Source organism: Macaca fascicularis, chromosome 10, assembly GCF_037993035.2.
Source record: "Macaca fascicularis isolate 582-1 chromosome 10, T2T-MFA8v1.1".
Classification (NCBI taxonomy): Eukaryota; Metazoa; Chordata; class Mammalia; order Primates; family Cercopithecidae; genus Macaca; species Macaca fascicularis.
Window position 1 is genome coordinate 32,477,587 of NC_088384.1, and position 69,095 is coordinate 32,546,681.

Consider the following 69,095-nt stretch of genomic DNA (forward strand, 5'->3'; position numbering starts at 1 on the left):
GAGTAGCTGGGACTACAGGCCCGTGCAACCAAGTCCGGCTAATTTTTGTATTTTCAGTAGAGACGGGGTTTCACCATGTTGGACAAGCTGGTCTTGAATTCTTGACCTCAAGTGATCCGCCAGCCTCGGTTCCCCAAAGTGTTGGGATTACAGGAGCGAGCCACCACGCCCAACCAACAAGTGCCCTTTAAATACATCCTCCCTTCTCTCTGCTGGCAGGCTTTGATATGCCCACCATGTGACTTTTCGCCCCTTCCAAGATTTCCAACCAATCCCCTCCTTCCTGTTTCCCGTTGGGCTTTGGGGAATGTACCATATGGACTCTGCGGGCAGACGGAGAGGACGAAAGGCGTGGCGACCGCTTATTTCTTTGGCTTTTGCACGTATCCCATGAGATTCTGGCAAGGCTGAGCGTGCAGGTAGCAGTGGGATCCCTGAGGATGGGAGCCAGTGCACTGAGATCTCTCGCCTCCGAGGCTAGGGTCCTGTGGTCCGCCCGAGGGCCGCAACCCCCGCCCTTTCATGTGCCCGCCTCGCCCCCGGCTGCGCCGATGCTCCTGCTGCTGCTGCTGCTTACCGCGCGGGACGCCGGGGCTGCGGGACAGGGCGGCACTGGCCGGCTACTGGGACGCCGGCGCCTAGGGACACCGCAGCGTGAGGCAGAGGTAAGGACGAGGCTTTGGGACTCCGACCCGCGCCAACCGCCCCCTGGGAGCCGCATCCTGCTCGCGCCCGAGCTCGGGGTCTCGGGCCTCAGGCTGGCCCTGGCGGGCGACTCTGGAGCGGGTGGCCCCGCGAGCGGACGCGCGCGCCGAGCCTCCCGCCGGGACAGTGCTGAGGCCGTGACCCGCCGCGGCGCGAGCGCCTCCTTCCCGGGGCGCTTATAGCCCTGCGCCCCGCCGGCGGGCCGCCAGGAAGCCCCCGCCCCGTGTCTCCCTGTGGTCACCTGCCGCCGGAGGATGCGCTGCCAGGTGCGCCGGCGAGTCACTAGTTCCGGGGCGGCGGGCGCGGGGAAGCGCGGGGAGGCTGCCTGCTTCAGGCAGGAGGTGGAGGAAGGGGGCTTAGCCCGGCGCTGGGCCGGGGGGCTTTTTTGGAGCGGGGGAGGTCTCTGTCTTTACCAGGGTCCGTCGGGTCCTTCCTCCGCGGCCTGGCCCCCGGGGCCTCCCCGTCCCGCTGCCCCGGCCTGGCACTGGCGTGCGCCAAGGGTGGGCTCCTGCGAACTTGGCAGGTAGGTGGCCGGGAGAACCCTGGCGCGCCTTTCCATTTGTGTGGGCGGGGGTCGTCGGGGGGAAGATGCAGAGTGCTCACTCCTGGCACCTGCAGCCCCTGGGGGAATGGCAGCTACCCTTTAGCATGGACTGTCCCCAGCCCACAGAAAGTCAGCTTTCAAAGGTTCTAGCATATTCCTCCCTCCTCCACCAACAGAGCTCCTTGCTGTGGCTGAGAATTGTCGGGCTGTGATGGGACAGGGACGGGGTGGGAGAGCAGCACCTGGCGCTTGATGAGCACCGCAGCGATGGCAGCAGCAGAGATGCTTAGAGACCATTGGCCGTGCCACGCTCTGTCCTGAGTGCCCACGTGTCTTAATGCGCTCAGTCCTCACCACAGCGGACAGACTGGGTGCTCTTATGATCCCTGCTTTTCACAGTAGGAAGTGGGGCACAGAAAGCTAAAACAAGTGGTGGCGTCAGGATTTAGATGAAGGCATTGGGTTTTGGACTCGTGCTCTCGCAGACCAGTTGAGGGCAATTGACATGGGCGTATTCCACAGGGTTACCTCCATCCTGGGGGTCACCCCTTGCTGTCTGTCCTCAGACCCCTCCTCCATATTTCCGTCTCTTCACTCTGGAGTTATCTCTGAAATGCCAGGAGAGGTGCATTGAGGTGAACTGGCGTAGTCCTTGAAGTATTCCTGGCCTGTTTCTCAGGGGGTGGAGTCAGGAGGTAATTCTGAAGCACTGGGAGGAGAGCCTGGGTGCAGTGGGGCTTCCCAGGGGGGCACTTAGGACACTGTGTATTCAGGGACCTGGGGCTGTGCTTTGGGATCCAGAGAGTGCTGAGGGCAGCCTTGCTTCTGGAAAAGGTGAGGAAGCCCTTCCCTTCCTTCTGATTCCCAAGTTGTGGAACCCAAGCAGATCCATTATTGCCCCAGCTAAACTCCGTTATGGATGGTTCTTTTAAGAGAATGAGCTGGGCCAGGGGTGGATTAAGGCAAGGGGAGGGAGCGCATTAAGACAAATACCTAATGCATGTGGGGCTTCAAACCTAGATGGCAGGTTGATAGGTGCAGCAAACCACCGTGGCACGTGTATACCTGTGTAACAAACCTGCACGTTCTGCACATGTATCCCGGAACTTAAAGTAAAATTAAAAAAAAAAAAATTAAAAAAAAGAGAAAGAGCCACCTGGGAATCCTCAACACTGTGTATAATTGGGACGTGAACTTATGGAACAGAACCTTTTACCCAGTTTGGCCATGACTCGTCAGAGTCATCCATTTCCCTGAGAAAAAGGAAAAAGGAAATATTTTAACTAGTGACATGGGCTTGGGTCAGTTTCTTTCCAAAACAGATAGGCTTTCTCAAAACCACCCTTGCAAGGGTAGGAAAAACAAACTTTCTGCTTTTGGTATTCTAAGCACCTTTAGACAGTGGGGTGTGTGGACAATTATATAAGAGAGTCGTAACAGTGACCACTTCACCTTCCCGTGGCCAGACTGCACACACTTCATTTCTGGTCTTCAGGTAGGGTCCTTTCACCCCGTTTTATGCAGGGAAACTGTTCCAGTGAGGTAAAGGGCCATAAACCCAATAATGTGCATAGCTAATAACTCCAAATTCCGTGAGATAAATGTTGAGGGAGCAAAAGGAAGAGGAATGGGGCAGAAAAAGACAATATGAGGCAGGGAAAAAATTCACAGGTGGCAGCTTGAATTGGCCCTCAGGGTGTAGGAGCACCGTGCTAGGCCCTAGCGGAGGATGGGAACACAAACAAGCCTCTGGGCCTCAACCACCCTCAGGGAGCCAAGGAGCAGAGAGGATTCCTACTTTAGAAATGCTTTACACACTGACTTTTTTTGGCACATTTATTGAGCACCTGTTGTATGTAAGTGCCACATGGTAAGACAGCCTGTGTCTGCAAGAGGTTGATATTTCTAAGAGGTTAGATGCATTGTCAGCCATGCAAGTGCGGTAACCTGGATTTAACTGGCCAGGAAGCCCTGGACATAGAGTGCTAAGCAAATTTATGCTAACTAGTAAAATATTCTTGATTTGGTTTTGTTTATTTCTTGCACATAAGATTGAGAATTTCTAGAATTTACCTACCCCCTGTGGCTGCTGTTTGTGGAGTGTTTGTGTTTTGCAAACAGGATCACTTTGCAACTCCTTCCTGAGGACCAGCCCTGCACTTGGCTCGGGAAAGGCTGGGACCATTTCCCTTGCCTGCAGGCTGCCCTCGGGCCCGTCACCACTTTGGACCTGGTGCTCTCAATGTGCTTGTCCTTGCCCAGCTACTCATCGAGAGGTGTAGGTGCCCCAAGTGGACCGGGCAGCCCTTCCTAGAGGAGTGTTTTGCGGGCTGTGCCCTTTCCTGGGTGCTGTAGCAGTGGTGGATGGGAGCAGTCCTGGGCATGGAGGCGCTTCATCGATGCTTTGGGCATTAGATTGTCCATGCTGCTTCTAAGGCTCCTTTCTAACCCGAGGACCACGGTGCTGTGTCTACCACGGCCTCGGAGCTGGTTGGAGCCTTGTAATAATGTCATCAGCCAGCATGGTAGCAAGCCCCCCATTCCTCCATCTTCCTGAAGTATTTCTTTGTCATGTGCTGTATTTGGAAGCTGATGTATTATGGGAAAAGGCCTAATAGGACTTCTTACTACTGGATATGATGAGTGAGATACCGTTTTGCTTGGGTCTTAACTTCTGTTTTCTTAGACCTTTGGTTCCATTTGATCAGGTTCATTCAAATAGAAATTGCGTATATCTTCTAGAAATGAGTTAAACACCTAATCTCTGCTTCCTGCTATATTAATATAGCTGACTGGCTAACATGAAGGACACTTTACATGCTGCTAATGACAAGTTCCCTCTGTGCCTGACCACCAGCCCGGGGGAAGGGTTCATGGCTTAAAGGTATCTCTTACCCTTCAGGCAAAGTTAATGTATGGAAACGTGGATTTATCTTCAAAATAAACTAGTGTGTATCTGTACTTCTTGGCTTGAAATTAAATTTTTCACAGTAAAGGAATTTGGCAACAGAATTCCTTTGGTAGAAATTTAAAAATTTACCTTGCTAGCCGGGCGCCGTGGCTCACGCCTGTAATCCCAGCACTTTGGGAGGCCGAGGCGGGCGGATCACGAGGTCAGGAGATCGAGACCATCCTGGCTAACACAGTGAAATTCCATCTCTACTAAAAATACAAAAAAGTTAGCCCGGCATGGTGGCGGGCACCTGTAGTCCCAGCTACTTGGGAGGCTGAAGCAGGAGAATGGCGTGAACCCAGGAGGCGGAGCTTACAGTGAGCCGAGATCGCACCACTGCACTCCAGCCTAGGCAACAGAGCGAGACTCCGTCTCAAAAACAAAAACAAAAACAAAAACAAAATGTACCTTGCTGTAGACAGTATTTTAGGCAGTCTGATATCCCACCACTGGTGGGAATGACTGTCACCTTCACCTGCCTGCCCCTCTTTGTCCCCCGACAGCACTTACACACATGCAGGCTCAGAGGCACAGGTGCTCCTGACTCTGCCTGCAGCCTCCCAGGCCTGTCATCTGGGCCTGTTGGTGCGGCACATGGATCTAGGTGCTGTCACAGACTGTCAGTTGTGGAGTGTCCTGGCAGGGCCCGGCTGGCCTAGTGTCTGCTCATGCAGTATTCATCTGCACGCCAGGGGCCGTCTGGACCATCTCTGCTGCGCTGCCCCACTCAGCTCCGTGTGCAGGTGCTTTCCTTTCTTGCTTGTCTCCAGGCCATTTTTCTAAGCTTTTATGAGGTCCGGATGCTTAGGCACAGGCAGTAGGCAGGAAAATCCAGCAGGGCATATAGATCATTCCCAGTAGTAAAAGAGGTCAAGGGGTTTGGCTAAAAACCTCACTTATATTGGGATATGGGAAAAGTGGGAGGGAACTGATTTCTCAGGAATCCGCTTCATAATATATGTCATGGCATGTTTGCCTTCAATCCTCATGACAGTCTCACAAAGTTACCCATGTGAGGCCCACTTGAAAGATGAGGCACAGTGAGGTTAGATGACTTGCCTGAGATCTGTCACCTGGTAAATGGTGGAGCTAAATCAGAGTAAGACAGTGAAAATGCGTGTGGTTAAGAGCTTGGACTCTGGAAGCAGATTGTGCTGTACTATACCAGTTACTAGAGTGTGTGACCGGGAGTGTGTTCCTTATCCTCCCGAGACTCAGTTTCCTCATCTGTGCAATGAAGGGCGTAACAGTCCTACTCACCTCGTGTGGTCGTAAGCACTAGAATCCTCCCAGGCACGTGGTAAGCACACAGCGAGCACCCCAAGCATCAGCTGGTACTGTCACTGACTGGTGCTCCTGAAACTTGGAACGGAATTCTGAGGCTTGGGGCTTCCTCTCCTCCAGAGACAGTCTTCAGGGGAGCGTGCTGGGTCCAGACTATCCAGTGATGAGCACAGGTTTCTCTGCAGTGTTTGGATGGGTGAGAATGAACAGTACCACCTCCAAGGGGGAGTTCTTTCCTGTCTTGCTGGTCCTCTCTTCATCCCACTTGCTCTCGCTCTCTAACTGCCTTTCTCATCAGTGTGAAAGCATCTGCAGAAGCCTGTTCTCTAGCTCACTCCCGATCCCCTGGGGCTTTGCATTTTTTAAATTAGCCATTCTTTAAACCTCCTGAAATAACTTATTTATTAAAGTTGTGTCCGTTGGTCCCTTCCTCCACGTGTTGTGTTGTCCTGGGTTTTAGGGCAGGGCGGCTTCATGGAAGTGTACCACGACCTTGTCTCTGCTCATGACAAACCCGCCTGCTTCAGGAGAGCCAGGAGTAATATACACAACAGTTATGGGGAAGAAAAGGGACGAAATACCCAGATGGCATAGACAGTGTGGTTCGGGAAAACAAGCGTGCTGTTACTTCTTGAAAATCTATTATATGCCAAGCACCGGTTCAGAAGCTTTATATGCATCATCAGCCCTGCAAGTTGGGGATACTGAGTCATTCCCTCTTTACAGATGAGGACCCAGAGACAGAAGCATCGTGCAGGGGCACCCAGCACATGGGTGAGAGGAGCTGGGGGTTTGAACCTGCGACCGTGTTGACTTCTGTGGGCCTACGGAGGAGATGCAATTTGAACTGTGCCCAGGCCATGGTAGGATTGTCTAAGTGAGATGTGGGGGTGCTGGGGTGAGTGCAGGCTCAGGGCTGAGAGTGAGCAGCATGCGTTCAGGGGCAGCGAGGAGGCCAGCCTGGCCAGGCTCGGTTGCGTTCAGCGTTGGTTCTGTCTGTGTGAGGGGAGGTAAGTAAGATGTGTTCCTTGCCCTCTGGGATCTTGGTGCAGCTGGTGAGACAGACACACAAATAGATGATTTCAGTGCTGTATGGTAAGAGCTGTGATGAGGGTAAGTATGGGGAGCTGTGGGAGCAGAGCAGGGGGAGCCGGGAGCGTTCCGAGAGCCTTGCCCTGACTGCGAGGGCGAGGTGAGGTAGCGGCAGGCTTAGCGGTGGAAGGCAGGAAGGGATTCGAAAGACAGAGAACAGCAGGAGCAAAGGCATGGCCTTGAGGGCTTTTCTTGTTTATTCTCATGGTCGAATGGATGTCAGGGTACAGTGTGGGCTTTATGGGCATCGGGGAATCTGTCGGGGGTTTGAACACAGAGTGATGGCATGGAAGTCGAGTTTTAGGTCAGTCTTGTGGAGGCGGGATAACTGAGTCAAGCAAGATCAGCCGGGGAGGAGTCAGCAAACTTTTTTCTGTAAAAGGCCAGAAGGTAAATGTTTTAGGTTCCATAAGCTGGTTGGACTCCGTGGCTGCCTCCGTCTGCTGTTGTGTGAAGGCAGCCACAGAGAGCACAGAAGTGGATGGCTGTGGCTGGATTCCAGTAATGCTTTTATTTGTGGCCTCTGAAATTTAAATTTTATGTCATTTTTACATGTCACAAAATAGCTTCCTTTTAATTTTTTCCCCAGCCCTTCAGAAATGTAAACACCAGGCCAGGCGCAATGGCTCACACCTATAATCCCAGCATTTTGGGAGGCCGAGGTAGGTGGATCACGAGGTCAGGAGTTCAAGACCAGCGTGGCCAAGATGGTGAAGCCCCCATTTCTACTAAAAATATAAAAAATTAGCTGGGTGTGGTGGTGGGCACCTGTAGTCCCAGCTACTTGGGAGGCTGAGGCAGGAGAACTGCTTGAACTCGGAGGGTGGAGGTTGCAGTGAGCCGAGATCGCGCTACTGCACTCCAGCCTGGGCAACAGAGTGAGACTCCATCTCAAGAAACAAACAAACAAAACAGAAACGTAAATACCATTATTGGCCTGCAGGCTGGATCTGGCACATGGCTGGTGGTGTGGCCACCCCCGGGTCTGGCTCGTGGGCAGTAGTGTGCCCACCCCCGGGTCTGGCTTGTGGGCGGTAGTGTGCCTTGTAGTTTTGTGGAATCCACAAGGCAAGGCAGACAGATCCAGCAAACGTTAGCTTGAAAGTACCAGGGACAAGCAGAGGGAGTAGAGGTCACGGGCTCTGTTCTCAGAGTTCACAGTTCACTTTGGAAGTCAAGGTGAATACTAAAAGAGCAACATGGGCACCAGGGAGCAGGGAATCAGGCACGCAGCACGCGTGGGCATTCTGCTGCGCAAAAGGCAGGGGCTGTTCCCTCCCTCCTGGACCTTCCTCCCATGCTCCAGGCACACCCTGCGTCAGGGCTGTGGGACAGACTCCCCCTCCCTGAAACACTCTTTCCTGCAATATTGCATGCGAACTCCCTCAACCCTTCATGCCTTCGCTCAGATGTTACCTCCTCTGGGAATCCTCATGCCTCCCAGTGTAAAATGTCAGTGTGTCTCCTTCCCTCAGTGCTCCGGATTCCCTGTACTCTGCTTTACTCTCCGTTTTTCCGGAGCACTGACCCCTCTAGTGTGCTGTGTTGCTCGCTCATGCTTACTGAGAGGTGGCAGGGCCCGGGCTCTGGAGACAGGCTGCCTGGGGTTGATTTGTGGCTTCACCACTTGCTACTCATATGGCTTTGGGCGGATTATTTAACCCCTTTGGCCTTGGTTTCCTCACTAGTATGAACAATACCTAACTCAGAAGTTTTGTGAGGATCAAGTGAATTTATATTTATAAAATTCATAGCATAACACCTGCCATGGAGTCAGAGCTGTATTATGTAAGTGTTTAATAAATACACCTTTTATTGTCCGTCTCCTTCCACAAAAATGGAAGATTCATGAAGTCAGAAATCCTATTTGTTTTGTTCTCTGATGGATCCCTAAGCATTTTGAGCAGGACCTGGGGCAAAGCTGGCCATCTGTGCTCACCGAGTGAGTGACTGGGTCTGGGGAGGGTGTGGTCTGGGACGGTGTCAGGGAGCAGTGAGGTGTGGGTCAGTGCTGTGCACGGGTCTGCCCTGGGTCGGCTGGCTGAAGAGGCTGAAGCTGCTGTGTGCCAGTGTGCTTGCACACAGTCCGGGGGAGTGGGAGGGACAGTGCTGGGCTGGGGCAGAGGGGCTGGCTGCATTTGGAGAGCGCTGGGCCGGGTCCTACTGCAAGAGGAGAGAGAGGGTCTAGCTATCAAGGGCAGGAAGAAGCCTACAGGGCCCAGTGTTTCCAAGCGCTCTTCCATCCACCTCCTATCCTGGCCTGACCCCACTTAGGAGGAGGCAGAAGGATCGCTTGAGGCCAGGAGTTTTAGACCAGCCTAGGCAATATACGGAGACCCCATCTCCACAAAAACACACACAAAAAACAGCAACAAAATCGATTTTGCATTACTTACTATAATCACAAAAAATGACAAAGAAACCAGAGGCATTGAGAGGGGCCTAGTTAAATAAGTCCCCGTACATCCAAACAATGAAATACCATGGATTTGTGGGTTTTTAAAAATAAGGTAAATGTTGAGGATAAACTGTTTAATGAAATACACTTCACCTCGCTCATACAAACAGTAACTGAAAATGGGTCACTCACATGTTAAACATAAAACTATAAAACTTTAGGGGAGAAATTCTAAGAGAAAAAATGGAGCCCTAGAACTAGGTAGAGATTTGAGACTTGACACCAAAAGCATGACCCCTCCAAATATGGATACATTGGAAATCACCAACATTTAAAACCCAGGCTCCGGGAAACACTGGCTTAAGAGGATGAAATGAAAAAGTACAGACCAGGAGAAAAGACAGGCATTCCTGGGAGATATTGCGGATTCAGTTCCAGGCTCCCACAATCAAAGCAAATAGGGAAATAAACTCCGGTACCCAATGTTTTCGTTTCCCAGTGCATATACATGTTAGGTTTACACTATGGTGTAATCTATTAAGTATGCAATAGCATTATGTCTAAAAACCATGTACATTTCTTAATTTAAACATACTTTCTTGGGCTGGGTGTGGTGGCTCAACCCTGTAATCCCAGCACTTAGGGAGGCCAGGGCAGGCGGATCTCTTGAGATCAGGAGTTCGACACCCGCCTTGGCAATGTAGCAAAACCTTGTCTCCACAAAAAAATAAAATAAAACTAGCCACGTGTGATGGTACATGTCTGTAATCCCAGCTGCTAGGGAAGATGAGATGGGAAGATCGCTTGAGCCTGAGAGGTTGATGCTGCAGTGAACCATGTTTGTGCCACTGCACTCCAGCTTGAGTGACAGCACAAGACCCTGTGTCAAAAAAAAAAAAAAAAAAAAAAAAAAAGAATATTGGTTTGTTTAATGACTTGTGGTACAGAAAAAACTTTGCTAAAAAATGCTAAGCATTATTTGAGCCTTTAGAGACCCCTACATAATCTTTTTGATCTTTAAGCTGTTGGAGTCACGCCATGAAGCTAATTGGCTGCTGACTGATGAGGATAGTGGTTGCTGAAGGGTTGTGGGGGTGGTGCTGTGACAATTTCTTAAAATAAGACAACAATGAAGTTTGCCACATTGGTTGACTGTCTTTCACATAGGATTGATCTGTTGCTTTGTAGTGCTGTTTGATAGCATTTTACCCACAGTAGAACTACTTTCAAAATTGAAGTCAGTACTCTCAGATCCTGGCGCAGCTTTATTAACTAAGTTTATGCACTATTCTAAATCCTTTGTTGTCATTTCAACAATGTTCACAGCATCTTCCCCAGGAGTAGATTCTATCTCAGGAAACCACTTTCTTTGCTCATCCCTAAGAAGGGACTCCTCATCTGTTCAAGTTTAATCATGAAATCACAGCAATTCAATCCCATCTCCAGGCTCCACTTCTAATTCTAGTTCTCCTGCTATTTCCCCCACATCTGCAGTGACTTTCTCCACTAAGTCCTGAACCCCCAAAGTCATCCATGAGGGTTGGAATCCACTTCTTCCAATTCCTGTTGATATGGCTAGTTTGACCTCATCCTATTTGATCACAGATGTTCTTAATGGCATCTAGAATGGTGAATCCTTTTGAGAAGGTTTTCAATTTACTTTGCCCAGATCCATCAGAAGAATCACCATGTATTGCAGTTACAGCCTTATGAAATGTATTTTTTAAATAACAAGACTTTGAAAGTCCTTGATCCACAGGCTGCAGAATGGATGTTGTGTTAACAGGCATGAAAACAACACTCATCTCCTTGTACATCTCCAGCAGAGCTCTTGGGTGACCAGGTGCATTGTCAGTGAGCAGTAATCGTTTGAAAGGTATCCTTTTTTCTGAGCAGCAGTGGGTCTCAGAGTGGGCTTACAGTACACCGTGCTGTAAACAGATGTGCTGTCATCCAGGCTTTGTTGATTATTTATAAAGCATGGGCAGAGTGGATCTGGCACAATTCTTAAGGGCCCTAGAATTTTGGGGATGGTGGATAAGAATTGGCTTCCATTTAAACTCACCAGCTGCATTGACCCTTAACAAGAGAATCAGCCTGTCCTTTGAAGCTTTGAAGCCAGGCATTGACTTTCCTTCGCTAGCTAGGAAAGTCCTAGATTGCATTTTCTTCCAACAGAAGGCTGTTTTGTCTGCATTGAAAATCTGTTGTTCAGTGTCACCACTTCATCAGTGAACTCAGCTAGATCTTTTGGGTAATTTACTACAGTTTCTACATCAGCACTTGCTGTTTCATCTTGCATTTTTATGTTACGGAGATAACTTCCTTCCTTCATCTCATGAGCCAGCGTCCTCTGCTAGCTTCAAATACTTCTGCAGCTTCCTCGCCTCTCTCAGCCTTCATAGAATTGAAGACAGTTAATGCTTTGCTCTGGATTAGGCTTCGTCTTAAGGGAATATTGTGGCTGGTTTGATCTCCTAACCAGACAACTAAAAAAAACCTTTTTCCATATCAAAAATAAGCTGTTTCACTTTGTTACCATTTGTGTGTTCACTGGAGTAGGACTTAATTTCCTTCAAGAACTTTTCCTTTGCATTCATGACTTGACTAGCTGTTTAGTGCAAAAGACCTAGATTTTGGCCTCTCTCAGCTTTCAACATACCTTCCTGGCTAAGCTTAATTATTTCTAGTTTTGGATTTGAAGTGAGGGATGCACATCTCTTCCTTTCACTTGAACACTCAGAGGCCACTGTAGGGTTATTGATTGCCCTGGTTTCAATATTGTGTGTCAGAGAATGGGGAGGCCCAAGGAGAGAGAGAGACCTGAGGGAACAGCTGGTTGGTGGAGCATTCAGAGCACACACAGTATTTATCCATTAGTTCACGGTCTTATAGGAGTACAGTTCATGGTGCCCCAGAACAATGACAATAGTGACATCAAAGATCACTGATCACAGATGATCATAATTCATGTCATAATAATGAAGAAGTTTGGAATGTTGTGAGAATTACCAAAATGTGACAGAGACCCAGAGTGATCACTTGCTGGCGGGACGATGGCACCAGGAGGTTTCCTTGATGCAGGATTGCCACAGCCTTCAATTTGTGAAAAACAGATTGTACAATACAGCAAAGTACAATAAAGCAAAGCATAATAAGATGAGGTCTGCTTGGATTTGCAAATTTCAGGTCCAACCAAGTGCTAGTATCCAGAATGTGCCAAGAACTCTCAAAATGCAACAGCAGTTTTTGAAAATTGAAACACAAAATAGCCAAAAGACACTAATAGGCGTTTCACCAAGAGTATGTACAGATGTCAAGTAAGCACATGAAAAGATGGCCACCGTCTCATGGGAAGGTGTCGTTATGGACCGAATGTATATATCCCCCAGATTCATACATAGAAGCCCTAACCCCCTGTGTGGCTGAATTTGGAGTAAGAAATAATAATTAAGGTTGAATGAGGTCATAAGTTGGGGTCCTGATAAGACAGGATTTGTGTCTTTGTTAGAGGAGACCCCAGGGAGTTGGCTCCCATTCTCTCCACCTACACCCACCAAGGAAAGCCCACATGAGGACATAGTGACAGGGGCCATCTATAAGCCACTAAGGGCCCTTAACCTGTAGAATGGTGAGAAAACAGTTTAAGGTGTTGAAGTCGCCCAGCCTGTGGTATTTTGTTACGGCAGCCCAAGCGGACTAATACACATTAAGATCATGGTGAGGCAGCGTGACACACCCATCAGCATGCCTTAAGCACAATGTAGAAACAGCACCAAAAGCTGGTGAGGATGGGGAGAAAGTGGGCGACTCACACATCACTGGGTAAATGTAACATGGTACAGGCACCCTGGAGAAGAGTGTGGCAATTCCCCCTCCCAATAAAGCAAACCCCACCACCAACAACAAAACATGCAACTACGGAACAACCTGGCAACTCGATTTCTGGGCATTTGCCCCAGAGAAATGAACATGTAGAGTGTGGCAGAGAATTAATGCAGTCGGTCTGGGATGCTCCGAACCTGCTCATTCCCAAGAGAATATCTGGCCTTGCCTGGCTCTGGGGAGGAAGCCCAGAAACCATTGAAATACTTGCCTGATAAGAGTGTGTTTTCGTAGCTGGGGCTGTGGGCAGTTTATGCTGATGACCTGATCTATGGTGGGGCCCTGGACCAGGTGGTGTCCTTCAGGGAGATGGGCTTCATGAAGTTCTTTGAGTCTTTCTAGGGAGTGGTCCAGCTCAAGGATGCCTGGAGGACCTTACCCGACAACACTTATGTTCACACAAAATCCTGGACCTGAATGACCTCAGCAGGCTCGTTCCTCAAAGCCAAAACCTAAAAACAACTCCTCAGAGGCCTTTCAAGGGCCAAGAGGTTAAGGGCTGGGGGTGGGTGTGGAAATAAAGAGGAACATTTGGAGATCCATATTAGAGGAGGAATGAACAGGACTGGGTCACAGGTTGTTTAGGACATAGGGACATACAGGATGAGGAAACTCTCCCAGAGTCCTAGACTAATACACAAATTAACATACATGGGCACATGCCAGGGCAATGGCTCATGCCTGTAATCCCAGCACTTGGGGAGGCCAAGGTGGGAGGATTGCTTGAGCCCAGGAGGTTGAAGCTGCAGTGAGCTACGGTTGTGCCACTGTACTCCAGCCTGGGTGACAGAGGGAGACCCTGTCTCTAAAGGAATTAAAAAAAGAAAAAACACTGGTACAATTTATTGACAGCAAGTCTGGGTCACAGCCAAATAGAGGAAGAAGAAGACCAAGATATGGGGGTTGGATTGTTTTTAATATGTAATGTCTATGAAACAACCAAGCCAGAAAATCAACAAGGCAATTCTATATCTATGTAATTCTGAATGAAGATAAAACCTTGGGCTTATACGCATGGAGATAAGAATTAACGCCTTGGAAAAGGATTACATCACCCAGAGGTTATGTTTTTAAGTGCAGAGGTAGAATAATAAGGCCATACCTGAACTGTGATGCACTGCAGACTGTAAACCCAGGCAGAGGAGTCTCTGCTGGCAAACGCTGCTCGGGAGGAGCATCCAGAGAGGGAGGAGAAGGTTCTGATGTCAGGATCCGGAGAGGAGAGGATCTTCGGAATCGCAGGTGAGCCCCTCCCCCGGACTGCTGCCAGGATGTCCAGGAAGATGGGCGGTACAAAGTCGCTATTAGGTTTTTCCCACAGCAGTTCATCAGTGGCAAGAGAGAGGAGTTCTGGGGCGATCTGGTGGGAGAGCGAAGAGTGTAGGAGAAATGAAGAGGGAACCTCCAGTGACCACAGTGAAAGGTGCTGTGTGTTGACTTCACCGAAATTTAGCTCTGAAGGGGCCCAGACAACCTGGGCTCTTGAATAAGGTTGGCCATGTGATGTTAAGGATTTTTTTTTTTTTTTTTTTTTTGAGGCAGCATCTTGCTGGTCACCCAGGCTGGAGTGCTCTAGCTTGATCATAGCTCACTGCAGCCTCAACTTCCCAGACTCAAGCGATCCTTCTACCTCAGCCTCCTGAGTAGCTGGGACCACAAGTCACCCAGGCTGGAGAATGCAGTGACACAATCTTGGCTCACTGCAACCTCCGCCTACTGGATTTTTGTGCCTCAGCCTCCCGAGTAGCTGGGACTATGGACATGTGCCATCATGCCTGGCTAATTTTTGTATTTTTTGGTAGAGGTGGGGTTTCATGATGATGGCCAGGCTGGTCTCAAACTCCTGACCTCAACTGATCTTCCTGCCTCAGCCTCTCAATGTGCTGGGATTACAGGTGTGAGCCACTGCGCCCGGCCTCTCTCCTTTCTTAGCATGTCAATTACATTTCTTTTTTTACTTTTTTCAGTGGTTGCCCCAGAGTTTACAATACACATTTACAACCAATCCAAGTCCACCTTCAAATAACACTCTACTACCTCACAGGTAATGCAGGTATCTCACAACAACAAAATATTCCTAACTCCTCTCTCCGGTTCCTTGTATCATGCATGTCACTTAAATGTAAGCTGTAGTCATCAAATACATTGTTGCTACTACTATTTTGAACAAATTGTTATCTGTTAACTATATTAAGAATAAACATAAAAGTTTTTATTTTAGCTTATTTCTTCCTTCTCTATTGCTCTTCTTTCGTTTCTGTAGATCCGAGTTTCTGACTTACATCATTCTCCTTTTCGCTGAAGAAATTCTTTTAACATTTCTTGTGAGGTAGAGGTAAGCATCCTGGAGACAACTTCCCTCAACTGTTATGTATGTGAGAAAGTATTTCTCCTTCACCTTTTCCCCCAGTTTTTTCTATTGTGGTAAATTACTCATAACATAAAATTTACCACGTTAACCATTTTTGAGTGTACAGTTCAGTGATATTAAGTACAAGCCTAATGTTATGCAGCCATAACCACTGCCTAGCTCTGGAATCCTTTTCATCTTGTAAAATAGAAACTCTGTGCCTACTAAACAGTATTCCCCATTCCCATCTCACGCCAGGCCCTGGCAACCACCATTCTACTTTCTGTCAATGATTTAGACTATTCAACATATCTCATGTGAGTGGAATCATACTGTGGCTTTCACTCTGCATAATGTCCTTAAGGTTCATCCATGTAGTAGCGTGTGTTAGAATTTCCTGCCTTTCTAATGCTGAATAATAGTCCATTGTATACACAGACCACATTTTGTGTATCTGTTCATCTGTGGATGAACACTTGGCTTGTTTCCGTATTTTAGCTATTGTGAGTAATACTGCTATGAAGATGGATGTACAGATATCTCTTTGAGAACCTGCTTTCAATTCTTTTTGGGTATATGAAAGGAAAATAAATCTAAGGACCCAAAAATCACTAAGCCAAGGGAAAAGTCAAGCTGGGAACTATGTCAGGCAAACCTGCCTCCCATTTTATTCCTATAAGATAGCTACAAAGATTAAAGACAGTGGCTGGGTGTGGTGGCTCATGCCTGTCATCCCGGCACTTTGGGAGGCTGAGGTGGACAGATCGCCTGAGGTTAGGAGTTCAAGACCAGCCTGGCCAACATGGTGAAACCCCATCTCTACTAAAAATACAAAAGTAGCTGGGCATGGTGGCATGGACCTGTAATTCCAGCTACTCAGGAGGCTGAGGCAGGAGAATCACTTGAACCCGGGAGGCGGAGATTGCAGTGAGCTGAGATTGCACCATTGCACTCCGGTCTGGGCAAAAAGAGTGAAACTCCATCTCAAAACAAAACAAAACAAAACAAAAACAGCTACATACCTCCCTTACAATTTACCTACAAGGAAATTCCTGTGGGCCTCAAGATCTTCACCCTAAAACAGTTCTGTTGAATTTCACCCTGGCAATATAAACTGATAACTGATCTTCAAATATGTAGGACAGAAAGTCATCCCTCTGCTCACTTGAGACAGATGCATATTGGATTCCCTCCTCTGCCTGTTGTTTATGTAAAAATGCAAATTCACTGAGCCGGACCAAATTATGTATTCAGTAAAAGGTTGATAAAAGACTCAGAAGAATACACCAGTTTGTCTTTTATCTACCTATGACCTGGACGACCCTGCCTCTTTGAGTTGTCCCACCTTTCCAGACTGAACCAATGTACATCTTACACATATTGATTGATGTCTTATGTCTCCCTAAAATGTATAAAAGCAAGCTGTGCCCCGACCACCTTGGGCACATGTCATCAAGGACCACCCGAAGCTGTGTCACAGGTGTGTCCTTAAACTTGGCAAAATGAACTTTCTATTAATAAACTGATTGAGACCTGTCTGAGATATTTTGGGTTCACAGGTATATACCCAGAAGTGGAGTTGCTGAAGCATATGGCAATTCCATTTTTAGTATTGTGAGGAACCGTCGTACTGTTTTCCACAGCCGCTGTACCATCATACAGCCCCACCAACAATGAAGAAGGGTTCTGACTTCTCCACATCCTCACCAACGCTTGCAATTTCTGATTTTGTTTTGTTCTGTTTTGTTTGTTTGTTTAACATACTGTTCATCCTAATGGGTGTGTGGTGGTGTCTCATTGCAGTTTTGGTTTGCATTTTCCTAATGATTCATGATGTTGAGCATCCTTTCAAGTGCTTGCTGGCCATTTGTATACCTTTAGAAAAATGTCTATTTAAGTCCTTTATTTTATTTTATTTTATTTATTTTTTTTTTTTTGAGACAGAGTCTCACTCTTATCACCCAGACTAGAGGGCAGTGCTGTGATCTCAGCTCACTGCAACCTCCGCCTCCCGGGTTCAAGTGATTCTTGTGCCTCAGACTTCCGAGTAGCTGGGACTACAGTCATGCACCAACATACCATGCTAATTTTTGTGTTTTTTTGTAGAGACTGGGTTTTGCCATGTTGGCCAGGCTGGTCTTGAACTCCTGACCTCAAGTTATCCACCCTCCTCAGCCTCCCAAAGTGCTGGGGTTACAGGTGTGACCCACAGTGCCTGGCTGCTTTGCTCATTTTTTAAATTGGGTTGGTGGTTTTTTTGTTGTTGAGTTTTAGTAGTTCTCTATGTATTCTGTCTATTATTCCTTTATCAGGAATAATGATATTCAGTATGTGATTTTAAAATATTTTCTTCCATTCTGTGGGTTGCCTTTTTACTCTGTTAATATTGTATTTTGATGCACATAAATATTTAATTTTCATGAAGCCTAATTTGTCTACTTTTTCCTTTGCTATTAGTGCTTTTCGTGTCATACACAAGAAATCATTGCCAAATCCAATGTCATGAAGCTTTTCCTCTATGTTTTCCTTTAGGGGTTTTATTGTTTTAGTCTTACATTTATGTCTTTGTTCCATTTTGAGTTAATTTTTGTATGTGCTATTAGGTGAAGACCCAACTTCATTCTTTTGCATGTGGATGTTCAGTTTTCCTAGCACCAGTTGTTGAAAAGGTTGTTCTTCCCCATTAAATGGTCTTGGTACCCTCATCAGAAATCATTTGACTGTAAATCTACACTCTGTATTCTATTCTGTCAGTCTCTATGTCTATCTTCATGCCAGTACCACATTGTTTAGATTACTGTAGCTTTGTGGTAAGTTTTGAAATCAGAAACTGTGAGTTCTCCAGCTCTGTTCTACTTTTTCAAGATTACGTTCGCTGTTCAGGGCCCTTTGATATTTCATATGAATTTAGGATAGGTTTTTCTATTTCTGCAAAAAAAGCATGGTATTTTGATAGAGATTGCATTACATTTATAGATTGTTTTGGGTATTATTGATATCTTAACAATATAAAATCTTCCAATTCATTAACATGGAATATGTTTCCATTCATTTATGTCTAATTTCTCTCACTAATGTTTTATAGTTTTCATTGTACAAGTCTTTCACCTCCTTAGTTAATTCCTACCTTTTTTTTTTTTTTTTTTTTTTTTTTTTGAGACAGTTTCGTTCTTGTTGCCCAGGCTGGAGTGCAATGGCACAATCTCGACTCACCGCAACCTCCGCCTCCCAGGTTCAAGAGATTCTCCTGCCTTAGCCTCCCAAGTAGTAGCTGGGATTACAGACATGTGCCACCACGCCTGGCTAATTTAGTATTTTTAGTAGAGACAGGGTTTCTCCATGTTGATCAGGCTGGTCTCAAACTCCCTGACCACAGGTGATCCACCTGACTTGGCATCCCAAAGTGCTGGGATTACAGGCATTAGCCACTGCACCCCGCCCATTATGCTAGTATTTTTAAAGGGTTTTTACATCAATGATCAGAGGCATATTGATCTGTTGGTTTATTTTCTTACAGTGTTTTTGGCTTTGGTATCAGGGTAATGCTGGCCTTATAGAAAGAGTTAAGAGGTATTCACTCCTTTTTTTTAGTTTGTTTTTGTTTTTTTTTTTACAGAAACAGGAACTAAAGAGTTTTAACTGGGCACCGCTATAGCAGTGGCTGTTGATCATTGTCTCCTGGCTGGAACCAGGGAATCCTGTCGTTCAGGGAGGAGCAACGCAGCAGCAGGCATGCCTTCTCAGCCCCAGCTGACTCACTCTGGGGTGGATGGATGGATTTACTTACTTATTTATTTATTATTTGGTTCTTGCTCTGTCGCCCAGGCTGGAGTACAGTGATGCAATCTCGGCTCACTGCAGCCTGGACCTCCCGGGCTCAAGCGATCCCACCTCAGCCTCCCAAGTAGCTGGGACTTCAGGCACATGCCACTACGCCAGCTAATTTTTTAAACGTTTTGTAGAGACAGGCTCTCGCCCTGTTGCCCAGGCTGGTCTTGAACTCCTGGCCTCAAGCCGTCTGCCCACCTTGGCCTCCCAAAGTGCTGGGATTACAGGTGTGAGTTACCACACTCAGCCCACTCGGTTTTGAGTGGCCATTGGCTTTGACTCAGCAAACACTTCTGATGGTAACAAAGCACCAACTGGGTGGCTGGTTTCAATCCTACTCTTGCACCCAACACCGCAACATTTTATCTACCTGGAGCAAATGCTCTGGGGTCCTGAGGAGCTGGCCACACTGCCCATTTTGCTGGTGGGACAGTGGGAGGCCCTGCCCTCCTCCCATCCCACACCTCTTAGGCAAGAGCTGTGCCCAGGAAATGTCACCCGTAACTGGTCTGCACAGACCCTGTCTTCCAAAAGGGTGCTGTGCCTCCACCAGACCCCACGTACATTGTGCAGTACATTGGTCAAGCACATGCAAGACACGCCAAGGCCAAGGCCTGACTGGTTGGACAGTAAAGACACAATGAGCCCCTCTCATTCGGAGCTGATTACTCACAGAGTGAAAATAAGAGAAGCCTGAGGTGGCAGCTCCCTCCCGTCCTGGTGCCACACACTAAAAAGGACAGCACCGAAACAAAAGGGGTCAGAGAGCACGCGCTGCGGGACACCCACTGCGGAGCAGCCCCTGGAGACTGCGCCGGGCTGCATCCTCATCTGTGGCTCTGTTGTGGGGGCCGGGGGCAGGCAGCCTCCCCCTCACCAGGGCCAGCGAGGCAGGCAGTGAGGAGCAGTCTCGGGAGACAGAGGGAGTGAGAGGTGGCCTGGGTGCAGCCTGATGTTCTGGGAGGAGCAGGCTTAGGTCAGCTGCTGTGCGCACCTCTGCGTGGCCTGTGGGGATCCTGCAATGGCTCAGGGCCCCACGGCAGAGCTGTCTCTCCGCCCACACAACGGACACACAACCTGACACACGGAAACTCACAGAGACACCAGAGAGGCACATGTGACACTCAAAGACAGACCCACACAAAAGCCATGCAGGAAAGCCTTTTGCCACACGTGCACACACACATACACACAGGTGCCCATCCCTTCAAACCTTGGTGTTTGCCCAGACACACCTGTGTCAGAGACAGGGGACCTGCAGCTCCCCAACACACACCAGTCACCCCACACTAACCCAAGGTGTCACCAGCCAGCCTGGAGGACTTGGGAGGCCAAATGGAGGTGGACAGTGGCCGCAGAGCAAAGGCCTTCGGTGGATAGCACCCGACGTGAAGAGCCATGGCGCCCACTGTGTCCACACACACAGGGGACACGCACGTCTGTGCACCAGCTCCCCCATTCCTACACACGCATCACCCATCCCTGGGGCTCTGGAGGATGAGGCCCCTCCTTCCAGACCAGGGCCTCCCTGAAGACCCAGAGGTGGTCCAGGAGTCCCCATGCCTGAGTGACCCACTGCTCATGTCCATGAAAAAGAAAAGGAACTGTGTGTGTGTGTGTTTGTCAGCACAATGGAAGTTTATTTTATATATATATATATACTTTAAGTTCTGGGGTACATGTGCAGAACGTGCAGGTTTGTTACATAGGTATACACGTGCCATGGTGGTTTGCTGCGTCCATGAACCCATCATCTACATTACATATTTCTCCTAATGCGAAAAGGAACTTTTTTTATCTGAGGAATGTGAGCCCCCTTTAATTATCTGGCCCACAGAGGCACTGGAATGAAACAGCAGTCACATCCCACTCCCACTTGAGCTAAAGACCTCTTGAAGCCAATTGCTCTGTGGGTCCTAGACTGATGCCAAGTAGACATAAAAAGCCATGCGCTAGACACCATAACTCTTACCCTGTAGTCCAACACTGTATAGCCAGTCACTAAGGTTCTCTCTGGAAAGCAGTCAGAATTCCTGCTGACTTCGTATCAGCCCACTCCCTGTCCCCTTCAGTCTTTAAAAACGTGCTTGTGATAAGGCTGAAGGAAGCACTCCCAGGGCAACTTGGTGTGTCCTGGGCAGCTCTCTCAGCCTTGGCCCAGACAAACTCTCTATATGAACTGTGGTTCAGTTTCTTTCTTTAGGTTGACATCCACATTAGGGGAGCAGTGTTGCTGGGCTGGGGAAGCTGGTTCAGGTCAGATGTTGCACCAAGGGTGGGAGAAGGGGCGTTCCTGCATCAGCACCCGGACGAGGCAGAGCAGCAGGTGTCCAAACCCAGGCCTGGCTCGCTCCTGCTGTGGCTCACAGCCCCCACCCCACCTGGCAGACCCCCGGAGCTGGTGACAGTGTTGCCCAGCTGGCCACAGCAGCTGGGCTGCTTATCCCACTCACGACCTACGGGGGAGGTGTCAATGACCAAGCCCAGCCCCAGCTGGCTCCTGGTCACTTGCTGCAGGCTCAGCTCCCACGGTCTCCAGTCCCACCTCCAGCTCCTGCCATTCCGAGGGACCTGGAGGCCAGAGTGCCCGGCGCATGAGCAGCTCTGGGTTGTGGTCCACCCTCCACGGCAGTGGCCTGAGCGATCGTTGTCATTATTCACTTTATTCACTCCTGGTTTGCTGGCTGGAAGGGATCACACAGACATGGCATGCAGCGGAGCCAATCCTGCCAGGGACTGAGGAAACAGATGCTGGAGAAAACCAGAGACTTTGCTGGCGCTTCAGGGGGACCCCAGTTGGCTCAACGCCCCCTCTCCCTCATAGCCAATCACTAACCAATGTTCTCTCTGGAAACCAGTCATAATTCCTAACCTAGTCAAAGCAGGTCATCCCACACAGTCCAGCCACCCCGCAGGCAGCTAAAGAGTGCCCGGTGAAACGCAAGTCTGAGCGTGTCTGTGTCCCCAAGCCTTTCCGTGCCCCCTGCCGCTCTTCGGACAAGCCCCCAGCAGCCTCTGTAATGGGCAGCCCCCGCCCTTGTCTCCTGCGCTGGCTTCCGCAGCCTGGCACACCGGTCCTCTCGTCCATCCACCTGACCTGATTCTGGCAGGGCCTTTGCAGAAGACTTTCCTCCACCCCAACCCCTCCTATTAAAGCCTGTTCCTAGCCGGTTCAGCCCCAGCCACCAGAAGCCCCCCAGCCCCGGCCCAGCAGCTGGCCTGGGGAGCGGGGAGAGCGCAGTCTGGGTTACGGGCTGGGGACCGGGCAGCCCCGGGCGACCATGCAGGCCCAGATGGGGACTCTGGCTCCGACTGTCCTGCCCCAGAGGCTCTAGGGTGGTCCCGTCTGTCTCACCCCGGGGGCGGGGAGGACGCAGACAGACCCCAGCGCCACTGCTCGGCCGCAGATGATGCCTTAGACCCAGGTTCTGTAGGCTCTGGCCCGAGCGCCCTCCCTCTGGGGGAAGGCGGGTGACCGGGACAGTCCACCTTGCAGGCTCGCCGGCGCGGAGCCGGGACCTCAGCCCGCACTGACACAGCAAGGGCCGGTGGGATTCTCCACGGCCCTGCGATATCCAGGTGGCGGAGTCTCGCCTCTAAGGTGGCGCAGGGAGCAGGCAGGTGCAAGCCTGGGCTGAGCGAAACCCTCCTCAGAGTCTCCGCAGAGGGGCAAGGCGCGCCTCCCTCTGAATGAGCAGGCGGCGGGGCGCGGGCCAGGACAGGTGGCCGGTCGCGTCGCGCTCGGGACTGTCGTAAAAGGGGGCGGGACGCTCCGCTCGCGGGACTGTCGTAAAAGGGGCGGGACGCGCCGCGCTCGGGATGACGTGAAGTTGGGGAAGCTCATTGCTGCCGCCGGCGGCTACCGGGCGTCCGCGCGATGGAGCGATACGCGGGCGCCTTGGAGGAGGTGGCGGACGGTGCCCGGCAGCAAGAGCGACACTACCAGTTGCTGTCCGCGCTGCAGAGCCTGGTGAAGGAGTTGCCCAGGTACGCGGGCGGGCGGGCGGCGGCCTGCCGAGGCGGTGTCGGGTCCCTCCAGGGCTCACCGCGCCCCCCTACCCCGCAGCTCCTTCCAGCAGCGCCTGTCCTACACCACGCTCAGCGACCTGGCCCTGGCGCTTCTCGACGGCACCGTGTTCGAAATCGTGCAGGGGCTACTGGAGATCCAGCACCTCACTGAAAAGAGCCTGTACAACCAGCGCCTGCGCCTGCAGAACGAGCACCGAGGTGCGCGGGGGTAGCGGGACGAGGTGCCTCCTCCTCGGGGTCTGCGCCTCCCGGCAGCTCTTGGTATCTGTGCAGATCGGCTCCTTCCTTGGGAGTGTTCGAAAAAGGTCCCTAAGATTAACAAAATCAAGGGCGCGGAGACTGAGACAGTGCCTTTTTAGTGACCAGTGGGTCCAACCAGTTTTGTTTTCAGTTGCTGCAGCCCCCACTTCTTAGCAGAAACTCCTTGCTCGGGCTTCCCTGTGCCCCAGCCCCTTCCAGACCGGACGGCCCTAGGCCTCGGTGCCTGGTTGGCCTACAGGCAGACTCTGGTGGTGGCACTGATTGCGTTGCCCCTCAGTAGTTGGAGGTCTGTTGACAGCTGTGCAGCGAGCGCCTTTCAGGGTCAGTTCCCTCTCAGACCTCGCAGGGCCCCATTGCAGTTGCACATCAAATTCCTAAGCACTGTCTCCTGTGGCGCCCTCCCAAACCCGAAGAGCTTCCCACTTGAGCCGCATGCTTGGTGGGCTTGGGAGTCCTTTCCTGCGAATTATATAGGCCAGGTCCCCCTGCACCATCAGATTTCAACCTTCGCTATTTTATTTTTCCCAAACTTCTTTTAAAAGTTGAAACACTTAGAAAAGCTGAAAAGATAGTCTACTGCGTGCGCTTGTGCTCGCCGCTGAAAGTTCAGTAGTGAACGTTCTGCTCTAGTGCTTGATATCTCAAAATGCGTGCATGTAACAGCATAGCGGTTCACCTAGAGTCTTCAGCGTTCCTGGAGACCAGGATTTTCAACCCAGCAATGTTGACATTTGTGACTGGGTAAGTCTATGGTGAGATGCTGTCTTGCGCATTGCAGGGTGGCAGGGGTACCGTCCCTAGTGCGGAAAACCAAGAATGCCTCCAGACAACCGGGGGGTGGGGTCAACCTTGGCCTCGGATTGGGAGCAAGTTCTCTAGAACAAGAGTGGTCTCCTACACAGCTGCCGAGGCTAGCCCCCTGAGAAATTAACTGTTCTGGGTGTCTCCTGACTTTCAGTGCACGGCCACATCATGCTACCTAACTTGTGGCAAATTGTTGATTTATAAGTAAGGATCCAGTCCAAGTTCATATACTACAATTGGCTACTTTGGTCTCTTTGCTTCTGGAACAGTCCCCAGCATTTATCGTGGCATTGACTTTGTGTAGAGTCCAGGGCAAATGCCCTGCTGTGGATCTATCAGGCTGCTTCCTCGTGCATTTAACCTGCTTCTCCACTCTCTGGGTTTCCTGTACACTGGACTGCTGGTAGAAGCCTGATTAGAAGCAGGTTTAATGTGGCAAAAATTCCTCCTAGCGGTGCAAGGCGCCCTTCCCCAGAAGGCAGGCGCTGTCCATCTGCTCCAGGATTCGTGTTTCTATCAAGAATGGATGTCGGATTTTGGTAGACCCCTTTTTGGCAGCTCTTGAGATGATCACATGGTGAATCATTTTCTATGACTACAGTGAATTACAGTTACTTGAATTCCATCCTACTTGGTCATGCTGTAGTATCCTCTTTATGTACGCTGGATTTGATTTGCTAAAATCTTAAGAATTTTTTGGTGTATGTTCATGACAAACTGTGGTCTATAGTTTTCCTGTAATATCATCTGGTTTGGGTATCAGGGTTTTTGCCAGCCGTATAGGATGAGTTTGGAAGTGTTCTCTCCTCTTCTGTTTTCCAGAAGAGTTTGTGTAGATTTGGCATTACTTCTTCCCCTAAATGTCTGGGCGATTGTCTTTTTAAAATTTTTTATTGAGCTGTAAGAGGCATACAGTTTAATCCCAAGTGCATGGCTCAGTCCTTGATGCTCAGACTGTGCCATGTGTGGCCAGTGGGGGCGCTCCAGGCTCCTTTAGATGCCTCCCCATCATTCCGTGAGCACTTCCTTGCTTTCTGGTTCCAGAGTGTGTTCAGGCTCATCTTTTGTTTTCTCCCTGTCTCAGTCCTGGAATCGGCCATTTTTCCACAGGGCCCTGGTCCCTTCTAGTGGGATGGGGAGTTTCAATAACTCCCTGGGCCCATTGCTGTTTGGGCCAGGCCCTGGTTCCACCAGCAGCAGGCATGCCTGCGTTGACGTTCTGCTTCTCCTTTCTGATTTGGCAGGGGTGAGTGGCTGCTCCTACCTCCTTTGTGTTCCCTGGGCATGTCTAAGGCCAGGCCCCTTCTGCCCAGGCAGCCGGCGTGGCTCTCTTCTTGCCTTTTGGTTGCCTACCTAGTGGAATCTGGTAGTGGGCCTGGCACTTGTAGCAATGTTTGATCAGTAGAGTGAAGGAGATGACATTTCCCTGCTTCCCTGTGTTATGGAGATGTCTCGAGGGAGCTCTTGGTTTGAAACATATTTCATGTGATAAATGCCATCATTGAGGTGTGTACAGAATGCCAAGAAACAGGAGATCGGGGAAGGCTGCAGGCACAGAGGGAGCCAGCTACCTGCAGGGGAGCCTCAGGGACCCTGGAGTTCCCTGGAAACTTGCCACCAGAGAAGAGCTGCAACATCAGGGCTCTTCCCAGGAACAGAGTGTTGGGTTTCACATTTCTTGTGGCCAGGGACCCCTCCTTCCTGGGGAGCTGTAGCCATTTGGCACTTACTGGTCACTGGCGCCAGCTGCGGGGTGCTGCATGTTCTGTTTCATGGTAGTTTATGTCCCATGATCGCTTCCTCTGTACATTCCCCTCAGACTAGACAGTTTGCATACATCTGTGTTTGTGCACAGTTCAGCAGGGACCGTGGAGCTTTACTTGGTGGCCGAGGGTGAGCTCCTCAAAGCCGCACAGGCTTATGGTGCCCCAAGCTCATCCCAAACTTGGGCCTCCCAGGTCTGCCCACCCTTCTCCGTCTGGCGCTGTGCCAGAGCTGGGAACTGCAAATGGGGGAGGGGGCTGCCCACCCTGAAGGGTGGAGGGGCCGAGCACACCCCTGGTAGGCAGAGGCCCCACACTCAGGCTCAGCGACCCCGCTCCTCCTGCTCCTTTCCCATGCCTTTGTCTGAGGTGGTCTCCGACACTTGAGTAGATGTCCAGTGGCCTGTGGCCATGGGGACCCTGAAGCCCTCAGACTGCAGCCTCCCTCCCACCCGCCTCCTCCAGCTGCCCTGGGTCTGCGGCTGCAGCTTTGGCCCCACCTGGCCAGTCTTCCCCACCCCACCTTCTTTCAGTCCCCCGCACCTTCTGGAGTCCCCTGGAGACTTGCCATTGGAGGGCCCGGCCCTGGGTGACAGTAGGGTAGGAAGATGGAGGAGGCCAGCCTCCCCACTGCAGATACGCCTTTGGCCTGGCTGCTCTGCTGGGCTGGCAAGGCAGGTGCCCATGGGTGAGGGCTGCTGCCGAGTCCCACCGCCTGCTGACCGGCTCTCATCCCTCCCAGTGCTCAGGCAGGCGCTGCGGCAGAAGCACCAGGAAGCCCAGCAGGCCTGCCGGCCCCACAACCTGCCTGTGCTTCAGGCGGCTCAGCAGCGAGAACTAGAGGTACTGGGAACACAGGCAGGGTGGCCGGCCTAGCTGTCCTGTGGGCACCATCTGGCTCTGCTGACTGGAGGGGTGTTGGGGCTCAGGTGTGGGTGGCTACTCTGGGCCTGAGTGGGCCACTGGAGGCCTAGTGAGTCCTACCAGGTGGCTCTTCCCTGAGGGTGCCAGGTGTGCTGGGGCTGGGTGGAGGGTGAGGGCCTACCAGTGCTCCCCTGGAGCTCACTGGTGCTCCTCGTGGGTTGGGGCCTCCGCAGAGCAGGTGGCCTTGAGGGGGTACAAGGGCAATGGTGGGGTGATGGGGCCAGCCAGGAAGCGGCCCATCCTTCTCCCAGGGAGCACAGGGACAACCAGAGACTGGCATGTAACCAACAAGCCATGGGGCAGGGTGTGCCTGCGGAGATGTGTGTGTGGTCCCAAGGCAGCCCCAAGTTAGGGCATTTGTGGAAGCCCCTTAGGGCCCCCTTCAGGAGTTCGCATGGCCGAGGAGAGGCCTGGGTGTGCTGAGGATGCATCGGTGGTGTCAGAGCTGGTGCTGCTGGGGACGGCAGCAGGAGCATGTGTTTGAGCTGCCCTCCCCCTCCCGCCCCACCCCCCACGGCAGGCGGTGGAACACCGGATCCGTGAGGAGCAGCGGGCGATGGACCGGAAGATCGTCCTGGAGCTGGACCGGAAGGTGGCTGACCAGCAGAGCACACTGGAGAAGGCGGGGGTGGCTGGCTTCTATGTGACCACCAACCCACAGGTCAGTGCCTGGGCCTGCTCTGCCCTAGCCCGAGTGCCCCTGGGCCCCACAGACCCCATTCCATCTGGGGTTTCACCGCTGGTCCCTGGGGAGCCAGGCTCAGGGTATAGGGGGTAAAGTGGAAGGATTGAGACTCTGGAAAGGATTTCTCTGCCATTCCCAGCATGGAGGCCAGGCCCATTCCCTACAGGAGGGTGAGCCAGCCAGCCACGGGGCACTGCCCACCCTCCCCAGGCCTGCTGTGCCCCACAGGGCCCTCTTCTGCTCCCCTCCCACATGCCATTCCGAGTGGCCCTGCTGGGGGCAGAGGCTCAGATTCTACCCTGTCCTGGCAGGCCATGACCAGGCTTCACAGGATGGCCGCCCTGTGGGCTCACTGCCTGGCACCCTTGGGCCGGGGTGAAAGGGGCCCGGGGGTCACTCTGGCCTCCCCTCTGTATCCCAGGAGCTGATGCTGCAGATGAACCTGCTGGAACTCATCCGGAAGCTGCAGCAGAGGGGCTGCCGGGCAGGGAAGGCAGCCCTGGGACTGGGAGGTCCCTGGCAGCCACCTGCTGCCCAGTATGACCAGGAAGGCAGCCCTGTCCCACCATAGCCACAGGCAGCAGAAGTCTGGGCAGAGTTCATCTTCTGACCTTTGGCCACTGCCTTCCCAGCTGCCCACAGGGGTCCCCTGCTGAGGAGAGGCCGGGTGAACCCGGCTGCCTGTCCCCCTGCATCTGGGACTTGCTGCCAAACGCTAGGTTGGTCTCATAAAAGGAAGGCCGGCCCAGCCTGCCGCTGTCTGCTTCAGGGCCCGGCAGAGAGTGAGGCCGGGGGTTCTCACACCTTCTCACTCCACGGGGCACATCCCAGCCTGCACCGCGGGCCACCCGAGTGCTTGTTCTGGTCTCAGCTGCTCCCTTGGCAGCTGCAGCCCCCATGCAGAAGAGGCTCCGAGACCCAAGCTCTGTGTGACCCAGAGAAATAAAGATGCCTCAGTGTGGCCCGCGTGTGGCTTGTGTGACAGCTGCAGGTTCTGCCATAACCAGGGCCCCAGTAGGGCCCCCGCCTCTGCTGCAGCAGAGGCCTCTGCCTGGGGGCCCCTTCCTGGGCTGTGTGCCCAGCCTGCCACCCCTCCCCCTGTATGAAGACTGGGACCCTCCAGCCTTTCCTGCCCCAGCCCTGCTCCCAGGATGCTGTCACTGCCATCTGCACGGGGCCCCCATCCAAGCCCCAGGGCATGAGGACCACATCCAGCCTGCTTTGTGGGGCTGGGGGCTGGAGAGCGTGGGAGAAGACCCGGGGTGCAACTGTGCGCCTGCCGCAGGCTGGTCAGTGTCCTGTGGGAACCACTAGGAGGCGCCTGATGCAGGTCACGGGTAGTAGAGGACTCCGGGTGGCAGGAATGGCCTGAGGAGGAGCCCCGGGGGAAGGCGTGCCAGACCCACGTAGAGAGCTTGGCCTCTGCATCTGCATGAGTCCCCTCCATGCTGGTCTGGGCCCATGGGCCCTGCTGGGCCCTTGTGGAGTCAGGGTTGGGGGTGTCCAGGTCTGCGCAGGACCTGGCCTCCAGGAACAGATGATGCTGGAAGCCAGAGTCTGGGGTGAGACTTCCCTGACCTTGTCTGAGACACTCCCTCTTTGCTGCCCAGAGCTGACCCTGTGTGAGGGCAAGGGCTGTCAGCTGCAGGAACAGTGGTTTATTGACCAGGCAGGGCCTCCCCAGCCCGGCCTCTGCTCCCCGAGGGGCTCGGGCTGTGTGGGCTGGCCCTGGCAGAAGGCGGACAATCCTCTAGGCCCAAGGACATGGGGGTCACAGAGGTGGGGGCCTTGGGCCCACACATCCGGGGAGAGTTCCCAACCGTTCCCTGCAGCTATCCCAGGCAGGTAGCAGGTTTGGCCCACACCTGAGTGCCCAGACCCTGGGCAGGACTGGGAGGCACCTGACCCCACCTCCAGCAGCTCTGCAAATGCTGGAGGTCTGTGTGAGGATGGGGTTGGCTGCAGCTGTGGTGATGGCCCGGGGTGGGGCCTGGAGGCCGAGGGTGGGCTGGCGGGTGCTAGGTGCGGCAATGAAAGAGGCTGCCAGTTCGGAGCCACCGCAAAAGCTTCAGCCACAGCAGCTGCCGAGTGCCCTTCATGAGGCTGCTGTTCTCCAGGGCGCGGTGGGACAAGCAGGGCAGCACCTCCATCACGGGGCCGTAGAGCACGTACTTGTAGCCGGCCTGGCCTGCATGGGGGCAGATACGCCATGAGGTACAGGCCCAGAACCGCACCCCATCACACCAGGGAGGGCCCCACTCACCCAGCGGGAAGCTGATCTGGTCACACATGCCTAGCAGCTGTCCAAAGTACACCTGGTGGTCAGCGGGATGCAGGCACAGCACCTCCATCCTGTGCAAGTGGAGCCAGGAGCTGAGGGCCAGTTCCAGGACACTGTCCCCGGTACAGGGGTACAGGGCTCCTGTCCCAGCTCTGAGCCCATCCTACTACCCCAGGTTCCCCATCTACACTCTCCAGACTTCATCCCCTGCAAGGTGGGGCTGGGGTGTGGGCTCTGCCTGGCCCTGCCCCAGTGAGGTCTCTTCTCAGCAGGACTCTGCTGGGCTGCCCTACTCTTCTCCCTGGGGAGGCCTCAGCCCTTAGCCAACAAGATCCTCCTCCTGCTTTCCCCACCCTCCCCTCTGCCACCTCTCCTCTACCTCCCTTCCTGGAGGTGCAGCCCTTCCTGGGGCCCTGACCCACCCAGCAGCCTGCCCCACAGGGCAGGGAAGCTCCTCGGCTCTCCTGCCATCCCTTCCTCAAGCCCCTCCAGGGTTCTGCGGTATGACTGGTCTCCGGCCCTGCCCTTGCCCTCTGTGGGCTGCTCCTCTGCCCCATCCCCACAGCTGCTCTGTCCCACACAGCTGCCACCAGCCCCCGAGTCCTCGGAAGGCGGCTGCCCTGAACCGAGATGTGCTGCACATGTCACATACACACGGGATTTAGGAGACTTTGTAGAAACATAATACTCAATGACGCGTTGCTTTTCTAAAAGCAGCTGGAATACGATTTGAAGTAATATTTTGTATATTTTGGGTTAATTATAATGTATTCTTGAAATTCATTTTATCTTTTTTAATGTAGCTACTAAAAAATTTTACAGATGTGGCTTGCATTATATATCTGTTAGCACTGTTCAGATATTGGGGTGGGGCCCTCAACTCTGTCCTGTCTTCACACCACCCCTGACAGGGTCTTACAAAGATTCTCAGGGTTTGAAATATCCATGCAGTGACAGTTCTCACGTTTCATATCCAGCTTCCTATATCCAGGTATCCTGACTTAGCCGGTCTGCACAGCACTGGGGCCCCCACCCTGGGCTGAGTTCCGCCCGCTCCTCACACATCACCTGGGTGACTGGCGGGGCCTGTGCTGTGCTTCCCACTCCCTCCCCGAGGGCCTCACCTCCCCTGTTCTCTCCCCGCCCCAGCCCTGGCTCCCAGAGTACCCATCAGCTAGAGGCCCTTTCCCTCCATCCCTGGGCTGGGCTCCAGTGTCGGGACCACCCAGTCTAAAGCAGGCACCCGTCTCTGCCACATCGCCCTGGTCTCCATCGTGTGTCTCCCTCAACCCCAGGACAAGAACCCGAGAGCCGGGCTGCCACTGCTGGCTGCCCCCTCCCCTGTGGTGTGCATGGCCTCTGCCATGTGACTGCAGCTACCCCCAGCGCCGGGCAGCAACTCACTCCGCCTGGCATCTGGGCTTGGCCTCATGAGGCATTTTGGCCAACAGGGAGGTACCAAAGGTGACACAAGCAGAGGCTTGCCCTCTCCAGGCCTTCTGGAAGCCTGAGCCCACCACATGCCCAAGCCTGGGCTGGCCTGTGAGACACTGGACCTGGGTACAGCCTCCTTTACTGCCCCAGCCATGAATGAACTCATTAGGCCCCACCGGCCCCAGATCACAGATGCAGGAGGGACACAGGCACGGCCAGCGGCAGAAGCATCAGCTGAGCCAGCCCGCCCAGGCCTCCAGAACATGCCACTGTTTCAGCCTCTAAGTTTGGGGCGGGTTGGTTCCTCGGCCAAAGCCAATGCGGGTTGTTTGAGGGTGGGTGGTGTGGCAGTCTCGGCCCGGCATAGGACAGAGCAGCTGCCATAGTCTAGAAGCATTTACTCAGGGGAGGGGACCCCAGCTCCCCAGAGCTCCCCAGCCACCCACAGCAGGGGCACAGAGCTGAAGCCTGCAGGGGTCCAGCCTCAGGCAGGGTTGTGAGCATGGTATTGGGGGAACCTGGCACACGGCCCTTGGGGCCATGAGGAGAGAGCCCGACTGCCACTCAGGGGAGGGGGAAGCTGTGTCCAGTGGGGAAGCCACCACCACAGCAAGACAGTGGGGACAGACAGGTGCCAGCGGGAAGCTGGAGAGAGGAAGCCCTGCTGAGGGCAGGCTGTCCTTTTGGAGTTGGATGGTGATGTGTCTAGTCAGGCTGTGAGCTCACCAGCATTGAGAGTCCACCCAGAGGCTGGGAGTCCTGATTACAAGCTGAGAGGACCCACCAGCTCCCGAGTGCTGGCTCCTGCTGGCCGCCAGGCCTGTGCGTGTGGAGACAGTGAGTCTGTCCCATCTATGACAATTAGCAGAGGGTCAGGGCACAAAAGCGGGTGTGCTGCGATTTCAGGCCATGAAAAAGCAGCAGCATCGTGAACAAAGGCTGAATGTGGACATAAGTGAATGATTTCAGAGCCGTGAGTCAGCTCCCCGAGCAGCTCCAGGATGTGTCCTGTTGGCTGCAGCCCTGGCCCCAAGCCTGGCCCTGTGGCTTCACAGCTCCTTGGGGACCCCCCTTGTGCCACAAGCCTTGGATCTGGAACACCCTGCCCTGCTGTGGAGTGGAACCTCTGCTCAGCTCCTAGGAAGGTGAGAGCCAGCGAGGCCACTGCCCAGGCCCCCGAGGGTTCTAGGGGTCCCATCCCTGGGAAGGCGGAATCTGGGAGGGGAGGGGGAACCTAGGACCCCATTGTGTGCATAGCTTGGGCTAAGGCATGAGATAAAACCAGGGTGACAGTACTGGAATATCCAAGAACTGACTTCACCTAACTGCTGCCTTTGACTTGTTAGAATTCTACCAAAGTTGTGCTCCATGGGACACATGTTTAAAGGGAAAACAGACCGTTACATTCCAGATGTAGTAAAAATGTTAAGGGAACTGCTTATAAATGAGGCAGCGCTGTGGAGGCCTCCTGAGGGACTGGGCTCCAGCACTGCATCTGTACCTTTCAGGAGCCCTCTGAATCCCCTAATGAAACTTAGGTTTTTAATTGTGAAGTTTAATAAGTCAGATGTTAATTTTTAAAAGGCTGGTTATAGTGGCTCATGCCTGTAATTGCAGCACTTTGAGAGGCCAAGAAGGGAGAATCACTTGAGGCCAAGAGTTTGAGACAAGTCTGGTCAACATGGTGAAACCCTGTCTCTGCTAAAAATACAAAAACTTAGCCAGGCATGGTGGTGCACACCTGTAATCCCAGCCACTTGGGAGGCTGAGGCATGAGGAATTGCTTGAACTTGGGAGGTGGAGGTTGCAGTGAGCCGAGACCATGCCACTGCACTCCAGCCAAGGTGACAGAGCGAGATTCTATCTTAAAAAAAAAAAAAAAAAAAAATGTTAATTTTAAAAACCAACGTAACTGCAAAGAGCCTTTGTGCTCACAGTCCAATGTCCAGAATGCCAGCAGGCCCGGGCCTGCAGGCACTGAAGCTGCCCTCCAGCTCATTTCACCAACCTTTCCCCACAACCATCCGCCTGCACCCAGCAGGTTGCTCTGCCCACCCTGAGCTCTGCGCTGCTGCCACCTCTCCCCAACCAGAGGAGCCAACGGCTCGGGTGGGGTGTCGGTGCAGGGTGGGGCGCACCTACCTGCGCAGCGTGAAGCGCACTGTGTCCTCGTTGTGGGAGGCCACCATCACCTTGGCCTTGGCGTTGTGCTTCAGGTCCTCCAGCACGTAGTCCAGGCACCTGTGGAGAGTGCCACGTGTGCCCAGTTCCAGCCTGTGGTCGCCTGCGCCTCTCATTACCAGCTGCACAGAGAGGAGGCCGAGGGCAGGCCCAGGGCCATCCAGTGAGCTGGCTCTTTCCAAGGGTGTCCACAGGATCCCACAGGTTCAGGAGGAACAGGAGCAGCATCTGCCCCTCCCAGCACCTCATGAAAAAGAAAGACCGGCAACCAAGAAGAAGTGAGCGATGTCTGGGACCAGACAATTCATGCAGAACCAGCTGGGGTGCAGCGTCCCTGCATCGAACGTGCCGTGACACTGGGGACCAGCCCAAACATGGCCATGAGCCTCATGACAGACACAGCTTTGCTTCTGGGGAGGGATCCTACAGTGCCCCCCAGCCCTGCAAGGAAATAAAAGGGAAGCAGGTCCCTATAGGGCACAGTGGGGGTGGGCATCCCGGTGCACCAGGAAGCCCGAGCAGTACCACCCTCCTGCAGCGAGGACACAGCAGGCTTGACCACGCACACATTCTCTCTGACCCAGCAATTCCAGTTCCAGGAACCTAGGACAGCTGCATCCTCAGACACAAAACCCCTGATGGCCCGTGTGTACCACAGAGGGTGATGGTGTGTCCAGCAAGTCCCTGTTACAATAACCAAACTGAAACCAGTAAGATCAAAGATGCTGGACACACAGTCCCGGGCACCCCATGCTGGCTGGTAACAGCGCCACTCTGCAAGCCCACACAAGGGGACCCAGATGGAACGTGAAATGAAAAGCACATTGGGCAGAGAACACACTACAACGCAAACAACAATGGCGGAGATGTGTGTGCTGCGGCACGATGGGCACGGCGGCTGCAGGAGGGGAGCTGCAGGCAACCAGGAGACACCTGGGGTCTCTGAATTTGCAGCACACACGCCTCTAAGAGGAAAAGCTCATGGTTGGCCAACCTGTGCTACATGAAAAGATCACCAGGAAACTAGAGCAGTAAAAGCAGGTGCAGAACAGCTGATGGGCGATCCCACTGTGTGAACTGAAAAGCAAACAGGCTGAGCCTGCGGGGCGGGGAGGGCCGGGTGCTTGTGCACATCTCTGGATCTAAGTGTCTACAGGAGCCGGCTCAGGGAACTGTGGCCTATTTTGCTTTGTTCAATGGGCTTTTCTATATTTGTAAAAGAATAACCTTAATGTTTTTGAAAAAGCAACACATGACACAAAAGCAGAGGAAATACCAGTTCTGACCCGGGGACACACGAGGCTGCCACTCCTGCTGGGGTCTTCTGGCCCCAGCAGGGTGGGACAGGGTCAGTCTCCAAGCCTCTCCCTCAGGCCCAGTTTCTTGGCACCCTGCCCTGGGAAGATGGAGGCGCGGGAGAGCTGCGCACCTGTGGTACATGGCGTTGGTGGCCTCGTACGTGAGGTTGATGGGGTCCTCATAGCCGATCTCTGCCGCATGGGCTCGCTCCTGGGCCAGGTAGGCGCCCCGCACCAGCTTGGCCCCAAAACACCAGCACTCACGGCGAGCCAGCTCCACGCCCAGGGTCACATTGTCATAGGCATCCTGTGGGGCCAGGGCCAAAAGTCGCAGGGAGCCTGGGCAAGCCCAAGTGACAGCAGGATGGGGCCTTCCTGGGCCCAGGTGCAGTCACCAGGGCTGGGCAGCAGCTGCCTGGGGAGGTACAGCTCAGGGCACCTGGAGCAGGTGTGGGTGAGGATCTGTCCCCAAGGAGCAATGGCAATGGGGATGTCTGCAGCTTCCTGTGTGGCCCGTGGACAGCCCTGTGGGAGCAGCCCAGGCACCAGCAGCCATCATGTGCCCTAGACTCCCAGGCTGACTGGGGGACGGGATGTGTACTGCAGGCTCCTGCCTGGACCCCTCCCCATGCCACCCTGTGTCCTCCGGGCACCCGGCTCACCCCTGAGAGCTCTGAACCTGTTAACATCCCTGAGCAGTTTGGGGCCCACAGGCTAGGGTGGGCTCCCTGAATACATGTGACATCCTGGGTGAGTCTTTCCGGGGAGGGCCCAAAGCTTTCATCCGGTTCTTAGGGGCGTTGAACTGAAAACACGCTGGAGGAAATGGTCATGTGGCGCCTTCCACGTTTGGGGCGTCGGGCACATCTAGTGGACCCTCATAGAGATCGCTGTCTTCCTCCTGCTCCTTAGACACTCGGCAGGTTCCGAGAACCACAGGAGAGGCTGCGGGCAGCGGGCCCTTCTTCCTACTCTGAGCCAGTCACCCCGGCCTCGGCCTCCTCTGCAGGCCTGGCTGTGGCCACCACCTAAGGGGCTCTTTCCTGGGCCCTGGGGCCCGCCCTGGGTGAGCTGTGCTGCAGAAGACCCCAGCAATCCCTTGGGGGCACGGCCCACTCCCTCCTCCATCCCGTGAGCTCCCTGGCGGGTGCTGAGTGTAGAGCCAGGCAAATGCCAGGGAGCTCAGATGAGAGGAGCCCCGCCTGTGGGGTCTCCAAGCCCCAAGGCAGGCAGGGAGGGGCTGAGCGGGGAGCTTGCCTTGAGGTAGCACTGGTACGTGTTGAAGATGAGCGGCTTCTCCACATTGAACTTGCGCTGCATCTCCAGCGTCAGGCGGCTGATGGCCGGCTGGAAGTAGGTCTGCTCGTCGTCCACCATCAGCCGCACGCCCACCTCTGTGGCTTTCTGAGAGGTGCAGAGGGAGGAGCAGTGGGAGCAACTGTTGCTCAGGTGAGGCAGGTGCCCTCTTCTGCATGAGTCCCAGGTCCCCAAGGCCCCAGCCCTCTGTCCAAGCAGGGCAGCTCACCTTGGCCAGGACATTCATCCGCTGTAGCATCCTCGTCATCTGTAGCTCCTCCTCCTCAGTGAACCGGGACAGCAGGGGCTCCAGCTGTCCTGTCTGGGGGTGCAGCACATGGTCAGGCCACAAGCGAGGGCTGGAAAGTGCCACCCTGAGGCCCAGGCTAAACCTTTCTCAGTGTTCCCAGCCCACGGGAACCCTCTGATCTGCCCATGCAGGGCCGGGAGGGCCACCTGGACACAGCAACACAGCGCCCGGGAACCTCCAACGCAGCCAGTGCACTGCCCTACGTGGGCCTGGTGGCACCATGAGGGAGCTCATTGGCCATGTCCGTGGGCCCCAGGCTCAGTCTAGGCCTGCACCCCAAAGTGTGTACTCTAGCAGCCTCCCCAGTTCCCACCGAGGCCTCACTGTTGTGGGAGGGCCCCCTGCAGCTCCCATGTGACACTGAGGAAGTGAACACTGACCACCCAATCGTCAAACAGAAGGCTCCGCCCGGAGCAGGGAGAGGACCCAGGAGGAGGAACCCCTGGCTACAGGCTGACAGGGCGGTCGTGCAGCACATGCTGACACGTGGCTAGGGACCAGGGCAACCTCCAGGATGAGGCCTTCAAGGAGCTGGTGCTCAGAGGCCATGGGGACCCATCCCGCAGGGCCTCCCGCTCACCCCTTTGCTGCCCCAGCAGCCTTGCCTCACTGAGCACACACAGTACCGCTCTAGCCCTTGCTACACCATGCTAAAGTCTCCAGCAGCTGGTGGCCTTGGTGCACAGCCGCTCTGTACACACGGCGCCCCGAGGCTCTGGGTCGAGCTCTCTAAGTGTGAGGCTGGGCCCTTAGTGGACTGGGGCTGGATGTGTCACGGAAAGCTGCCTCTGCGGGATGTTTTCTGAAGGTGCTTCTGTTCTTTCTTCGAATCCCAGCTTAGGTTGTGGTTTCAAGCATTCTGCCAGGTCCTGGGCCCCCCTCCCACAGGCAGATGACTCTCATTCCTCTCCCCACTGTACACAGGCTGGCCTGGTGACATGCTTCTAACACACAGAACTCGGCAGAAAAGACACCGTGTGACTTTTGAGGTGAGGCAGGAAAAGGTCACCCAGCTTCTGCCTGGCTCTCACGTCTCAGGGGACACTGGCCCTTAGAGCCCAGCTGCCGTGTTGGGATAAAGCCCAAGCCACAGCCAGCACCAACTTCCAGACATGGGAGTGGGCGCCTCCACCAGGTCCCAGCCCACCACTCTGTGAGTACAGCTACCCAGGAGACCCCAAGGGAGGACTGCCCGGCTGAGCCCTGTCAACCCCAGAACCATGAGGGAGAAGCAGAGTGACTGCTGCGTTTCAGGCCTCTGAAGTTTGGGGTGACTTGATGCACAAGACAGATGACTGGGGGAAGGCCCAGACCCCCTCTCCTTGTGGTGTCTTAAGGCTCTGCGTGGGTCTCTGTCCCACCAAGCACTCTGTGGGCACTAGTGGGTTTGTCTCCTTCCCCCTGGACCATAGGGGGTCTGTGGGGCCACAGTGTGCAGTGATCTTGGTCATGTTAAGTTCCCAGGGTGGGCAACAAGAGACACACATGGCAGGCTGAACTCCCTTCTCAGCCCAGCGCCCTGCTGAGCAGGGCCTCACTGAGGAGCGGAGGCGTTACCTGAGTGTTGGGGACCACCAGGTGCTTGGAGAGCTTGGTCCTGCTGTCGATGAGGCTGCCCCAGTCCAGCAGGTCCACGGTGCTGAGGGAGGAGGCGCATCAGCAGAGGGGGCGACCCCACCTGTGGGTGCTGGGGTCGGGTGGGGGATCCAGGCCCAAACCTGTCCGTTCACCAACCACCACAAAACCCACCTCGGTGTGCAGTTTTAAAAGACAGAGAAGGCTGAGGCAGGAGAATGGAGTGAACCCAGGAGGCAGAGCTTGCAGTGAGCAGAGATCATGCCACTGCACTCCAGCCTGGGCGACAGAGTGAGACTCTGTCTCGGAAAAAAAAAAAAAAAAAAGAGAAAATGTAAATACTGTTCTCTGTTTAAAAATTTAAAACCAGTGGCGTGCAGTGGCTCAAACTTGTAATCCCAGCACTTTGGGAGGCTACGGTGGCCAGGTCACTTGAGCCCAGGAGTTTGAAACCAGCCTGGGCAACATGGTGAGACCTGGTCTCTATAAACATAAATTAATTAAAATAATTTAAAACCAAAACACAACAGTCCTGTATCTAGGCGGCTCTGAAAACACTGAGTACCCTAGGGCTGTTTTGGGCTTGTGGAGGGGCCGAGCATACGCAGCCAGGCAGGAGGTGGACACAGCTCCGGGGGCCAGGGAGGACACAGTGGGCAAGGCTGTGAGGGGACGGCTGACTACTGCACCACCCCAGTCACCTCCCCACTTCAACTGGGGGCTCCTGGTGCCCTCGGTCCCAGCCCCTGACCCCAAGGATGGGGCGTGGGGCGCTGATCCTTCACCTGCCAGCTTGGGCTCCAGGGGGGCTGAGAGTGCCACCTTTGCTCTGGACCCAGATAATTCTATAATGAGCTCTCTATGGGGGCCTCAGGGACCTGAGGCCATCAAGTCCTGCTGTGTGAAAAGCAGGTCCTTCAGCACTGTCATCCCAAGGCCCACCCTCTCAGGCAGGGCAGCCAGGACTGGGAGACGCCGCTGGGGCTTGGCTGGAACCATGGCTGATGCTTGTGTCCTCTCAGCCTGGGGGCTGTTCTCACCCAGACACTCCCAGGGTCTTCGCCGTGAACCAGTCCTCAATCTCAGCCTTGGATGTGATGCCCATCTTTGCAACACTTTCCTTGAGAAGTGAGAAGGCCTGGATCAGCCCCATTCATTCACATTTTATCCTTCCCCCACCCATTGGCCTCTGGTGCTGTTTCTGGCTTTATTACATCATTAGCGAGAACGGGATCCATTTCTGGTTTGTTTCTACTGCATAGACAGGTCTATTCCCACCCTGCTGCTGATGCTCGCCCATGCCCTGCAGGGCTGGTCCCCAGCCCTCCCACCAGCATCTCCCCACTCTGTTCAGCGTCCCTCTGACCTCCTCCTCCCCACAAGGCCAACCCCAGCAGCTGCAGAGTGAACCACATGCCCTGGATGAGTTCCCCAAACCACCTCAGACCACTGCCCACCATGCCCCCTGTGCGCCCCCACGGTGCCCACCCCCTCACAAGCCCCGGGAGTGGGGAAGGGGAGGGCTGCCCCACCTGGAGCGCCGCCACCTCCAGCCTGGTGTCCACGCCTGGCCAGCCCACAGCAGGCTGCTGACCCCACCCCACCCCACCCATGAAGTCCCTGCACATGGCGCTCTGGAGGTCCTGTAGAGATGGAAGGGGGCTCCGTGGCGGGGTCTGTGTTTGCCATGCAGGTGCAGGACAGCAGTGGGCACAGGGGCTGCCTGTCCCCTGCCGAGCAGCCCCCACAGGCTCCCTGCCTCGGTTTCCTCCCCTGTGCCACCAGCACCATAGGCTGCTCACCCGTGGGTCACAGGACCCAGAAACACCAAGCATGGCTAAGGCAGAGACACCCCAGCAAGGCCCCCTTGCTCAGGCCTCTGCCCCAGAGCCAGGGTCTCTCAGGCACCTCTGATGTTCCTGCCCCCACACAGCCAGCCTGCAGTCCCACCCGGTCCTCCAGGCCGACCCTCCTGCAGCATTCTTCCCCTGACACTTCTTTCCAAGCAGCAACCAGAAATGTTCCTTTAAAGTGAAAGCAGATCTTACCATCTCATCTTGTTTAATGTCACCCCAATGCAGGGCCTTCCCCTTCCATCTGCCCCGGGAGAACAGGCAATGGGCGAGAAGACGCCCCTCACCCTGGTGGCCCAGCATTCAGCTGGCCACTCTGACCCCCAGCCCCAGTCGGGAGGCGGCTTCCAAGCACTGCTCGGCAGGGCCAGGTGCAGTGGTATGCACCTGTAATCCCAGCACTTTGGGAGGCCCAAGTAGAAGGTTCACTTGAGCCCAGGAGTTTGAGACTAGCCTGGGCAACATGGCTGGTCTCAAAATATGAAAAAATATGAAAATTAGCTGGGTGTGGTTGTGTGCGCCTGTAATCCCAGCACTTTGGGAGGCCAAGATGGGGGGATCACTTGAGCCCAGGAGTTCCAGGCCAACCAGGGCAACATAGTGAGACCTCATCTTTTTTCTTTTTCTTTTTCTTTTCTTTTTTTTTTTTTTTTGAGATAGAGTCTCGCTCTGTCACCCAGGCTGGAGTGCAGTGACATGATCCTGGCTCACTGCAACCTCCACCTCCCAAGTTCAAGCAATTGTCCTGTCTCAGCCTCCCAAATAGCTGGGATTAACGGCACCTGCTGCCATGGCTGGCTAATGTTTGGTATTTTAGTAGAGACAGGGTTTCACCGTGTTGCCCGAGCTGGTCTCGAACTCCTGAGCTCAGGCAATCCACCAGCCTCAGCCTCCCAGTGTGCTGGAATTATAGGCATGAGCCACCATGCCCAACCGTGAGACCTCCCCTTTACAAAAATTAACAAAACAAAACAAAACAAAAAAACTTGGCCTGGTGTGGTGGTGTGCACCTGTAGACCCAGTTACTCAGAGGCTGAGGTGGGAGGATGGCTTGCGCTCAGGAGGTCTAGGCTGCAGTGAGCTATGATCACACCACTGCACCCTAGCGTGGGCAACAGAGCAAGACCCAGTCTCATTTGAAACAAACAAACAAACAAAAACATAAACAGGCCTGGGACCTGCTGCCCCTGACGGAGGGCTGCTGGGGCCAGCATGGGGCTGTGCAGGGTCAGGTGTTTCTAACACTGAACGACATTGGGCTTTGGTGACCTCTGGCTTCTCTAGCCCTCGAGCCCTGCTTCCCCCATCTCTGGCCCCCAGAGGCTGTGTCAGGGAGGGATTCCCAGGCAGAAGATGCGGCACCAGCTCCCTGGGCACAGTGGCTCACACCTGTAATCCCAGCACTTTGGGAGGCCAAGGTAGGCAGATCACAAGGTCAGGAGATTGAGACGATACTGGCTAACATGATGAAACTGCGTCTCTACTAAAAATACAAAAATTAGCTGGGTGTGGTGGTACATGCCTGTAATTCCAGCTACTCGGGAGGCTGAGGCAGGAGAATCGCTTGAACCAGGGAGGTGGAGGTCACAGTGAGCAGAGATCAAAGCACTGCACTCCAGCCTGGTGACAGAATGAGATTCCATCTCAAAAAAAATAAGAAAGAAAGGAAACAGAAAAAAGAAACCTGACCTGGTGCCTTCCTAGTCCCCTCTCCATCCCAGCCACAAGGTGGGCATGGCTTCTGCATGGCTAGCCCCTGTCCCACTCAGCTGCCACCTAGGATGCCCGTCCTTGCCCATGGCTGGCCACTGCCTCCCCTGGCATTCCTGCCTTGCTGCCTCCTCCTCCTACTGCAGCACCACCAGCACTGGCTGCTCTTTCTGGATGCCCCTTAGATGTAGGCACTCCCCAAGGCCTCCACATCCCGTCCCTCCCCCTGCCAGTTCCTCTACCTGGGATGTCCCTTCTCACCTTCCTGTCCCCTTGGCCTGGGCTCTCCACGGCCACGGCTTGACCTTATGGCATCCTTATCCACACAAGCACAGCAACGGCCTCTCAGAGGCCACTGTCTGTCCATTTCAGCTCCTTCTTCCTCCACCATCCTCCGCACCCCTGCCACCACTCGTCCTAGGCTGACCATGGCGCTACCCATGAGATTTGGGCCAACAGCATCTGACACTGATTTCGTGGACCTCTGCCCTTACCTCGCACCCGCCGAGGCCTCACCTAAGCTCAAGTACGGCTCGGTGCTTCTCATCTCCCACCGACCCCGGCCTCCCCCACCCCCCTCCCCCCTCCCCCCCCCCCCCCCCGCCTCCTGGTGAGGCCAGGAGTGCAGCCCCCGACCTCCCAGTCTCATCTGAGACATCAACACCACCAGATCACACCCCGCCCCCCCCCCCCCACCACGGGCGCCAACAAACGGAACTTTGCAAACTCTTCCCAGGGTCACCTGGAGATAACCCTCATCTCTAATACCCCTAGGCCGATGCGGCTACAACAGCGTTCTGCTTGTTGCCCCCACCCCCACCCCCACCAAAAGCCCTCACACTTTTTAAAGTTACCATGGGTGAGTTCAAAGCTGGGCGTTTGAGGGGCTTCCCATTTTTCCCCAACAGTGTGCTCAGAGTCGCCGTGTCTGGGAAGCGGCTGGGTCCCGGGGATTGAACCCTGGGGTCCCAGGCTATGAGCCCTACACCAGGCTTCTCTTGTGGCAACATGAAGAATACTCCATTTTAAATTCCAAGTGATAACTTTGTATTTCCACAAGTGGTATATATAGTAAATATTAAAATGACCATTGTTTTTAGTTGGTAGACATCGACAAGTAGGAAAATTTGCGAGGTCCGAAAGGCACTGCAGGAAACGTCTCCCTTCCTGGCTTCCCTCGCTCCAGGAGATGCTTGGGAGGCACCCCTTTCACGCCAGGAAGCTCCGTAAAGGCTCCCGGGACGGGCAGAAGCCCCGTGCCCCCGCCTGCACCCCGCGCACCTGCTCGTGCCGCGCCAACAGCGCGGGCCAGGCACACAAGCGCAGCACCAGCAGGCTGCGCGCCAGCTCCCAGGTTCGCCGGCTGCGGTACGCCTCCTGCGCGTTGCCGAAGTCCACTGCGGGCACCGGTGGCCGCACTGCCTTGGCCGACCCACGTCCCGGCACGGCCCCTGGGCCGGCGGCAGGCTGCTAGCGGACGGCAGGCGCCGCGGACAGCGAGGCGAAGCGGGGAATGTAGGGGTGCAGCGCGGGTAGGACGCGCCTCAGAGCCATGTCGGGACGCGGGTACCCGCCCGGGCCGCTTAAGTATGCACTGTTGGTCCCGCCCCGCCCCGCCCCGGAGACCCCTAGCCTCGCTCTCTCCTCTGGAGTCCCACGCTCCGAGCCGCGCCCACTCCTGGGGAGACACAGCCCCATCCCAGAGGCCCCGCCCCTCCCTAGCATCTGCACCCGCTCCTCCGGAGGCCCGGCCCCGCCACGCCCCGCCGTAGGGCCCATGCCTTCTCCACGTGAGTCCCTCGCCCGGCGCTCCGAGCAGCGCCCTTTCCCCAGGAGACGCCGCTCCACCCTAGGACCCCCGCTCTCACCTCTAGAGAACCCGCCTCGAGGTCCCAACCCCACCCCTGAGGGACCACCCCAACCCAAGGCCCGGCCCGCCCTGGTGGTCATGCTCCAGAAGACCAGCGCTTCCTCCGCAAGGGTTCCAGTACCCCCAGGACCCACCGCCCTTTCTCCTCATGAGGCCCCGCCCCGCGCTCCCAGCCGCTCCCGCTCCTCAGGAGGAGCCGCTCCGCGCCCCTACTCCCCGGGAGGCCCTGCCCCAGGCTCCCAGCCTCGCCCTCTCCTCGGAAGGCCCCCCCCGCGCTCCCAGCCGCGGCCTCTCCTCGGGAGGTTCCGCCCAGCGCGCCGCAGCAGGGTCTTGGCAAGCCGTGGCCACACCCCCGCGAGAGACCGGGTCCCCTGCTCTACCCGCCGCGAGCTCCGCCTTCCCCACAGGAGACCCGCTCCCTTGGGAGTGACACCCCGCCCCCTTGGGAGCGGGACCACTGACCAGGCTTGCGGTCTCCCCACCACACCGGGTTTCCCGGGTCCCCAGGCCAGCCAGATGGGTCCGGAACCCGCCGATCACTGCAGCCGCACACCTGCATTTCTCCCTGGTCCTTGAGCCGCGTGGACCCACAGCTGGGGCCGGATCAGCGGAGAATCCAGCCCTCAAAGTGGGTCCGCTTATCCTCTGGTCTAAATGGGTGTATGGGAAGCCGTCCTCTCCCTCCCACCCCACCCCCGCCTCAGGTTTCTTAGGGGCTTGCCCCGCATTCCTCTCCTGTCTTCCCAGTCCCACTGCCCACCCAAGGGCAAGCGCGCACCACTAGGCCCCCTCGGAACCTGTGCAGCCCGGTGGTTCTTCCCTTCCCTGCCGCCCCACAAGACTCCGCTGGCCATGCCGCCTCCCCTGTAGGCCCGGCCTCAGTGCCGCCTGCGGGCCCCCTTTGCCTGAATGCCCCTCCCAGATGTCACTTTCTTGGTGGAACCAGCCCTGACAGCCTGCCGTAGTGCATCCCTCCCCATCACTCACCGCTGGGCCCCTCGTCACCTCAGGACATTCCTGCACCCCACAGACACTGGGTCTGGCTGTGGGTGGCAGCCTCCTCCCACCTCACCAGCAAAAGGCTTGCAACATCCAGGGGCTAGCTTAATGAAGAGCGTGGTCCACTTCAGCCGGTATCTGCTTCTCTCTGTGCTCCTTGCACCTTTCTGGAAAGGGCAGGAGGTACCTTGCATGCCCTGACCTGTTCTGCAATGTTGACATTTGAGGCTGAATAATTTCCTTGTGGTGGGAGCTGCCCTGTGCATTGCAGGTTATGTATCATCATCCCTGGCCTCCAGGAACCAGAGGCCAGTAGTACACACACACACACACACACACACACAGACAGACACACACACACACACACAGTCGGGATAGCTGTAAATGTCTCCAGACATTGCCAGGTGTCCCTGGGGGACACCATCACCACCACTCTAGAGAAAGAGAGGCTTCCTGATAAATGGAGCAACAGTTTTTCTGCTCTTCTTCCTCCTGGTGGCATCACAGAGCAAAGGAGAGAGACAAAAGGAGTGAATGAGTCTAGGCTCACTTTGCTGGAGAGAGGCTAGCCTCAGCAGCCGGCTGTAACCACCAGAGTCTCCCCTTCCCAAGGACTATCCCTCTTCCTGTGGCCCCTGTCCACACCTATCACACCTTTCTCCCCAGTGCCTGTCATGCTGTCAGCTCCTCCTGAGCCCAGGCTGTTTGCATGCTGCTCTCAGGCACCCATCCCTCCCCTGAACCCCACACCCTCCTTCCTCTCTTCATCAGGGTCAGCCTGGTGGGTGCCACCCCTGGCAGGCCCTCTCTGAGCCCCAGGGCCCACCTGGGCACCTGTGTTGCCGCAACTCCCTCTTCTCTTCTTGCACTTGTTGCTGGTGACTTTGATAGCTGTGCCCCATCCACACTGCTGCCTTGATGTGTCGTTATTTAGTGAATGAAGGAAGGAATCGATGTGGGAACCCATGTGGGAAGTTTGACCCCAGTTTCTAGACTGGTGACTATGGATTTGAGATGCATCCCCCAGGCCTTGCCCTGAGTCACCCTGGACCACACCCAGTCCTCACAAGCACCTTGGCACTTCAGCTACATGGTGGGGACCCTCTGCCGGCAGAGCTGAGGCCAAGGCCCACTGGCTTCCCAAAGTCCCTGTTCCTGCTCTCCGTGAAGACAGCCCTTTGATGCCACATCCTCTCCTCTGGAGGGCACACCACACTGGTCTGGGTTGCATTCTTCTCCCAAGCATCTGTGCCTGGTTACCAGAATTGGAGTTCGGGTTCCTAGTCCTCAGCCTCCACCCAGGCACTGTGTGTCGGGAGTAACTCGTCAACATTGGTAACTCAAGAAGGTGAGAAGAGCCGACCCTGACCCTAACCCTCCCCATCTGGAGCCAGTACTCGCCATGACTGCCATTTTCTGGATAATCCTGTTGATCTGATCTGCTCCTGGCCTAAGACCTCCCCTCTAATGCACTCATATCCATGAGAGAGAGGGGGTCCCACCAGCTGTGCCACCTCTCCTGCACTAGTAATGGAGAAGGCTGTCAGCCCTCCACATCACACACACTGAGTGTGTGACAGTCAGCTCACTGACTTACCGCCATGAGAAAACATTTTAAATGGCCCATTTTCAAGGCATGATAAATCTGAGTACTGGCAGCCAGCCTGCCAATGTAACAAACCGCATGGCTCATGCACCTAGAAGATCACAATAAGCAAACAGAATGTAGAAGAGGGGTCAGCCTATAAAAGGGAAGAAAGTTTCGTTACTGGGAAATTGAAACTTAAGCGGGGAAGGGGATGGGGTATAACCTTACAAGGGGGATAATGAAACTTAGCCAATGTCCTGGGAGATTGTAACCCCGTAGTACTCGACCAGTGAGGAGGAGGAACTTGTGTGCTAGGGGATAAGTTACTTGCTGTGACTGCCCTAGTGTGCCTACCCACCAGACACCGATCTTGCAAGACCACTATTAAAAGTCTCGCTTTTCACTTTTCGTGCCTCTGAGTCCATTCTTTGGGTTTGGATGGGTGAGCTTGTTTCTCACACTGCCACATTGCCTCTCCCAGTATTCCTGACAAATGCCACACAAGGGCTTAGACTTCATCCCTGTTCTTATGTGGGAAACACTGAGCAGAATCTAAGCCGAAACACACCTGAAAAGGTCATGGCAAGGCCAAGGCAAAGCTCATAGACAGGGTGATCCTTGTCATGCATGGCCCGTGGAGGAGCCAAGCCTGGCTTCAGCACCCCAGCCACCCCGGGCAGTCTTCAGGGCGTTCTTAGTCCTGCCTCGTGGGTGCCAGGGTCAAGGAGGGTCCCTCACCTCACATCCTACCATCAAACTTTTACTCTGTAGCCTGGGGTTCAAAACCGGAGGGTCTGAGGGTGACATCAGAGAAGTGGCAGATCAGGAAGCTCCAGGAACCCATCCCTCCCCTGGACAACAATGATACTGAAAGGAATGGTCTTAAGCAGTGATTCTGGAAACCAGCAGAACGCTTGCAACATCCAGGGGCCAGCTTAATGAAGAGCCTGGTCCATTTCAGCCAGTATCAGTCAATTTCCACCTTTATGGGCACAGCTACCATCCCCCAAACCTCAACCCAGTGGCACACAGAGGAATACAACCCTGGTGCACAGCGGCACTATTCACAACGGCAAAATGGTGCAAACAAAATGTGATCCATCCATACAGTGGAATATTATTAAACTATAAAAAGGAATGAAATACTAATGCATGCTATGACATGGATGAACTTTGAAAATATGCAAAATCAAAGAAGCCAGTCACATGCATGGAACTGGAGGAACTTATGTTAAGTGAAATGAGACAGAACAGAAAGTTAAACACCGCATGTTCTCACTCGTATGCGGAAGCTAAAAAAAGCTGGCCTCATCGAAGTCAAAAGTAGAACAGAGGATAGTAGAGGCTGGGAAGGGTGGAAAGAAGGGAGGGAGAGGGAGAGATGTGTTGAAGGATACAAAATTACAGCTACATGGGAGGAATAAGTTCCAGTGTTCTACACTAATGTGGGATGACTCTAGTTAACAATAGCATATTATGGGTCAGGTGTGATGGCTCATGCCTATAATCCCAGCACTTTGGGAGGCCTAGGAGGGTAGAATCTCTTGAACCTAGGAGTTCAAAACCAGCCTAGGCAACATGGTAAATTCCCATTACTACAGAACATACAAAAGTTAGCCGGGTGTGATGGTACATTCCTGTAGTCCCAGCTACTCAGGGGTTGCTGAGGCAGGAGGATCACCTGAGCTTTGGGAGGTAGAGGCTGCAGTGAGTCGCGATAGTGCTACTGCACTCCAGCCTGGGCAACAGAGTGAGCCCGTGTGTCAAAAACAAAACAAGGCCGGGCGCGGTGGCTCAAGCCTGTAATCCCAGCACTTTGGGAGGCCGAGAAGGGCGGATCACGAGGTCAGGAGTTCGAGACCATCCTGGCTAACACGGTGAAACCCCGTCTCTAATAAAAAATACAAAAAACTAGCCGGGCGAGGTGGCGGGCGCCTGTAGTCCCGGCTACTCGGGAGGCTGAGGCAGGAGAATGGCGTAAAAACCTGGGAGGCAGAGCTTGCAGTGAGCTGAGATCCGGCCACTGCACTCCAGCCTGGGCGACACAGCGAGACTCCGTCTCAAAACAAAAAACAAAAAACAAAAAACAAACAAACAAACAAACAAAAAAACAAAACAAAATCCAAACCAAAACAAAAATTTTGTATTTTCAGATAGCTAGAAGGAGAATATTGAGTGTTCGTAATGCAAAGAAATGATAAATGTTTGAGACGACAGCTATACTAATTACTCTCATCTGATCACTGTACATTACATGTATAGAAACATCACTACATACCCCACGAATATGTACAATTATTATGTGTCAACCAAAATATAAAAATAGCCGAGTGTGGTGGCTCACGCCTGTAATCCCAGCACTTTGGGAGGCCAAGGCAGGAGGATCACTTGAGCCCAGGAGTTCCAGACCAGTCTGGGCAACATAATAAGACCTCATCTCTACAAAAAAATACCAAATTAACCAGGCATGGTGGTGTGTGTCTGTAGTCCCAGCTACTCAGGAGGCTGAAGTGAGGGGATTGCTTGAGCCCAGGAGGTCGAAGCTACAGTGAGCTATGATCATGCCACTGCACTCCAGCCTGGGCAATGGAAGGAGACCCTGTCTCAAAAATAAAATAAAAGTGAAATTAAAAAAAGAAAGAAAGAAAGGTGCCAGACACAAACAGCCACAAGTTGTATGGTTCGGTTTATATGAAGAGTTAAGAATAGACAAATCCGTGGAGACAGAAGTCACACGAAGACAAGTCCGTAGATTAGTCTGGCGAGTGCCTGGAGGTGGGGGACGGGAGGAGCAGGAGGGACTGCCAAGGCCCACGGAGTTTCTTTGGGGTCTGGAAATACTCTGGGGCTAGATAGTGGTGATGTTTGTTCAACCTTGTGTATAGACTAAAAAAACCATTCAACTGTGTCATTGAAATGGAAACATTGTGTGGTATAATGCAAAAGGTAGTAAATGAATAGTATAATGAATTATATCTCAATAAAGCTGTTATTTTTTTAAAAAAGCATAGAGCCCAAAGTTATAGCGTTTGCTTCAAGGAAGCCTGTGGCCCTGCACAGAGGCGAAGGTGGACAGGGGCTGCCAGGGGCAGGGCTGCAGAGAGGGCAGGGGGAGAGGCAAGGTGTGCAGGGATCGCAGAGATCGCCACTCATGTCCAGACCATAGCAGGGCAGGCCTAGCGCCGGGTGCCCAGGCCCATGGGAAAGCCCACCTGTGAGGGCGCCTGTGGGAACAAGGCTGGCATGAAAGTCACTGGCTGCATGTGACAATCAGTGAAACAACTGAGATTCACAGGAGCTCTGTAAACACTAGGAAGCAGGTCTTATGCTCAGCTGGGGACCCTCGGCAGGTGGCTATCCTAAGCCAACTGATGGCTCTTTTTTTTTAAGAGACGGTCTCTCTCTGTTGCCCAAGCTGGAGTGCAGTGGCACGATCATAGCCTTGAACTCCTGGGCTCAAGTGATCCCCTGCCTCAGCCTCCCAAGTAGCTGAGACTACAGGCTGGACTGCATCTAGCTAATTTTTTAAAAATAGTTTTTGTGGAGACAGGGTGTGGCTGTGTTATCCAGGCTGATCTGAGACTCCTGGGCTCAAGCAGTCCTCCCACCGTGGCCTCTCAAAGTGCTGGGATTCAGGTGTGAGCCACTGCGCCCAGTCGTGGATTATTTTGAAAGAATGATGCCCTGTCAGGGCCAGAGGATCCAGGTGGGAGTTGGCGGCGGGGAGTCCTCAGGGAGATGGGCCGGGTGGGAGGTGAGTGCTGGGGACAGAGGGGTGGGCTCTGCTCTCCAGCTCAGGAGATGGGCAGATCTGAGGGGCCAGACTTGGGCATATGGTGGGGACCCAGCTGCTGGCCGCCCCGAGGTTGGGCCGGTCACCAGGGCCTGCCACTTCCAAGGAGAAAGCAGACAAGAAACAGACCTTTGAGGGTAGAGAGGCCGCTGTGCTGCCCATTCGGCCCCCTGGGGACACTGCAGTCAGCCCCGCTCAGGACTCCTTCTGTTCCCCCACTTGCCACTTGCACTCATTCCCAGCGAGATCATTGTTTCTCCTCAGCCGTGATCATGACATTGACATAGGAGCTCTGGCAAAGTCTTTTTTTTTTTTTTTTTTTCTGCCATGTGCCTCTTACCTGGACTCCTGAAATATTTGTTTCTCTGCCGGAAATGGGGCTCCCTGCATTCATTCTGATTTGTTGCATTTTTGCTGCTTGCCCTGTAGCCACTTTTACTGATATATTTGCTCTGTCTGTAGGCAAAGGAATTCATTCCCATTTGTTTAATTTGGGGCTTGTCCTTCCGTTATCTGCTGCACCAAACCTGGGCCACTGGGTATATAAATTCCCTCATTGGTACTTTCTCCCCTTAACCACTACACACTGCCGTTCACAGATCCTACTTGAGTTCTATTTAGCTATGTCATTTTATTCATTTTTTTCAAAGCTAGTAAAATGTGATTGCAGTTCCTGAAGTTAAGATTGTCTGCTAGATCCCAGAACACGCCACTATTTATGTGAATGCAATCACACTTCACCACTTCATCATTTTCAATGCACGTGTGAGGAAAGGTATTTAGACCCCCCACACACACACACCCACCAGATTGTTTCCTTGCGAAATTAGGGTATATTCTGCTGACAAGCATGGTGTTCACAACCTTCCCATGCAGGAGCTACGATCACCGCTCCATTCTATGCAGGGGAGACTGAAGCTCAGGGAGGTGGAGGGACTTGCCCAAGAGCCCACAGCAATATTTGAACCTGGGGTCACTGTCCTCAGGGACATTTTTCTTTTCCAAGAGTCATATGTGTGCTAGGTCTACGGAGCCTGCTGCCCCCAGCCCCCACCCCAGGGAGATGCAGGTGACTGGCACCCGGTGAGCCCGGGCTGGCATTGTCCTGAGGGGCTGCGTAGGAGCCAGGAATGCGTAGGGATCAGGAATGTAGGAGCCCAGCTGAAGGGACCCAAGCCCTCCAGCAATGGGTAAACACGTGCATCTTTGTGGTTGGTGAAGTGGGATTGTGTGTGTGAAGGATGAGGCAGGCTTGGGGTGCACGACCCCTTTGCTGGATGGAGCAGGTGTGAGCCTTGGGAAAGCTGAATGCCACAGTGACAGCAGCAGCAGCACTGACCCCAGATGTTGTGACGTCCCAGGCGTGACCCACGTGGGAGCAGGTGGACTGCAGAGGGAGACTCCAGGCCCTGGCTTTGTGCCAGATGGGGTTTGGGACTTCTTCCTTGCGGAAGTGAGAATGGTAATAATGCCCCCTCAGGTTACTGTCAAGATTCAGGGGGCTCCCGAGTTGTTTAGCACAAGCTCCAGCCCCCACTAAGCACACGATAACGCAGAGCCGTGATCTCTCTGCCTGAGCAGGTAGTGGGGTGGGGGACTGAGAGGCTGCAGAAAAGCCTCAGAGCCTCAGACTCCCTGAAGGCTGGGAGGGACCCTGGGGAAGGTCGGCTGCTGACTTGGAGAGGTCGAGGTGGAGCTTGAGCTGGGCGGTTTACAGGTAGGGGTGCTCCCTGTGAGATGCCCCAGCTGGCATCAGTCTTGGCGCCCCAGACAAGGCTGAGCCTCCCAGAGCCTTTCTGTAGGGTGGCTAGGTGCCTGTGATGGCCGGGCACCAGAGACCTCGTCAGGAGGGCTGACAGGTTCCAGACAGAATCTCAGAGGGCCGCCCCTTTCAGAGGTGGATGGGAGGTCAGAGGACATGCCACGTGGGCTCCTGTGGAGTCAAGATGCTTAATGGAGCCACATGTCTGGTGATGCCAGGCCAACCAACCACCCAAGATGGTTCACCCCATGGCCTGGCCACACCCTCTCTCCAGCCCGTCCAAGGCAGGACATGCGTCTGGAGTGGACCCGGTGACACCCTCGTTCAGGTGGAGCTCTCCTCAGGGAGGGGTGCCCGGCCATCCCCTGAGGTCCCTCCAGCCCGACCTAGCTCGCTTCCCCAGGTGGGCAGTCCCCAGTGTGCGGGATAAGCTTGTCTACTGTCCCCAGAGCCTGACCTGGCCTTGTGTGCCCTGCTGGGTGCCAGCAGGGCTTGTAGCCTCAGCACTGACCGTGCCTCCTGGGCACCCACTCGAGGGCTTGGGGACTTCCCAGAGGCGGTGACAACTGAGCTGAGATGAGGAGGACCCAGGCTGGTGAGGGAGAACCAGGGTCTCAGGGGACACAGAAGGACAGTCCATAAAGTCACAGGGAGACTTCGGCCCCGGAGCGTGAAATCAGCACCCCGGACTCACCCCCAAGCCTGCCCCACTCTAGCCAGGGCAGGTCGGGGCCGGGGGCTGGCAGCCTCCACTTCTCGCTTCTTTGCCATGGACACCCCCATGCCCCCGTCTTCCTCCAGCAGCACGGGAATCCCCAAGGGCCCCATCGGTCCCAGCTCCTGAACCACAGGTCTCAGACTGCAGGCTCTGCTGGAGGCCCGGGCATGGGGGGATATCGGGGGCTCCCACCGGCCCCCTCCCAGGTGTCAGACTGTCAGCAACCTGTGCCTTCCAGCAGAGTTGCCAAGGTGAGTTCCCTTGGGTGGAGGACAGGGACAGACGGTGCTGTGCCCATCACAGCTGAAGGCTCCGGCTCTCCTCCTGTTTCAGAGCCCTTCATGGGCTTCAGGCCTCACGCAGAGCCTGTCTCCTTGGCTGGTGTGGGAGGCGTTTTATCCCCAGGTCTCAGCCAGTGGTTGCCCAGCAGCACGGTCAGAGCCGGGCCTACCTGGTTCCCTGGGCTGGCACTCTGAGTCCAAGGTGGCACCGTTGGGCAGTGACCCCTCCCTAAGCCCCCAACCTCTGACCTCCTAGGCACTGGCCCAAGCCATGGCTCCTGAAAAGGAAAACCTGGGGATTCCTTCAATGTCCACCACAGGTGATGACGGGCTCAGAGCACCATGGGGTGTGCCCAAGATGATGAGCCCTCCCTGCATGTCAGTAACAGGGACACACATCCCTGATGCGCGGGGAAGGAAGAGTCTGAGTGTACGAAGCTGTCTGTCCAGGCAGGCCACACGTGGATGGGGGGCTAGGACACGGAACGGAGGAAGACAGGACTCAGAGGACTCCCATCTTATGTGGTAATGTCTTTGCATCGACCACTCTTGTATAAAGACTCACCATCATTTCTCGCAAAGTAATAACGCCATGAGATAACGCCACAGTTTATCTTGTAATGTGGATAAGTCAGGACCAACTGGAGACGAGCATCGCCCTGAGGCTGACCCGTAGCAGGGGCCACTGGAGCTTTGGGGAATTTGAGATTTCTTTAGCCAAGCCTGGGGTGCACTGTCAGAGAGCACCTCCAGAGCTGTTCAAGGCCTTTGTCTCCCCTCTGGGAAGGGCTCCGAGTGGAGTCAGATGAGGGGCCTGTGCTTGCCTACCAGGTTGTTCCAAACGTAGGCAGCCGGGCTCCCTGGCAAACTCCTGGGTGCCCTGTGAGCAGCTCTGACGTCAGTGGACAGTGTTCCCAGTGAGTCTGCGGTCAGTCCTTGTGTCCAGCATTGATTTTCCTTCTGCGGTCAAGTTAGGCTGTGTTGTTGGTACTCGCTGTACCTCCAGGTGCTGAGCAAGCATGAGGCTAATCTCCCGCTACACATCCCGCCCCTCTGGCCCCGCCAAACCAGGGCACAGAGGAGCTGGCCCATGGCTTTCTTGAAACCATGCATTTCATTTCTGATTATAAAACTAAGGCGTGCTTTGGCAGACCATGTGGTGGATACTGGGAAGGATAAAAAGGACATCAACCTGTTCTGACATCTCAGCACCCAGGGCAGGGACCCAGAGGGGAGATTTGGGTGTATTTCTCTCCATTGTCTTCTCTACAGAAGTGACACAGGTGTGCACACACACATCATGTGGACATGTGCAGATGGAGCCCACCCATGTGTGCACAGGCACGAACACATGTGGGACATTTGCTCTGCCCCGCAGTGTGTGTGAGGCATGTGCACATCCACTGCCCTTTGTGGAAGGCATGTTCACACCTGTGCACATACCTGAGGCCACTCTATCACTGCAGGCCCCTGTGCATTTCCTGGGAGACACGTTCCCATTTCATTAAGAATTCTTGGCTGGGCGCGGTGGCTCACACCTGTAATCCCAGCACTTTGGGAGGCCGAGGTGGGGGGATCACAAGGTCAGGAGATTGAGACCATCCTGGCCAACATGGTGAAACCCCGTCTCTACTAAAAATACAAAAATTAGCTGGGCGTGGGGGCCTGTGCCTGTAATCACAGCTACTCAGGAGGCTAAGGCAGGATAATTGCTTGAACCAGAGAGTCGGAGGTTGCAGTGAGCAGAGATCACGCACTCCAGCCTGGTGACAGAGCGAGACTCCATCTCAAAAAAAGAAAAGAATTATTCGTGATGGATCTACTCCAGGCCCTGCCTCGCCATCACTAGCCACAGAGCAACTCACAGCCAGTGCTCTCCTCACAGGGGTCTGAATGGCAAGGAGTGAGCCCCAGGATTGCCCAGGACAAGTGGCAGCAACAGGGTGAGTTCCCAGGACGCTGGCAGGCTGTGTGCGGCTCCCGGCTCTTGGAAGGTGCAGAGACCCCAGGGAAAGCCATGAGATGCCTCCTGCACTTGTCCCACCGGCAACCTGCAGGGGTGGGTGGGATCAAGAGTGGCAGCAACTGCAGACACCCAGACATCTCCCCAAAAGAGCAGGGTGGGGGGCTCTGGGTGATGTTCTGGAGGGACAGGAGCAAGGAGGGAGGCCCAGGGCACCAAGGGCTTCTCATCACACAGGCTCTGTCCCAGCCACAGTGCTGTCCCTCCCTGAGCCCTGCATAGCCTCCTGCCCATAGGTGAAGATCCAGCCTCAGCTCCCTGCATGCAGCAGGCCCACCCGTCCATCCATCTGTTCACACCAGGAAGCCCAGTCAGGTGGATGGCCCCTGTCCTGGCAGTGCCATGTTGCTGGAGGCATCCTTCAAGAGTCACCCAGCCCCACAGACACTGATGGAGGACAGCAATGGCGCTTCCTGACAGTGCTCGGCAGGGGTGGGCGTCAGGGTCAGCCTCCACCACGTCGCTGTGGGAACAGCCCCCAGGACCCGCTGACCCATTTGATACATCAGGAGGAAAGCCAGGGAGCACGGCGCACTCTCCAGCTACCGTGGGGCCAGCACACCATCCAGCCACCTTGGGCCAGTGAAATGGAAAAAGTTCCCCTGTTGCCCTTGCAGGGTGTGCAACAAGGGGCGTGGCCCGCTTCTTCAGTGCTCCACTGCCCAAACCTCTAGGGGAGCTGACAGATGTGCAGGCTGGGGCTCCGACCCCACAGCAGTCTCTAGGGGTCAATGTTTACAGCTGAAGCCCCAGTGGGTGTGTGTTACGGGGGCTCTTTTAGTTTGCCATCTACAGGGCGACTTGTGTTAGTCACAGGGCTTTCTGCATCCTGGGTTTCTTGCCTTGGTGCACCAGAAGACTCAGGTCACATGTGGACTTGCAGAATGAGTGCAAGGTTGTATTGAGTGGAAGCCAGAAGGGGGTGGAGTGGGAAGGTTTTCCCTGGAGTGGGGTCACTGAGCGCCCAGGCTGTCCTCCGGCTGCCCAGCCAAACTCCACGTGGTTCTGCCAGTCGGTGGCCTGCCAGCATGCCGGTGCCTATCAGTGTGTTCATCTTGACGTCCAGCCGCCCGTGTGTGCCTCTGTGACGTGCTCCTCTCCACGTCCAGCTGCCTGTGTCTGCCTGCTAAGGTCTCGGGGGGGTTTTATAAGCACAGGATGGGGGCGTGGCAGGTCAGGGTGGTCGTGAGAAATGCGACATTTGGGCAGGAAATGCCTGTTCTCACCTATGTCCATGGAGTTGGAGCCCTAGTCAGGGACCACTCCCTCCTCTACCCAGCACTTCCCTTTCCCCTCTTCTGTGTCATTTAAATGGACCACACTTTTCCCTTCCCAGCACTTCCCTTCCATATCAACAGCACATTCTCCAGCCACTGTGGGGTCAGCACACTCTCCAGCCACATGGGGCCAGCAGCGGCTGGGCTCCAATTCAGGTCTGCACCAGTCCCTCATTCTTAAACCCCTGGGTCTCGGCCTGCCCATGTCCCAGCTTCTCCAAGTCTTGACTCCCAAAGTCCCAGCCTCCTTGAGGTCTCAGTCTCCCTGTTCCAGGCCTCAGCCTCCCCTGAATCCCTGCCTAGCCCAGTTCCTACCTCCCATATCCCCTCCCCAGGTCTCTGCTACCACGGCTCACCCAGCTGCACCCCCACCCCACATATCTCCTGGGACCCAGGAGGCCACTCGTGGGCTAAGCCTGGTATCATCCGCGTGTAAACCTTGCTCTGAGCACACTCCCATGGCTGTGGCTGCCGACTTCACTGTGCATATTAAATGCCATTCAGATGGATGGGATTGGTTTTCAGTGTCCAGCAGACGGCAGCACGTGGAGAAACAGCCGTCCTGAGGGGCCTCTCCCTGAGCCCTGGCGGGTGAGCTCTTGGTGGGAGCGACTGGGGAGCAGGGACCCATTTAGGATGGGGTTGGGGGAGAAGGCAGGAGGCAGGTGGGACCCTCCCTGGAGCCTCTCCTGAGATGCCCTAAAGGCTGGGAACGGAAGCTACTTGGTGGGGGAACCCAGCAGGGGTTTCCTGTCCCCGGGCTGTGGCCATGCCGAGGACCCTCCTGCTGCTGCCTCTCCCAAGGCCACTCGGCCCCTGCTCACTGTGCGACCTCACACAGCAGCTCTCTGAGCCCTTCTGTCGTCTTTAGCCACGGCCCACCAGAGTCCCCTGGGAGCCGCTGGCCAAGGCAAGGCTGGGCAGGGGGTTGACATAGGCTCTCACTCCTTCAGATGCCCTCAAATGGGATTCCACCTTGTCTTGGCTCCTGAGACCTCCCAGCCTGGTCTCTGAGGGTCTGTCCAGACCTGCAGGTAGATGGCTGGGCCTGCAGGGACAGAGGCGGCCGGCAGAGGGCAGCAGAGCGCCACAGAACTGAGCGGCCGGCACTCATCAGGCCGGGACGTGGCCACCCTGCATGCGATCAGCTCTGGCTCTGGCTCTGCCTCTGCCTCTGCCCTGGGCCTTGTCCCACCCCAGGACACCCCAGGCCCTGCCTCGGCTGCGGCAGAGAGGCCAGGCCTCACCCCTCTCTCTCCTGACACCTGCCCAGCCACCGGCCTGAGCCACCGCCCTCCAGGCCTCTCCTGCCATCCACCCCAGCACCGGGCCCCTGATGCCCCTGCTTCCCTCCCATGGGTCCCTCCTAGACACCATCCTGGCCCAGCCAAGATGCCAGCACCGGATCTCCCCAAAACATTCCGGGCCCTGGAGGACAGGGTGAGGCTCCAGCACCTTCCAGGTGGCACACAGGATGAACAATCCCAGGGCCACGCACCCTGGACCCACCTCCCCCAACGCAGAGACCCCCACCGCAGGCCTTCAGCCACAAGTATGGACACACAAGGCTCCTGGGGTGTGGGCAAAGGGGTGACACTGGCCCATAGTGTGGGCACCATGTCACAGGGCGAGACAGAGACTCAGCCCCCAGGGTAGCTGACCTCGGGCTGGGCCAGGCCCTGGCCACGCTGAACCAGGCCTGAGCATCCTCAGGGGCCGGCCTCTCCCTGGGGGGTCCCCACAGAGGCAGCCATAGGCTGGGCCCACCTCGAGCCCAGCACCTTGAGGGCCACAGAGCCTCATGGCCCGGGCCACTAGTGGTCCCTTTGTGTCCTCCGGTGACAGGAAGCCCCCTTCCCGTCAGCCCAGTCGGTCAGCCCCCTCTGTCCCGGGGTGAGGCCTCTATGGTGAGGCCGGTGGTCCTGGCTCCAACCTAGCACTCCTCGGGACCCACTCCCATGCCCAGCTCCCTGCCAGACCCACACACCCAGCTAATACCAGCCCCACCCATCCTGCCCCACGGGGGCGGCACCCTCCACTCTCCTTCACTGGTCCCTTCTCTGTCCCCCCTTCCTGCCTCCCCGCCCTATCCGCTGGGCCCTCATTGTCCAGCCTCCTTCCACCACTCCTGAGAACCCTCCCGCACGTGAGCACCCGTCCCCGCACCTGCTCACCAGGCCTGGCTGGGCCGGACCCTCTCCCGAGGTGAGGGCTGCAGCCGGGTCGGCTCGGCTTGGCTCAGCGGCGCAGACTTATTTCTGCCACAACAGCGGGTGAGGAATGAGCAGACCACGGGCTAGCCAGGTCTCCACAGCCTGTCCCGGGGCCGTGATGCTCCAGGGTGGGGCAATGAGGGAGGAGCTGCAGGTGGCTGAAGCTGGCTGAGGCAGAACGCGCTGATTGGGGCTTTGCCTTCCTCTGGATGCCTCCCCTTGGGAAGCCCTGTGAGAAAGGCCTGAGTGCCCCAGGGGAGAACCTCACACTTCCCAGAGGAGGTAGGGCTGGGGGCGGCACTGGCCCCTAACCTGGAGCCCTGGGCTAGACATTGGAGGCTTCCATGTGTAAGGAGAGGAGGCCCCTGGGAGGCAGAGGAGGAGGGCTGGGAGGTCCGCAGGTGAGGCATCCCCTGGGCCACACCTCAGCACCTGGCTTCCCCACTCAGTTGCCAAGAAAATGCCACCTCCCCTGGTGGATGGCAGCACATGGAGCTCCCAGTCAGGCGTAGGGTTTGCAGACCTCTGGGTCCTCAAGTCCCAAGTCCTGGTGTGGCGAATGCGCCCCAGAGCTCGGCTGCCGGTGAAAAACCTGTCTTCCCAGTTACCTGCAGCCAGCCTGCCTCAGGGATAATTGGCTCCCTGCAGCTCCTGCCAGGCCCCTTGCCTCCAGAGCAAGCTGTTGGGGAACAGGCTGGGCAGCACAGGCCCCAGAACAATCTCACTGGTGTCACGGCCCCAGATACACCAAGCAGCCCCTGTAGTCCCAGCGACGGCCCCGCAGGGAAGCCCATCCTGAAAGGCAGATGGTGGGAGGAGGAGGTGCTTCCGGTGCTTCCTGGAGGCCATCGTGGCCCGGGAGAATGGTTTATTCTCAACCTTGATATTCAGGTCTATACGCTGGGAAGATAGGAGCTGCAGACCCCACTGACGCCCAACCCCGCCCCCAGCCCCGATCTCTCCCGGCCCGGCAGCTCCTCCAGTCTCACACACAAGAGCTCCAGCAGGTCCCAGCCTGGCCATGGCCCCACCTGACTGCACACCTCTGTCCTCGGGGCCCATCACCCCTTGGTGCCCTCTGTCCAGCCTCCAGGAGCCCGCACTGAATGTCTACAGGTCCCTTGGCAGGGTCTCAGGTGATTTTTGAGGAGCTGGCAGAACCACAAGCTCTCTCCTAAGACCCAGCATCAATTCAAAAGCTTGCCTTCCTCTCCAGGGCTCAGGACTGACACCTGCCCAGGGCATCCATGCACGAAAGGGCCCCTGCGCCAAGCACCTGTCTAGCAAATGACAGCCCAACTCAGCAAATGCCCACACCTGCCCGAGGGTCCCCAGGACATGGGCTGCCTGGTCCTGCTGACTGAAGGCTCCGGCACCCGCATGAGGGTGGGGTTGTCTGACTCCGGCACCTGCCCCAGGAGCAACCCCTGCGGATGAGGGCTGCTGGCCAGGCAGACACCCCACTGAACTGGCTTCGTCTCACTCTTCCCTGAAGCAGTGTTTTCAAGGACAGAGGCAATGTGAAACAAAAGAGTTGACTGATTAAAGAAGCACCCTCCTACCACTAACAAAAGATGGGCCAGAGCCAGCACACTATGCCACAGCACGCAGAACAAAGGCGTCGTGCCCTGTCCCAGGCTGGCCGTGTGTCCCCTCCAGGCCCGTCACTGGGCTTCCTGACCGCCTCATCTCCACTGTCCCTGGTAGCCGCCCTCACTGCACCCTCTTCCATGGCGCCCTCTGAATGAGGCCACCGAGGGGACATGGATGACTCCAGCTGGCATGGCCTTGCCCATCCCTCAAGGCTGCAGCACAGTGGCCACCCTCTCCTCACTGCTGGGAATGTTCTGGAGCTGAGTTGGTGAAGGGAGGTTGGAGAAGAGGCCCCAAGCCCTCCGCACACCCACCCCTGGCAGCAGTTAGCAGCGGCTGGGGAGAGAAGGGTGTGAGCTCTTGCAGATATGGCACCCCAGGGTATCCTGTGCCAGGGGACACTGGGCATGCAGGGGCTGTCGGGGCACAGCAGGCTCTGTGGAGCATCGAGGGTGCCCTGACAGCACGTGTAGGGGAGCAGGGTCCCAGTCTCGGCACCGTCTGGTCAGATGGGCCTGGCCTGAGTTCCAACTGCCTCTCCCAGCTCTTTGACCCCAGACGTCACGGCTTTCCGGCCTCTGGAATGGAGTTGGGGAGGGATGAAAGCCTCACCAGGGGTGGAGCAGGACCCACAGAGTCCCGTGGAAGTGCATGGCAGCTGTGAGCCTTTCATTCTGAGTATCTGAGACCCCAGGAGGGGCTGGGCGCTCGTCTGGGCTGAAGTCCCGCAGTGAGGGGCGGTGGCCGCAGCCAGGATGCACCATTCATTGCCGTTGACGAGGTCTGGGAAGAGAGGTGGTTTGGGGGCCATTATCTGGGGTCCCTGGGCTGGAGGGTCCCGTCTTTGGAACGGAGGGGCCGAGAGAATGGGCTCTAAGCCGGCTGCCCAGGCCCCTCGTGCTGTGTGCGGCTCTGTGCTGAGTGCATGGCCCGCAACCCCCCGGCATGTTTGGTGGCTTCTCCCCTCCCCTCTCTGCTGCATGGTCCCCTGGAGCTCTCCCTTCCCCACTGTGGGGCTGAGTTAAAGAAAAAACTGATTCCAGCAGATGAGGGGAGGAACAGGCCTGCTGCAGGCAAGGTGAGCGTGGGGGGAGTTTGTCTCCCCCGATGCGCAGGCAGTGGTTGGGGGAGCGTCTTTGGTGGGGGGATGAAAGCTCAGACTCTGGCCTGTAGGTCCCAGCTCTAGGCTTCCCAACCCCCAGGCTCCCCAAAAGGTCTGTAGTGTCCTGGGCACACAGGCCCTGATCTCGGGTGGAGGGGGCACAGTGCCTCCCACAAGCAGCTCTGCCCAGCCTCAGGGCTCCTCACACACACCCAGGGCCTCTGGAGTGGGCAACTCCTGCATCCTCCGCTTCCCTCAGCTCAAAACCAGGGCAGGTTTGAAACGCGTGTGCAGCTCCTCGTAGACGCGGGTTTGGAATTTCCAACGCGGTGCCTCCAATTTCACAAAATATTGCCCCACGTTAGACACTCTCAAGGAAAGGAAATGGGGGCTGAGAGAGACCAGGGCCTGTGGGAGGTGGGGCTGGGGGCAGCAGCCTTGGGACCCTTTCCCCGCTCCTTTCAGTCTGGCTCAGATATTTTTTAGATGAAATAAAATCGGATTCAGTGGTGGTTTCTGCACTGCCCCCAGGGCCTGGGGTCAGAATTCCCCCGCTGGGGCACAATAGGTGCCATTTCCCGTGTTTGCGGGCTCAGGGAACAGGGTGTGAGCCATGAGGGGAGGGGCTTGGGAAGGTGGGGATGGGCCGCTGGAGGCTGTGGGCCAGCATCCTGGTGTGGCAGCCTCCACCACGGCAGGCGGGTCCCTTGATACCCAAGGCCCAGGACCCCAGTCCAAGGTGAGGAGCTGGGTCTCTGGGGAGGCCAGGCTACCTATAGTGGACCAGCTGTACCCTGGAGCCCTGTGCTAATGCCCATCCTCAGATGCTCCCAGCTCCAGCTTGCCTCAGGGCCTTGGCACTTGGGGCGCCTCCCGGCCTCCTGTCCCGTGAGGCCTTCAGAGCCTGTGGAAGCAGCGCCACCTGAGTTCCAGCTCTGCAGAGTCTGCTTGGGGCCGCATTTCCTCACTGCAGGCCCAGCTGGCTTTCAGCTGGTATCTGCCCAGGTGCCTGCGTCACAGAGACTGGGGTATGGAGGATGGCAGGCTCCCAGGGACCCTCTGGGGCCGCTCTCCAGGTTGGGTGCATGCTGGACACTCACTCCATTCTGCCCTCCATTTGCCCATGCTCCGTCCACCCAGCCAGGCCCGGAGGGTCAGGGGTGTGTGGGTGGGTGCTGCTCAGAAGCCCTGGCTATGGGGCAGGGGGCCCAGCCTTAAGACTGCGGCCTGGCCCTGAGCGTGGGCGCAGCCTGGCTCCCCGACTCTCCCTCCCCATAAATAAAAGATTCCCTCCTTCCAGCTTGCGCAGCCGCCGCCTGCTCGCCGGCCCGGCCCTTTGTGCCCACGCGTTGCCATGGAGATGGGCGATTCAAAGGCCTGGCACTTCAAGGCTTCCCTCCTCTCCTGGCGGGCCGGGGCGGGGGTAGCCGGGATGGTTGCCCGAGCCCCAGTGGGTGCCGCCTCCTCTCTCCGTCCAGCAAAATGCCAGATCCTGCCAGGGCTAGGGCAGCCACCAATTCTCACTCTGGTGTGGGTGGCTGACTCTGGCCCCTACCCTGAAAACAGATGCGCTTTTACAGGGACCTTCTTCAAAGTTTGATAGAATAAGGGAAACTGAGGCACAGCTGGTCCCTTGCCCACCGTAGGGAACACAGAGCCGACTCCCTGTCTCATGCACCATTCTCACAGTGGGCTGCTTCCGGCTGTGGCCAGGGTGACCAGGCTCCAGGACGTGGCCCTGGGGAGAGGCTGCCCTTCCTCCATCCCAGCACGGACGGCCCGGGGCTGGAAGCCGGGATTTGGGGTGAGCTGCATGGGAATGACTAATCCATCCACAAAGCCGTCCCCTCCGCACTCTGCACGCCATGTGGGTTGGAGCTATCTCTGAGTCACCGTCGAGATGATGAGAATGTCGCAGGGTCTTTGAGGCTCTTCCGCTCCCCCCAATCCTGTTTCCCATTCACTTTCTATCTCCCCACAATCTGCCCTTTAATCATCTCCTGAGACTCATGCAACTAGCAGAATCGACGGCAGCACTTTCAGGTTCAGCCACTGCCTCCCACCTACCCCACTGTGACAGCCACTTGGCATTTCTTGCCTGCTCGCTGTGGCAGTCAGGCAAGTCTGGGACCCCTTCCAGCCTCGGTTTCCTCTCCTGTGTAATGGAAGCAGTCGTCCACTCTTAACAAATGTCCAGAGATGTCTGGGGGCCAGGTCTCTGTGCTGGGCCTGGGAACAAGACACCTGATTTTGGGCAGAGATTCTGTCCCCCTTGCTCCACCCCATGAACTCTGGTGAGGTGACCGCTCACAGAGTTACTTCCCGGCCCCAAGTGGCTGGCCCATCAGGGACTTCCCGGGAGTCACAGGTTGCAGGGAAGGAAGCCAGGGAGAGGTGGCAGAGCCAGCTGCACCCCAAGGCTGTCTCCAAGGGGCCCACCCTTGGCCTCCATCCACCCCTCCCTGGCCCGGACCCCTGTCCTGCCTCAGCAGCCCAGCCCACGGCAGCTGTCCCCTCACAGGCTGCAGAGATGGTGGCCCTGGTCCCAGCCATGGAGCAGGCAAGGCACGTGGACATAAAGAAATATGGTTGTGCTGTGGCCAGGCCATGGAGGAAGCTCAGGGGACCTCGATGTCTAGCATTAAGACCTCCTGGGAGTGGGTTGTCTCTTCTGGAAGGGTGCTGGGGACAGCCGTGTGGCCCTTTTCAGTGGAAGGATCCCACGTCCCCAGGCAGTGCCATCACATCCCCTGATAAGCCCTGAAGCCCAGGCATGAGGATGCAGCTGGCCCGGTCCCGGTGGGGAAGGGAGAAGTGCAGCAGCTGGGCTCCGGCTCACCAAGCGCTGATCGCCAGTGTCCTGGGTCAGAAAGCAGGAGGCTTTTGTGCACACGTGGGCCTCGGGACTGGGTCAGGGCTCAGGCTCCCCAGACAGGAGAAAGTGCACGCAGGCCCACCGGCTCCCCAGCTGAGGCCGAGTCCTTGCCTTCCGTGCTCGGAGCCCTGTCTTAGGTGCTTGGTGCTCTTCTCTGCGTCCTGGGTTTCCCGCCGGCCTGCCCCGCCCCAGGACTTTGGGGAGGCTGGGACTGACCACGATCCCCCAGGAACAAGGCAGAAGATTGATAGAACTGGGCCCTGCCTGCTCTCTCAGCCCCCAGCGCCCCCAGAGGTGAGCTCCAGATGTCACCAGGGCTAATTTGGGAGCCCCTGCCCCATAGAGGAAACTCCCTGCGCCAGGCAGAGCCCCGCTTGGCCCCTGCTTCAGCTGAGGGCTGTGACCCACGCTGCCACCTCCCCTGCCCTGCAGCGGAGCTAGATGATGGCTGCTCTGTCAAGGGGGCCACTCGGCCAGGACTAGTTCAGGGGATAGTTCCGGGCTTTGACCCTGGCCTGTCTGACCTGCAGGCTGAGCATCCCCCACCACACTGTTTTCTACAGGGTGGACGGGAAAGGAGGCCAGAGACCGGGAGACTCAGCCACAGCCATGCAGGAGAGGGCTGGTCAGGGCTGAGGCTGCTGCCCCTGGCCTGAGAGCAACAGCGCCATGCCCCTCCATCTGCCATCTGCACCCAGGGTCACCTCCAGCCCACAGGGCAAGGGGGCCAGGGCCGGGTCCTGAGTGCAGGGGTGTCCTTGGCAGGGTGAGAGTCAGCCTAACTCAGACTCCACTGCCACACTTGCAGTGAGACTGACAGGTGGAATAAACCCACCAGGCCCCCCGCCACCAGGAAGAGCGCTTCAGAGTGGCCCAGGCCCGGCCCTGTCCCTGAGAGAGGGGTGCTGCTGGTGCGCCCTGAGCAGGGGCTGGGCTGGGCCCTACTGCTTGGTTCTGTCTATCTCGGATTTTTGCTAACAAGCCCGTCTTTTTTCTTTTTTTTAATAAACTTTTTAACTTTAGAACAGTTTTATTTTTGCTGAAAAATTGAGAAGACGGTACCGAGAGATCCCATCGACCACACACCAGTTTCGCCGTTGTGAGCCTCTCGCATTGGTAGGTTATTGCTGCTGAGCCAAAAGCTGCCACTGTTACCAGCCATCGTCCTGCACTGCGCATGTTTCCTTCGTCCTTACCCATGTCCTTTTCTCCATACCAGGATCTGACTTTGGTCATCGAAATTGCCAAAAACAAGGGGACACAGGAGTGTGTTTGGCCAGGTGGGCCACCTGCTGCTTCTGCCGCCAGACGTTCATCCCAGCTCCCCACGCACTCGGGGGACTTCTCAAAGGGTCTCACGTGTTGGGTGCCAGAGACACCCTCGTGGGCCTCGGATTCCTCCTCTGTGATGAAGGCCGGGGCTGCTGGTTCCTCCACACCATGCTCGGCCCCCAGCAGACAGGCAACAGGGCCTTGTCCCACTGTAGCTGTGGTCAGGTGGTCCGGGCCTGGACGGTCCTAGAGGGAGCCAAGGCCCCCACCTCGAGGTCTCCCTGCCCAAGACACCAGTAGGGTTGGGGTGGGCCAAAGGCCCATTGCTCCAGGGGCCATAGGAGGGGCTTCTTAATCTGAGGGTGAGAGGGTTTGGGAGGTGACACCCCAACTCCCACCCCGATTCTCACCCTCCACTTCTTGCCCCAGAAACTATCACCATGACTGCCCACCTCCACTTCTCACCCCCACCTCTCACCCCTACCTCTCACCCCCACCTCTCACCCCTACCTCTCACCCCTACCTCTCACCCCTACCTCTCACCCTCACCTCTCACCCCTACCTCTCACCCCCACCTCTCACCCCTACCTCTCACCCCCACCTCTCACCCCTACCTATCACCCCCACCTCTCACCCCACCTCTCACCCCCACCTCTCACCCCTACCTCTCACCCCCACCCCTGACTCTTACCTCTCACCCCCACCTCTTACCCCTACCTCTCACCCACACCTCTCACCCCTACCTCTCACCCACACCTCTCACCCCCACCTCTCACCCATACCTCTCACCTCTACCTCTCACCCCCACCTCTCACTCTTACCTCTCACCCCCACCTCTCACCCATACCTCTCACCCCCACCTCTCACCCATACCTCTTACCCCCACCTCTCACCCATACCTCTTACCCCCACCTCTCACCCACACCTCTCACTCCCACCTCTCACCCACCCCTCTCACCTTCCAGCTCTCACAGGCCTCTATTTCTCCCCTGTCAACCTCTTCTTGCCCCGCGCTCAGCCTCCACTGAAAAGGTGGCCTTTTCCCCAGATAGCTGGGCAGGGGCTGGGCGGGACAGATTGCTGGCAGGGGAGGCACACTTGCTCTTCTTTGGTGAGAGTGGCTCTTGCCTCCTATGATCCTGGAGCTCAGGCCTGTCCAGCGCCCCTCCTGGGAGGCAGCAGGGTGGGTGTGTTCTTGCAGATGTGGACAGCCCACCTTGGCACTCAGGGACCAGCGATCCAGCCCCTCCTCCACGCAGCCATCCTGGATCACTCCCCGCAGCTCTGGCCGACTGGCATCTCAGCACCTCCCCAGTGAATGTCCCCAGGCCCTGCAAACTCAGTCCTGTCAGTCCCCAGCCCACTCTGGAACCCCTCAGGGATGCTCCTTTCCTTGAGTCCTCTTCCTCCCATGGTCTCCATTCCCGTGGATTCTCCCTGCTGGGAAGTAGATCTCACCCCATTTCACCATCAGGGAGACTGAGGATGGGAAGGTAAAGGGACTGCCCAGAGCCATGCCTGTGGGAGGCCTGGGACTTGCTGGTGGCCTGTGATGGTTGGGCAGGGGGGTGGGGATGACTGGAGTCCCCAGGACCCCGAGGACCACACCTGGCAGTGGAGGCCTAGGGTGAGGGGCTGGGGCCGAGCAGGGCCTCTGTGCTGCCACTGTTGAATGTGACACTGCTCCTGAGAAGCAAGACAAGAGACAAGCAGGCCTCTGCTAATGGGGCGCTAACAAAGACAAGAAGGGTGAGCAGGCATCAGGAGCACGTGGGGACTCGCGGTGGGACGGCCATGAGAACTCGGCCCACGGCCATGTCAGTGGTGGCAAGGAGAGGATGGATGCCAGCTGTTTTTTATTTTATTTTATATTTTATTATTTTGTTTTATTTTATTATTTTTCTAGAGGGTCTTGCTCTGTTGCCCAGGCTGAAGTGCAGTGGCACAATCATGGCTCACTGCAGCCTCGAACTCCTGGGCTAACGTGATCCTCCCGCCTCAGCCTCCCAAGTAGCCGAGACTACAGGCCTGCACCACCACAGCCAGATAATTTTGTTTTAATTTTTGTAGAGACTGGGACTCACTATATCCCCCAGGCTAGTCCCGAACTTCTAGCCTCAAGGGATTCTCCCTGCTCCGCCTCCCAAAATGCTGGGATCACAGGTGTGAGTCACTACACTCAGCCTGTTTTATTTTAAAATAATTTTTAAATTTTAATTTTTATTTTAAAAATGGGTATCCTCTCCGTCCACCCCATCTCCAGCGACCTGATACCCCCCAGCTGTACCTGCAGGTGGTCCCCCTCCTTGCCCCCACTAGATATACCTGTGAGTACCTCACCCTGGCCCCACCAGACCTGCAGGCATCTCCCTGCCCTCCAACAGCCAGACCTCTGGGAGCCCCTAAGCAGCCCCCATAGGGAATCCCCACCCTGATGATGGCTGCCGTCCCTGTGGGTGAGGGGGCAGCATCTCCCTGCAGCTTAGATCTGCATGTTTCTCATTCTGAGTGAAGGTCAGCAGGGGTGATGGGAGGTTCCTTTTATGCCTTTGCCCATTTTTCTCTTGGGCTGCTGCTCTTTTTCTTACTGATTCGTGTTGAGAACCAAAAACGGCCCTTTGTGAGCTGAGTTGCCGATATTTTTACACTTTGTTGGTTTTCATTTTATGGTGGTTTTTCTCTCCGTGCATCTGCCTTTTATTTTCATGAGGCTGAATATACCCGTCTTTTACTTTATGGCTTCTGGGTTTTGTATAATTCTTAGAGTGACTCAAGATTGATTTTTTGCATTCCATGCTTTCTTCTAGGAGTTTTATGGTTTCATTTTTACTTTTTAAATCTTAGTTCCACTTGGAACTTGTTTTAGCGTCGAGGAGTGAGGTAGGAACCCAAATGTTTCCTCCATATGTCAATTCCGTTGTCTGAAGGCCAAGTGTTGATTATATATGTGGGATTATTTGTTGAGGATTCCATCTCTCCTCTTGGATTTGACCTGCCTCTTCTCATATTTGCATTTGAGCCTCTTTCTGGACTCTTTCCCATCACGTGACTGTCCAGGGTCTGTGTTAATTATCATGGTCTTAGAATATGAGGTATTTCAGGATGCGACATGGCCCGTCTCTCTCCGTATGCTCATTCTTTCATGTGAACTTCAGAATTGCTCTGCATGGGCCTCCTGATTCATTCAAGGAACAAGCAGTCAGGCTTCGACCAGGCCAGAGAATGGGCTGCGGGTCCCAGCAGGGGGCTTTCATCTGGGTTCCATCCCCTTGGCCTGTGCCCCGGGGCCTGGCTCCTCGGGACTCAGCCAGTCCTGCTGGTGGAGTGCGCAGGCATGACGCTGAGTGCTGGACTCTGTTTCCAGGCGAGGCCTTGGGGTGGAGGGGTGTCCCAAGGGAGTGGCTGAGGCAGAGGACCCTCTTTCTGGACGTCCTCACTTGCCCATGGGAAGGGAGGTGGTCCTGGCTGAGCCACAAGGCCCTGCACACATGCACCTTGGCAGAGCCAGTCAGAGGTCTGATGACCAGAGCACCTAGGTGGCAAGGGCAGGCAGGAGTGTCCAGGAGGGAGCCAAGCTGTGGCTGCTCTGCTGAGCCATCCGTTCCAGCAGGCAGCAGGCAGCAGGCAGCGGACTGAGAATGCTCAGCTGAGAACTCGAGCCTGGGCATGAACTGAAACCTACCCCTTAAGCGGGCCTGCTAAGAGTGGCAGCTGGGAGCTGGAGACCCAGGACCCAGGCAGCGCCCAGCAACCCATGTGGCCTGTTCTCAGCCACACCCCCAGGGCCCCAGGCTTGGCTCCCACCATGGCCGGCCTCCAGGGAGCCCCTCACCTGGCTGGTGGGCCAGTGGGGTGGGGGCATTGAGCAGAGGGTGGGTGAGGCCGGCAGACCCCAGATGTCCAGACACAGGCTAGGAGAAGCGCCTCCGAGGCTGGCAGCAAACCCCGGCCAGCCTGGACCGTCAGCAGGAATCCTGGCTAAAAATACCCCAGTCTCAGAGGCCCGCCGGCTGCTGCAGCCTCCTCAGAGCCCCCTCCTCATGCTGGGCACCGCCCATGTGCCCCTCCACCTCCCTTGTAGGCGACAAGGCCTGCAGGACACAGAAGAAAACTCAGGCCCTGCGCCAGTGAGTCCCAGCCCCAGGACCCGGCCTCCAGGACTGTCCACAGAGGCCCCCATCTCACTGCAAGGCCAGGGCTGGCCCCGCCCTACTCCACACCCGTGAGCCTGGGAAGCGTTCAGGGCAGGCCCCATCAGGACCAGCTCTGGCAGGGGCCCAGGCTCT

General features: G+C 55.6%; 2 protein-coding genes and 1 long non-coding RNA gene across 9 annotated transcripts; 2 read left to right on the forward strand and 1 right to left on the reverse strand.

Moving 5' to 3' along the window:
• Nucleotides 1-392: 392 nt before the first annotated feature.
• On the forward strand, nt 393-20,714 carry LOC107130999 (uncharacterized). 3 transcript variants are annotated; one of them, XR_006690093.3, is made up of 4 exons: nt 987-1,228; nt 13,985-14,103; nt 15,125-15,196; nt 18,828-20,714. It is a non-coding gene; the product is annotated as an uncharacterized lncRNA (long non-coding RNA). The 3 variants fall into 3 exon arrangements; XR_010578449.2 differs by lacking the exons at nt 987-1,228; nt 13,985-14,103 and adding an exon at nt 393-665; XR_012418985.1 differs by lacking the exon at nt 13,985-14,103.
• A 2,125-nt stretch (nt 20,715-22,839) lies between these two features.
• On the forward strand, nt 22,840-28,466 carry DGCR6L (DiGeorge syndrome critical region gene 6 like). The gene is made up of 5 exons (XM_005567935.4): nt 22,840-23,026; nt 23,106-23,266; nt 26,639-26,739; nt 27,341-27,481; nt 27,927-28,466. Exons 1-5 carry the CDS (start codon nt 22,917-22,919, stop codon nt 28,074-28,076), a joined length of 663 nt encoding a protein of 220 aa, XP_005567992.1. The 5' UTR covers nt 22,840-22,916; the 3' UTR covers nt 28,077-28,466.
• A 4,488-nt stretch (nt 28,467-32,954) lies between these two features.
• Nucleotides 32,955-39,126, reverse strand: LOC135965480 (proline dehydrogenase 1, mitochondrial-like). 5 transcript variants are annotated; one of them, XM_065522475.2, is made up of 7 exons: nt 38,921-39,122; nt 37,863-37,944; nt 36,225-36,317; nt 35,957-36,103; nt 34,831-35,006; nt 33,363-33,461; nt 32,955-33,084 (listed from the first exon to the last, which is right to left on the reverse strand). In XM_065522475.2, exons 1-7 carry the CDS (start codon nt 39,031-39,033, stop codon nt 33,081-33,083), a joined length of 714 nt encoding a protein of 237 aa, XP_065378547.1. In that variant the 5' UTR covers nt 39,034-39,122; the 3' UTR covers nt 32,955-33,080. The 5 variants fall into 5 exon arrangements, with proteins under 5 accessions (XP_065378547.1, XP_065378546.1, XP_065378545.1 ...); XM_065522474.2 differs by lacking the exon at nt 32,955-33,084 and having other exon boundaries at nt 33,252-33,461; XM_065522473.2 differs by lacking the exons at nt 32,955-33,084; nt 33,363-33,461 and having other exon boundaries at nt 34,585-35,006; nt 38,921-39,126.
• Nucleotides 39,127-69,095: the final 29,969 nt, after the last annotated feature.

Coding starts and splice junctions, on each gene's coding strand:
- DGCR6L (XM_005567935.4), top strand. CDS start 22,917: ATGGAGCGATACGCGGGCGCCTTGGAGGAGGTGGCGGACGGTGCCCGG. Junction 23,027..23,105: donor CTGGTGAAGGAGTTGCCCAG/GTACGCGGGCGG, acceptor CCTACCCCGCAG/CTCCTTCCAGCAGCGCCTGT. Junction 26,740..27,340: donor CTCAGCAGCGAGAACTAGAG/GTACTGGGAACA, acceptor CCCCCACGGCAG/GCGGTGGAACACCGGATCCG.
- LOC135965480 (XM_065522473.2), bottom strand. CDS start 39,033: ATGGGGCTGATCCAGGCCTTCTCACTTCTCAAGGAAAGTGTTGCAAAG. Junction 36,318..37,862: donor TGGTGGTCCCCAACACTCAG/GTAACGCCTCCG, acceptor CTGCACCCCCAG/ACAGGACAGCTGGAGCCCCT. Junction 35,007..35,956: donor CGTACCAGTGCTACCTCAAG/GCAAGCTCCCCG, acceptor CTGGCCCCACAG/GATGCCTATGACAATGTGAC.